General features: G+C 35.7%; 5 protein-coding genes across 5 annotated transcripts in view; 3 read left to right on the forward strand and 2 right to left on the reverse strand.

Annotated features, from left to right (window-relative positions):
- LOC150083438 (uncharacterized) overlaps window positions 1–264 on the reverse strand; it is a 3,304-nt gene extending 3,040 nt beyond the window's left edge. Inside the window, exon 1 of the mRNA XM_090377283.1 lies at window positions 70–264. Within this exon, the coding sequence (XP_090233409.1) occupies window positions 70–199 (130 nt within the window). The 5' untranslated portion in view covers window positions 200–264. The remainder of the gene's footprint in view (window positions 1–69) is intronic.
- An 8,616-nt stretch (window positions 265–8,880) lies between these two features.
- Window positions 8,881–13,300, reverse strand: LOC150083439 (uncharacterized). The gene is made up of 6 exons (XM_090377285.1): window positions 13,180–13,300; window positions 12,360–12,415; window positions 12,053–12,160; window positions 9,790–9,825; window positions 9,380–9,418; window positions 8,881–9,193 (listed from the first exon to the last, which is right to left on the reverse strand). Exons 1-6 carry the CDS (start codon window positions 13,277–13,279, stop codon window positions 9,095–9,097), a joined length of 438 nt encoding a protein of 145 aa, XP_090233411.1. The 5' UTR covers window positions 13,280–13,300; the 3' UTR covers window positions 8,881–9,094.
- Window positions 13,301–21,948: 8,648 nt separating this feature from the next.
- LOC150083440 (uncharacterized) lies at window positions 21,949–28,117 on the forward strand. The gene is made up of 6 exons (XM_090378011.1): window positions 21,949–22,112; window positions 22,955–23,010; window positions 23,798–23,905; window positions 24,287–24,319; window positions 25,372–25,416; window positions 27,730–28,117. The coding sequence occupies exons 1-6, from the start codon at window positions 22,025–22,027 to the stop codon at window positions 27,820–27,822; spliced, it is 423 nt and encodes a 140-aa protein (XP_090234137.1). The 5' UTR covers window positions 21,949–22,024; the 3' UTR covers window positions 27,823–28,117.
- A 9,908-nt stretch (window positions 28,118–38,025) lies between these two features.
- Window positions 38,026–44,085, forward strand: LOC150083441 (uncharacterized). The gene is made up of 6 exons (XM_090378012.1): window positions 38,026–38,191; window positions 39,057–39,112; window positions 39,865–39,972; window positions 40,343–40,375; window positions 41,434–41,478; window positions 43,799–44,085. The coding sequence occupies exons 1-6, from the start codon at window positions 38,104–38,106 to the stop codon at window positions 43,883–43,885; spliced, it is 417 nt and encodes a 138-aa protein (XP_090234138.1). The 5' UTR covers window positions 38,026–38,103; the 3' UTR covers window positions 43,886–44,085.
- Window positions 44,086–60,298: 16,213 nt separating this feature from the next.
- On the forward strand, window positions 60,299–66,409 carry LOC150083442 (uncharacterized). The gene is made up of 6 exons (XM_090378013.1): window positions 60,299–60,462; window positions 61,348–61,403; window positions 62,148–62,255; window positions 62,633–62,665; window positions 63,711–63,755; window positions 66,150–66,409. The coding sequence occupies exons 1-6, from the start codon at window positions 60,375–60,377 to the stop codon at window positions 66,234–66,236; spliced, it is 417 nt and encodes a 138-aa protein (XP_090234139.1). The 5' UTR covers window positions 60,299–60,374; the 3' UTR covers window positions 66,237–66,409.
- The last annotated feature ends 5,680 nt before the right edge of the window (window positions 66,410–72,089 follow it).

Raw genomic sequence — 72,089 nt, forward strand, 5'->3', positions numbered from 1 at the left:
TATTAGATTCAGAAGTGAGACAAGCGAGCAAAAATGCAGGAAAGGTTTATTTAAATATTTCAAACTTACCGCAGAATGTGGCTTTGAAAATTCTTTCACTCTCTTCAGAGCTACTTTCTTCTGATGACTGTGGTTTTGGTTTTCCCAAAACGCAAACTGCCGTTACGGCCAATATTAAGGAAATAACTCGGACATTCATCTTGACGACCAAAGAAACGTTCTGCTCTCTACAGTTCAAATTGTTTGCGAGTACATTTTGATCATTACGGCCCTTATTTATATAAAAAAATGGTGTGGCCAATTATCGTGTTATATAAAGACTTATAAAAACAAAGTCCTTCAGCTTGCCTACTTCCCGGAAATGTGTTCTGTAGATTAAAACGTTCTACTATCAGTAATTAGCAAACAGCGGTTTATTAAGTAAAATTACATAATTTGCATATCTTCCATTATGCTAGACGCTATTTTGAATTTAATTACACGAGAAAAATGGATACAAATCTATTTAACCTTAAGGAAAAGTAATAAAATTTAAGGTCTTGAATTTAGGAAAGAAACGGTATGCTACTGTTGCAGTTGCACAGGCAGAGTACAATCTGAGTCTGCACAAAACTTTGAGCCGACTGAATTTGCTATTACTGTATTGTGGCACGACACGATGAGAATCATTGGAATTGCACTAGGCACTTTAGAAGTACATCACTATTTAAATAACAGAGAAGTACTGAATATTGTTATTTAAACAACAACATGCACAGAGAAATTAATCTTTTACACTGTGTTCCTAATGATTCCAATACTATTTGAAAGTTGAAGAATTGTTTCTTAATAAACTACCCCTAAGCTGGGTGATAGTTTGTTTTATTTGGTTATAGTTTCTGCCTTCAATAATTTTAGGAATTTTACATTGCGCATTCAGCAAAAACGACTCACTCTTTATACAGGCAAATGGATTTTAAATTATTATTATGCGCCCTAAGGAAATTTTCTTCTTTCACTTCTCAAACAACATACTCAAAGACTTCGTACAGAGGGAACTCAGTGAGGATAAATGCACATAACTGAACAGGCTGACTGCGCTAGAATATGCTAACGCAATTCAAAATACTTTGTTTAGGGCTTTGAAGGAATCCACTAGGAAAAAGATAAAAAGAAAAGGCTTCACTACTTGGTGGACTCCTCAACTTACCACCTTGAGGAGAATGGTGAATGAAGCTCGACGCAATTTTCAACGTCATCGATATTTCATTTACGTGGACATCCAGCGTCTTCAAGATCACTTTAGGAATTTGCGAAGACAATATTTCAAAGCCATTGTTGACGCAAAGAGGTCCTCATGGCAGAATCTAGTGTCAAAGGCTGGTAATTCAGATCCATGGGGACTTGTATATAAAATCTGTAGAGATACGCTCATTACCCAAGAGACATATCATTCTTTTCAGTTTGAAGGAGGGTATACTTCAGACTGGTTTCCCACCGCCGAGGCGATTATCGCAAGACTGTTTCCAGAAGACAATTCTGATGAAGACTCTCCTTCAGAAGCACCGATAAGACATGAAAATAATGAATATGAAGGTTCTGATGACACTGTTCTCTTCAATCTTGATGAACTAAGTCAAGCAAACTCTAAAATAAATCTCTCCAAGTGTCCTGGAATTGACTTAGTAGAAAATGCTACCATTAAAAAGATGTATATATACTCCACCCTCAAATTTTATTGAATCTTTTTAACAAATGCTTACTTACCTGATGGGATTTTCCCTGACTTTTGGAAAATTGCCCTATCGAAAATATTAAGAAAACCAGGAAAACTTCCATCGGACCCGAAGTCTTACCGTCCTATATCTCTCTTAGAAAATTTGGGCAAGCTATACAAAGACTCCTGACTCTGAGGCTGTTTCCATTGTTAACAAATAATGGTATGATTTCCCACTCGCAAATCGGTTTTAAAAAGGGCTCCTCGGTTGAGGATGCAATCCTTAACCTGATCAATCATTGTAAAACTTCAACCAAAAAAATACATGATGGTCATTTTCATAGCCTTTGAGGGCGCTTTCTACTACCTGTGGTGGGAGAGCGCCCTCAGGTCTCTCAGGCTCGCAAACTGCGACAAACGTTTCTACCAAAATAATAAAGTCGCACTTTAAAAATTGCCAGATCAATGTAATATCACATCATCTAGTTTGCTCAAAATACATTTCCAGAGGATGCCCACAGGGCTCTGTTCTTGGGCCTCTCCTCTGGAATTCTTTACTATGTCAATGGCTTATAAAAGAAAATGCCAACAGTTGTAAAATAGCCTACGCAGATGATCTTATGTTATGTATCTCTGGTAAATCAAGGCTAACTTTGGAGACTAACGCCAAGGAAATACTGGAAGATCTAGAGAATTGGACGAATTTAAACAAACTCAAATCTTAGAGTCAAAAACCAAAATTATGATTTTTAATCATAAACTTGATTATAACAGGCCACTATCAATCAAAATTAATAACGTGCAAATTCCGTATGTCCCACATAATAAATATCTGGGACTGTTAATTGACGATAAATTGTCTTTTATTCCACATGTCAAGAATCTGACAGCGAGAATTAAGAAATATACAACAAATGTAATACATCTGTCGCGAACTGATTCGGACATGAAACATCAGCAGCACTATATTACAAGGCGATATTTTTGCCAATAATATCATATGCAGCAATTGTATGGTTCCCAACTTATTATCAAATACATCGCATTATGATTCTGGCAACCCATAGATGTTAGGATAACTTCCACAAACGTATTGCAAGTTATTTCTGGATGTATTCCTTTAGACCTATACGTGGCATTCGGGGGAATAATTTCGTATTTAAAGAAAGGTCAGTCAGTTCATATATCTTTAAAATTGAAAGTAACCCTCTTTTGGATATAAAACAAGAGAAGACTAAACTATGGTCATATTTTATTACAGTTTGGAAGAATAGCTGACAGAATATTGATACTGGTAGAACTGTTATGTGTTTCATACAGGATGCCTCATTTATATTACATGACACGGGTCGCTGAAGGATAAGCTTTGTAGTTTGGGACTCGAAACCATCCTTGTTGCATTTGTGGTGACAGGGAGGACTGGATGCTTGTGCTACTATCATGATTTTTGTACCAAGATTTAAGACTGGAGCTATTTCCACAAACTCAACCCATTAATGAGGACAATGTATACGTTTTGGTGCAAGAACTTTAAGGCTTTTCAGTGGTTTTCCAACCAGGTCTTCAAAGGAATAGTCGCCATTTTGAACAATATTGTACGATGAACCTAGAAAGCTTCATGAAATTTTTGTGGTATATGCATGTATAGTATTATGTGATATTTACAATAGGAACTTATGTAACTTTTGGTCCATTGCATGGACTTGGGTGACGGCCCAACAATTTTGGGACATGATAGCTTATGCCTGTTACTTTTAGAGCTTTAGAAATTAGAAATGATACTTCCTTGGGTTATAAATTGCTTAAATATAGACCGAGGTACCACCACTAGTTTTTTTTTCCTTCCTCAGTTGGGCAGCTTGAAGAATCTTCTTCGTCCATCGGTATAGTACCTCATCCGATGAACGTCCTCTTGGTGCGCTATACACTAGACAGTAGAACAAGGCACAGGCTAACATGTCTAGGGACAGGCATCGGGAAGCGACTGTCCAGGTGGCGTTCGCTTCTTAACAGTGAAATGGCCCAAAACTATTAGACCTGTAGACAGGAGTACTGTTGCAACACAGAATTCTCAAGGTGGAGGTGGACTTACGTCTAGGGGCCACTCAAAAAGAGAATACACGCACATATAAGTCACATAACATCATATAATTATGATGAGAACGTCAGTGTATATAAATCTTCTCTAAAACTCTTGTATATAAATGAAAATCTTCAAAATGCATATAAATTGTGCAAAAATGAATGAATGAAAACTTCTCAAACACCAGGGTTGGAACGTCCATTGTGCTATTCTGTCCTTGCCCGACGCCACTTGTTCATTTTGCCAGGATTGAAGAACTCATTGAATTTATTTTAATATATCCTAGCAGTTCAGTATAATTACAGATATTCGCTTTTGATCTGTCGATGTTTTTATCTGTGCAAATAAGACAAGTACGTTGTAAATTCAGGAGGAGACTTTTCTTAAGGACCTTGAATAACGCTATTTCTGAAAGTCGAAGCTCATTAGCGGGGCAAGCTTTTAAAAACCTTATCAGCGTTTTCTTTCACTAGGAAATACATCGAGGAAATCCAAATCATTAAATTCTTCCGGGTGATATCCTTTTCCTAACTCAAATATTAATCGATATCCTTGAACGCTACCACCAGTGCCTTTACAACGAAAGTTGCTAATTACATTATTAGAAATTTATAAAATAATCCTAATAATTGTAATCGGATTTCAACTGTTTTGAGAAGGATATTTGCTGCCTTGCCGGATTTCACAAATTGAAGAGAGTGCAAACGTTAAACAAATCTATAACCCTCTCTCCACCTCCCTTAGGTTTTTAAAGAATTAAATAGTCTGTGAAAAATCAATTCAATATTCAAAAATCAAAAAATATGTATATGTATCTGCCATACTACTCGCATTAGTTTTGATTTTATATTTAATATTAATTATATATGCGGTATATATATATATATATATATATAAACTGACATATATTTTAAGAAAGTTATTTTAAAATACTACATAGGTCTCATTGATCATCGTTGACCCTATCTGGCTCATTGATCATTCCAAAATAATAGAGAAATCAATTAAAAGAGCAGGGAAATCAATTAACTGCCAACGTTATCTAGAAATCTTCCATCTTATCAATGATCGTCAATATGCATTCCTTCAGTATCGTTCCACTGGTGATATACTGGCTTATATTACCCATCTATGGACAAATTCGATGGAAAAGTTTGGTGAAACTCAAGCAGTTGCTCTTGTCATTTCGGAGGCTTTTGATTGTGTCTGAGATAAAGGTCTTCTAAAGAAGCTTCCATTTTATCGTTTGCCAACTGCTTTTTTAATTAGTTATCCAGTTTTCTCTCTGATCATTCTATGTGGGTGATGGCAGATGATTCTCTGTCTTCTAACTTCTGTACTAATGTGGATGTTACCGAAGGTTCAGTTCTTTCTCCTACATTTTTCCTCTTGTATATTAATGACCTTCGATTAACCGAAAATCCAACTATAGTTTTGCTGATGATGGCACACTGCATTCCATCTTCCAGTTTGAGAAACCTTGCCCTGCACAAACAGCTTCAACTTCTAGAATATTCACTGCCAATTCTTTAAATGCTGATGCACAGATATTTATTTCTCCAGTGGGGCAATAGTAACTTAGTTAATTTCAATCCTTCCATACTCAGTCCTGTCTTATATTTCCCAAATTTCCCAAAAAAAAAATCTTCTCCTCTAATGCTTATCCTCAATGACACAGATTTCTAGACAAGATCACATTTCTCTATTGGGGATTACCCTGACTTCTAATCTCTCTCTTGGCATAAGCACATCACAAAGTTTGGTTCCTCTGGATCTAAAAAACTTGGTTTTCTCTTTCGCTTTCGGCGTTACTTTTCTTCCAAGTAGCTGTTCACTCTGTACAAATCGCAAATCCGCACTACCATGGAACACCGTTGCCACATGTGGTAAAATTCGGATCAAACCTTGTATTTGATGAGGACATAAATCCAGATTCCAACAAAGGGACCCTTCTAGGGCTTACACTAATACCACAAATGAAATTAAAAGCAAGGAACATTAGCAGTTGGAAACAAAATTTCGTTGGTTTAATGAATCACGTTTTGCCAAGCTGCATGGCTTGGATTCTTCTTGGAGGCTTCATGGAAGTCAGTCCCAAGTAAAAACATAAAAAAACGTAATCAGTCATATTATTTCTGTTGTATTATTATCAGTCGTTTTATTTTAGGAATTACTTGTCAGTATCTGCTATGCTAATATTATAATAAATTAAAAGTATATGCTCAACTGATTTTATTTTTGATTATAATATTTATTTCTGCCCTTGTATGACAACTGGTACTTTGAAACTTCTTGAATCTCATTGTTATTTTGTCATCTTCTGTGTACCATGTTCATTCCTCACTATTTTTCCAACGATTCTTCCAAAATGCGAGATTTATTAATGATGCAATATTCACGTTTTTTCTACATTGATGTTTTGAATATCTTCATGCCTACTGACATGGCAGTGATCTATAGAAATGCACTTCTCAGTGTTCCATCATGACAACGTTTCTAATAACAAAGCAGGAATTTACACCAGGCAAACTGAAGCCACCAGGAATAATTATATCATGTCTGTTAAGTGAGCGAATTCTATGTTTGTCTTCTGATAGCTGGATGAAAGTTTCCAGAAGAGAAATTCAAGGAACCCTCACCCAAGACTTACTTCTAGGTAAAAGTTCACCATGTCCCAAAGAAGACGGGAACCTAATCCAAGATTTTTCTAGATGGGGTTACACTCTATGACGCTATCCACTGCTCTACTTAGAAGAAACAAAAGAAGGGAAGATATAAAAATAGATTTTGAAACTCATTCAACAAGGCGCAATTTTTTGGTCTGAAAAATGATAGAGCTGTACCATCGGTTTGATTTTAATGTTTGTGACTGTTTTCTTCGAAAAAAATCAAGATGCTCAATATAAATTTACTGTTTAAAGAGGAATCGACTTCATTTTGATTACTAAAGCTTCTACTTTATTACTTAGGTTCTAGCTGTACCCATAGCGAAAATTTCGCAATTGGTAGCAGAGTTTTTCTCTAGCTGTCCTAAAGAAATGTAGTCCGTGTTTTGTAGTGAGTAGGTAAGCCAGTACTCGTCGAATTCTTTCTCATTTCTTATTTCTGTAAAATAAAACTATTATTTCTTTTAAGGTAGGCTGCGCTAGTTAATGAAGAAATCAAGGTTACTGTTAGCTTCTTTTCTAATAGCGCAGATGGTTTGACACTTGGAAAGTTAGAGGAAACCTCTTCAGGAATTTGAAAGCAGCGTAAGAAATTGGGTCACATAGGCACCAGAAATAGAGAAAGTATTATTATCTCTTTATTCACCACGGATTCACCCATATACGGCCAGAGATAAGAGGTTGTTGTTGTTGCAATTTAGGCTATTGCGCAGTATATAATTTGTCTGCAAATTGCTTGTGTTCTGTGGTCTGTTTGTTCTTTGCTGGAGGAAAAATCGAGTTTAAGGGAGAAAACCATGCTACATTCTCCTGAGACCAACTAACTCAGTCACGTTGTGGAAAAGGCCCATACATATACCTCGGTTTATTGACGGGATTCGAACTGAGGTCTTTTCCAGCCAGTATAGAGACAACGGTGAGTCTACCAACTGCGTTACCTACGAGGGCGAGTTAGGACGCCTTAAAAATACTTGATTATTTACGGAATACAATTTTATATCAAATTTCGAGATATTTAAAACATTAATACCGTACAGCGGGACGAAAAGGTTCAAAATAGTCTGCAGCATTCTGATGACATCATATACAAATGATTAGGCCTAATCTTGTGTAATACATATGTGCTTATTACCAAACATTTTAAAAAAAATTATTCCTCATCCGAATATTGGAATTTATTTGATTGAATTATATCCTGCCTTAACATTAATATCCAGATACCTTTCCATTGATAACTGGTCACATCCTACACAAGTACCACGTGTCAGACACTACTATAAACACGCTCATAGGCCTTTTACGATTGTGAAAACAATATGGTGTTACATGAACAATCGGTGTCTATGTGACATTTCAACAGCACTGCCGACCGGGCTAGCCGAGTGGGTAAAGTACCTGCCCGGCAACCCAAAGGTCGCGGGTTCGATTCCCGCCTCGGGCTTGGATCAAAGTACTGCAAAAACCTTGGGAGGTGCAATATGGCCACAGAAGCCGATGCGCCAACAACTACCAAATCAAAAAAAAAAAAAAAAAAAAAAAAATCAACAGCACTGAAGATCCCTAAGTTGACGGTTGGTGATGCGATCTGGAAGTGGAAGCGGAATGGTACTTCAACCGTCAAGAAAAGACCCGGAAAATTGGGTCCTTTCGTGACGGAAAGTGACAAGAGATCCTTACAAAGATAGTCCTCTCATTAAGCAGATCGACGTTGTCGCTGCACGCGCAAGTTTTTAATGAGACGATTGTGCAGCCGCCCACAAGCCACTGATCACCCTGACTAATGCCAAACGCCGTTTAGCTCGGTGTAAGACCAGTCGTTCTTGGACCGTAGCCCAAGGAAGCTGTGTTTTTGAGTGACTAATCGTGGTACATGGTCTATCAGTCTAACAGGAGTTCATATGTGTGGAGAATGCCCGGAGAAAACTAACTACCGGACTATATCCTTCCGACATGAAGTTGGCAGAGGCACCGAGATTATTTGGGACTGTTTTTCGTGGTTTGACCTGGAACTAGAGGTTGTTTTGGACAAAAGCCATGAATGCTGAGGTTTATATAGCGACCTGACAATAGATTGTTGTGACAGTATATCGGGGAAGGCGCATACCTGAATCAGCAAGACAACGCTGAATGTCATTCTGCTTGTTTTGTGACGGACTGGTTTAAAGACACGAGCCTCGAAAACTGGAATGACCAGCTCAAAGCGCTATTTTTAATCCTATAGAGAACGTCTGGGATGAACTGGATCATTAGGTGTGTGTGAGAAGAAATCGCCCAAAAGACAGAGCTAAACTGGTCGCAGCATTGAAGGCGGAAGAACTTCCTATGTTCAATTGTTCCTTTTTTGCTCGTACATATTATTATCTATAACAAGGTAGAGAATAGAGTTTTAATAATATTATTTTGATTTAATAACAGTCCGCTGCTGGAAACAAAAATTAGCATTGCCTGTGGTTTATTATTCGTAAATTCAAGTATATATCGGACATAAAATAGGTTAACAGATTCTTAAAAAAATGTTTGAGCAACATAAACTTCTTCTTAAAATTTGAACCCATTGAGAAGAAATGTCTTCAAAGATGAAATTGTGCTTCTTGTATGCAGCAGGATCGTTTCGATAGAAAAATTATCGACATAGTATCATGTTTCTTTTTAGGGGGTGATTTCTTCTTCATGTACATTATCTTCCGGAATCTGCGGCTCAAGTCTGTGAGCAGGCATTCCGTTCTGAAGGAGACTCTCCATGCAGATCTTAAAAGAGAATAAAATAAACGCAAATTAAGCTCTTTCAATCATAGAGAACACATTTGCATTTACTGAAAAAAGGATTTATATGAAAACCCATGAATTTTTGCATGTTTTGGATGTTGTCATCCCGCTTAACATGCCAAAGGATCACACACACCATAATATATTCATTTAAATGTGGATACGTACGGTATACTCCACTTGGTCCGTGGTCATGTCAATCGGCGGCTGAAGAAAACAGAAAGAATATCATGGAAATATTTCTTACTTAATAAAAGGAAATGAGTTATCTCTATGAAGAAGTTTTTATCTTATTCATGATCATTATTCCGATAATTACAGAATATAGAATTTAGCAGGCGTAGGAGATTTGTTAAAGAAATTTGAGCAAAAGATTCAATCTGAAATAGGCCTTGCAGGGAAATGTAATCATTTAAGAATTACTACCTTGAAGACTTTAAGAATTTACCTTGAAGACTTTAAGAATTTACCTTGAAGACTTTTAATAGAATCCATTTTAATTTTAATTTGTAACCCAACGTTATCATACATTTTAATCGGAAAGAAAAGTAGAATGCATTACATAGTTAAATACTTACATTGTCCCACCGTTTGTGATCAATACAATCCCCTGCCTAGAAAAATAACAAAAAATGCAATGTTATTTTCATACATAAATATTGTTAATTCCTTATAAAGCTATACATATGCAATAATATGAGATGGGAATAATAATAATAATCAATTTGCGCCCTACGGCCTTTGTCATAGTTCTGATTGGCAATCTAATGAGCTATCTGCACCGAGTGGCCAATTTATTAGGTACACGCAGCCCTTTTCACGAAAGGAAGTGTTTATTCAGTATGAGCATCGCGTGTTCAGTACCATGGGACAAAAAAACAGGTAGACAGCTACGTACGGATGCATGCATGTGTAGATTCCAATTAGAAAATGAGAAAAACGAAAGATTTAATTAAATTTGAACGTGTTGTGGTAGTTGGAACCCAGCTTTGGTATGAGTTCCTAGGAACTGCAACCCTGATTATTCACGTCCGTAAATTTCTTGGATATGTCTAGATCAGTCCGATGACTAAATAACGTCCAGCCACCGGTGGTCCTGTGGTTGGAAACATTTGTTAAAGCTAGAGGTCAATAGATGCTAACGGGATTTATGCAAGGTAACAGAAAAGCTTCAGCCAGTCAAATAACAACCCGGTACAACAGTGTTCCTCACGCAGTACTCCTTGTACCTTGCCAAGGATGGTGTGTCTCGGCATAGACCGACTCGGTTTCCATCCATATCAGCAAAAAAAAAAAAAAAAAAATTAACACTGGACACAGTAGAGTATTGGAAATTACTTGGTCTGGCGAATTCCAATTTTTACATTTTCGCCACGATGGGATAGCCAGAATTTGGCAAAGCAGCGAGTTAATGGGCCCATCCTGCCAGGCATTAATATTGCAATAGTGAGGAAGGGTTCTGTGGTAAGCAACATTTTGTGGTCTTTTGATACAAATGGAGCAATATTTGAATATCAGAAGTTATCTGAAAATTATTCTCGACCACTAGACGCATCCCTTGAGGGCTGCAATCTATTTATCAATGAAAGGGTTCTTTTGGGACATGAGAATAAATTCATCCTGCTGTTGTGGTCTCTCTAGTTGCTAGATTTCCATCGAATCGGACACCTATGGGAGAAGGTGCAATAAGCTCTCCGGTACAGGGGCTGCAACCTTCTAATCTGCAATATCCTTGGGTAGCAGCTGATTTAATATGAACCAGCATCCATGAACCTTTCACGTGATACGATTTCGACAGCTCCTTGGGTTCATGCCATGAAGAAAATGGTGCTATAATGTTGGCTGAAGGGTGATTTGCTCGCTATTAATTAGGTGATTATGGAACATATCATTAATTAAATAATAGAGAGCATATGTCACTTGTTAAAAAAAAAACAAACTAAATGATTATCCAATACGAAAGATAAAAGTTGTAAACACCTTAAGGAGATATATTTCATGGTATAGGAGGCAACGCTTTGTACCATTGGTTCTCATGAATAAGAGAGCACGCGCTTTTGGTCAAATACATAACATTAGCTACTATTAAACTATTTTGTTTCAATGATATTGCAAAGACAGCTGTCATTGAAGAAGTGCCCAGAAAATACGACGAAACGGTTAACTTCATTATGAAATAAACATAATAATACTGATGTAGGTTTTGAGTGCTTTATTACCTTCACACATCACAGTTTTCCTATTCATCGTACCACTCAAGGAATGCCCTCCGATGGATAGTTTTCTCTATCCAGTGACCAGAGTAGCTTCAACTCCGTTGTGCAACCTCCTCCCCTCAGTACCAGATTTAGGCATCAGCCATGCTTTAGGACTGCCCTGTCTGAGGGATACTAGCTGTTTCGTTTTGTGAGGAAAAAGGTTCATAATTACAAAGTTTGGAAGCTCATCAGATCTAAGGCGACCCTTTCTTCTAGTGTTCGTTTTCTTTTACTGAAAATGCTTAAATTGTACTTATTTTAACATTATTGTATTTTCTAGCTGAACTTTCCAATGCCCCCTTTTAAGACCTACTAGTTTTAGTATGTTCCCGTGTTTCAAAATACTTCTCGCACGAGCTTAGTCGTCTAGGGGATATGCAGGTGTGGAATTGTGCACCTAGGCTATCTAAGAACCGACTGCGACACAAATATGCAATCTAACAACACAGCTTTCGATTTTATTTCAAGAGTAAATGATTTAACCATATTTGGAAGTTTATTTCAAACCTATTTGGAAGCCAAGAAGACTGAAAGTTACTGACTGGATGACCTGGTTATCAAAGTTTTATCAAATAATGCGTACCTGATGATATGCTTGACCTTGCTGGCAAAAACTGTTCCAGAATTCCAAGAATCGATCTTCTCCCTGTGGAAAGTGTTCCTCAAGACATTCGTCCACCCATTCACGAAGCTGCGAAAAACAATTCGTTAACTTATCGAATTACCCAAAAATTAAATATTTTATTACAGTTTTTTCCTCAATTTTTGTTACCACATTTTTTGTTTATATTAAAACCATTTTTAAGTTAAAACTGAATGAAATATAATGGGAGAGAAGAAAAAATATGCTAATTTCTAATTAGGAATAATAATGCGATATTCCAAATTACCTTTCCTGTGATCAAACTAAAACATCGGGCTGCCTCTTTTCTGTTTTCATGGTTAGCTGTAAAATTATAATGAACGCAAGCATTTAGGTAATAAATAAAATCAAAAACTTCCAACATTATATTTAAAATTGGTGTACGTTCTGTAGAAGATGTTTGTTTAGTTCTATTTTTGCAATTTTCGAAATGCTGTTGCGTGAATGCAGATCTTATATGTTATAGAGCTATAAAGTCTTTAAATCTTTAAAGTTAAGGGTCGGCTGTTACCAAAAAGTGAGAAAACTTAAAGGAATCTTAAGAAGGATGGGAATTTTTCTTTTTATTTAATGGTTTGCAAGGTTAATACAGTTAGTTGATTGCAGTAATTTTTCATTTAGAGAATTTCACATTTCAGTTATGTTAGATATTCAAAATGGCCACCACCATTATTTAATAAGCCTTTGCTCATTTTCAGATTTTGTTGCTATTCTAATACTTGAACAATTTCTTCGTATATGAATGTACCAGTATCCATGATTCCATGAAAAAGTTTTGATTTCCATAGTAAATGAAAAGGAAATCAAAAAAACTTATTTCTTTTTCATTTTCCTACTTATTTTATTTCATTATCTATTTCTATATCGGCGTGATACATTTTCATACGCACCCGATTATTGCATACTTTTAAATTCATCCAATCGTTAGAACAATTAAAGATTATCTTAGAAAAGAGAACCAAACACAGTGAATTGAAGCGACATTTCGCTCTTTTGTTAGAATAATAAACAAAATTTTAAGTAGTTAATAAAAAAAAAGAATAATTGATTGCTAGATGAAAACTTACTGCACACAATCTGATCAGGATGCGCGTTTCTCGGCCTCTCCTGTGCTGTGATAGAGCGAAAAACAGAGAAGAGTACAAACAGGACAATTTGACTCTTCATTATTTGATACGACAGGTTTAACCGAAATGGGGAAGTGGAAGATCCCACTGGAATACATCGTTTGGAAAATTATATAAATTCGTCACGTGTTTCCGTTAAAATGTTTCCTACTTTTATTTATTTTTTACTGCAAACACTTCCGCGTACATTTTAATCTGATTAAATTGCACATTCGTCAAATGCACAAGGAAATATGCTGCGTATTATTATATTATGGAATTTTTGGTATTCCTTCTTCAGCGAGTGGCAGACACGCTGAAGAAGTTTCACAGGCCGTGAATTTGTATCAGTGAAATATATTTTAGAAGATCAGTCGATATAAGTTACGAATAATTTTCAGGGTAAAAACTCTCTCCAAGTGTACATGTCAGGTTTTTCAATGTTTAACTGGCACTTTAAATTTTAAAAGTTGAGTTTCTCCACTTGGTTCGCTCTCGATTTTTTGAGCAGATTGTTATATATAATCATCCCTAAAGACAGCGAACATAATAACATCTACATTTCATTAGGGGAATATCACACCACATTTGAAAAACCTGCAAAGAATATATTGTCGGACACCTTCTGGAAAATAAGGCTCGTAGTTTCCAGACGACATCCCAGTTATTGTTGTTGTTCTAGAGTTTTAGGCACATCAGCAACTTAGGCCATATTGAGACGTAAATCATCTCAGTAAATTGTGTGTAAATTATGCCAGTAAATTGAATTCTATGGTCGATTTTCCCGAGTCAGGTTTTTTGTACGAAAAACCTGAGTTTTAGCATCTCTAATTAGTGCTTATATTTTCCTTCCAATTTCTGGTTATAAACACGAATTATATTACAGACAGACGAGGAGACTGGAGTCAAGTATTGTATTCTGACTGTTTCCGATTTACTCTTTTCAGCATCTATGGAAAAATTAACATACGGAAGAAACCACACGAGGCATTAGGCCTGTCCTCTTGTGTACCGACATGAAAGCTGGTGCGAAAGATATAATGGTGTGGGGTAGGTTTTTTGTGGAATACTCTTAGTCTTCAACCATACTGGAAGGTAATGTTAAGGTTATAATACAGCTGAACGTCGTTGCAGATCAGAGACGCGCACACTGAGCAATGCTGCATGTTTACTTCTATGGTAGAGATACTTTTAAGATGAAGTATGGTACGGTTGAACCATTCACCGTAATAACCGCATGAGGAACGCCAAGAACACTTCAAGCATTTGACCTGTTCAGCCAAACTTTCGATATCAGTCCCATTTAGCATTTAGCATCATGGTTCGTCAGTCCCAATTAGCATCATGGTTCGTCAGTCCCAATTAGCATCATGGTTTGTCAGTCCCATTTAGCATCATGAAAAGTATGTTCGTCAAAACATTCCTCCTGCTATCTCTATTCAAGAATTGTGAGCAATTTTGATATATAAATGGGTACAGTACTGCTGTAACCTCTTTTCAAGATCTTGTTTAGCTTAATACATCGAAATTGCATCAAATATGGTCACCAAATAACAGCTGACAATAGCTATTAATAGTTTGGCACCCTTGTATGTCACTAGTATCGATGGAATACCAAAGTTTCTGGTAAAATGCCCTAGTCATTTCACACTCTAACCCCCTCAAGGATATCTTCAGATTTTAATGGGGATAAGTCATTTCACACTCTAACCCCTCAAGGATATCTTCAGATTTTAATGGGGATAAGTCATTTCAAATGGACTTACAATGATTTTTGACATGGAAAATGTTTGGTATTTGGTTACCAAAGCTTCGTTAGTTCTTAAACACAAAACTTCTCCATGTCAAGGATATCTCCACGACACCGACCTTCATCAGTATCATCGTGGTAATGAAATCTGGCTGCTTAAATAGCGTTGATGAAACTTCTCCTTTTCCCCCAAGAATACAGTACACTACGTTTATGGCAGTCGCCCACAATTATGCAGGAGGGAACATGTTTTTTGATGTAGTCTCTGAACCAAACATCTGGGTGCAGTGTTCATTACGACTTCATTCCGTCTAAACTGAGGTTGCAACCAGCAGTTATTTGACAAAAAAGCAGATTCTGCATAATGGACAAGTTCATATAAAAACAACCTCTTCCCAATCGTTCTGGAATCCCAGAGATTCGTCATGGATTAAAAATATGGAAACGATCCTTTAGTCTGCTTCGACTCCAGTCCAGGAAATTAAGCAACGGGGTGTGATCGACTCTATGAAACTTGTATGTTACGTTTCTTCCTTCATTTCATTGTACAATTCTTACTTTTAACTTTATTTGCTCATTATAATATGTTAATCAACCGTTTATTGTTGATCCCTGGCCGTCTTTCTGGGTGTAAGGGACTTCAACAACAGTACTGTTCGATTGTACAATAACTAATATTTATTTATTTTTTAAAATATGTTATGAAATCCATCCATATATTAAGACTAAGGATGGATTTTGCTCCTTCTTATAATCCATAATTTTGTATTCCAAAAGGTAAAACAGATTTAATCGCCCTTCTATTTAAAAATACGAATTTCATCACATCAGTAATACAAAAGCGGTTAACAAAGTATACTGCTACAGTCTTATATGTTTACCAACAAGAAGCCTTTACATACAGAATGCAGAATGTCGGAATCCACTTGTTTCTATAAATTGCTGTAAAAATATTGTAAATCTAATATAGTAAATATAATATAGTTTGTAAATCTAATATGTCATATTAATAATTGTGAAGGGGAATTATGCCTCCATGAATCGGCATCATTTTGAAGACAACTGCTAAAACGTAACTAAATTTTCATAATATTTCATTTTTAAGAAAGACCAATTTATGATCATTAATCAGAACATGGCGATATGGTCAATTGAACCAACAAGAACTTTGTCAAAATGTTTGACATTTTGACAAAGCTAAGTCACTTTGATTTCCCTCTATCCTGAGTGTATTACCACACAGTTGATAAGTTACTTTGGAATTACTTCTACCCATATGCAGTACTTTGCGTTTGTCAATGTTAAACTTCAACTGCAGTGTCTCAACCCATTGAACCAATTTTCCTATAATCTTGCTGCAGTAGCTCATTCTGATTACTGTCTTTATCTACCTTGCCACTGAGAACATCGAGTTCATGCTGCTAACACAGTTGAAGGATGGACTCAATGTCTCTAGGCGTGTAGACTTCAATTTCTTCTTCAGAAGCTTCACTTTCGGGATTCTCAGCTGCTACATTCTCCAATATAAGTGGAAGAATGGAATCGGAAGGTTATCTCCATGTGGGACTGGTCTAATGGCAGATTGAATATTACAATGCCCTCTAACTCTTTGCGTTGTATCCATCTATATTAACTAAGCAAAAGTGGAAGTTATCACAGTAGTTGTACGCAACCACTGTGATGAGTGGTTGGCAAGCACGGCCTTCAGTCAATCAATAAATGAATGACTGAAGGCCGTGTTTGCCAACGTGTTAAGATTTAGTTTAAAAACTCCCAGCATTTACTCCTTACTTAATACATTCGATAATACAATTCACGACACATGGAGTGAAATATTTTGAGCCAGATCGCACAAGTAGCATTTGGAGGTATTTTTGAGTAGATTTTCTTTTATTTTTAAATTTGGGGTGACTGAGTTGTTTCAGAACGTAACATTGAAACAGCTAGACGTGTTTCTGTAATAAATAATGATATTTTTTGAAAGATCGGCTATCGTTTAATTTTTTCATAAATAAATTTTACTGGTGAGAGAAATGCAAATTTCTCATTTTTTTTCATGCCCCCGATGTTGAATGATAATCAGTCATTTTGTCTCCTTAATAAATTTCAAATAAACTGTGACTTTTATGATTCTTAATTGCGATTATGATTTTTAATTTTTAACAGCAGTCTTTACCATATTTCAAAATTTATAATGTTGGAAATTATCAGTTCAAACAGTGAGCTAAATATTAATTTTTGATTACAATAAGATGTTATTTTCAGAAAGTAACGAAACTCAATTAGCGTTTGTTGGTTAATATTACGGGGATCTAACGCCTGTGGAATAACACAGTATAGCAATTTAACATTTTGGAGTCGCTTATGGCCCATGGAGGTCTCCTGGTGGTCGAGGAGAACAGTCTCTGTACACCATTCTCTTGTTTCAATAAGGTGGGTGGTTCTGGGATGGCTCGTCGAGGACCATTTGGCTATTGCGTTCGCCTGCGGTGTCGACTGACTGATATCCCTACATTCGCGGCGTAAGGGACAGGATTCAGACTGGCAGATGCGCTAGTGTATTTTACTCTAGAATTTCCCTGGCATTCCCTTCCGACCAAACAAAAAAATGTATATCAAAATCAACGAACTATTTGACGACTCAGTCTTGAAACCCTTTTCGGTGGAAGGAATGGGCACAGACAGAATCTAAATCTAGGAGTGAGAAAAATGCACCCTCAACACTTCGGAATTTAAATAACGGTCAACCAATGATATTGAAAGTAAAGCAATGACATAAAGGTCCTCCTGCAAAAGCGTGAATATGATTGCTTTTGCTTTCAGGGCTTTATTTTTCTAATATTTTGTTTTCACTGTTGAAAGTGCACAAGTTTGTTTGGTATTTGGTATGTTGAGGGTCTAGCGGCTCCTAGGATTTCTCCCATCTCCGCGATATTCTCTGTATCGAGTGATAGTACCCTGTCCAGCCAGAGATTGAAAGTGTGTGGATCGTGTATAGTGTAGTCTTCTGTGCCCATTGTTCAACTGGTCCATCTGGCCCCTGATGGGACCCGACGTAGCCCATACCGCCACGGGTGAGGCTAGCCAGATGTTACCAATAAGGAATCAGCACTCTGGCATATCCTCCCACCTACTTTCCTCAGATTTCAGTGGCTAGGACCTAAAAGAAATCGCTTTAATTACTGTTGATGTCAAGTTAAAGCGTACCTGATGTGGTCGACCTTGCTGGCAAAAACTGTTCCAGAATTCTAAGAATCGATCTTCTTCCTGGGGGAAGTATTCCTCAAGACATTCGTCCACCCATTCATGAATATAAGGAAAAAAAATTGTTACTAATCATTACAATTGGTTAAATTATCGAATTACTAAAGAGTAAATATTTTATTACGTTTCTTTTTTCCTGATTTTTTAATTGTAGTAAAATCATTTTGAACTCAATACTGAATAAAATATAATGGGAGAGAAGTAAATTTAGATTGAATTATTTATAATCTGCTGAATTTAATTGTGGCGTCTACAAAATAGTTCGATTACATTGTATCGTGTCCATACTCATTTGCTAGCTTAAAAATTGTTGATCTTTTTGAACTTTTTCTTCAATCAAATATTGTTTTATATTAAGAAGAAAAATGCAATGTTCCAACTTACGTGTCCGGTCATCAAACTAACACATCGAGCTGCCCCTTTTCTGCTTTCAAAGTGAGTTGTAAAACATAAACGAAAGCATTTTAGGTAATATTTAAAAGCAAAAACTTTCAAATGTTTCCATGAAAAACAAGTTATTTTGATTTCAGTGGCAAATGAAAAGAAAATTAAGCAAACATTTATTTTCATTTTTCCACTTTTCAACAACAACCGTGTTCTTGATTTTAAATGCTCATAAATGCCCATAAATCTGATTCAATTGCACTTCATCGAATATATAAGGAAATACGCTGCATATAAACTAAAATGCGTTTAGCATTTCGAGAAATTGGCCTTCTCTCTGTGTAATATCCAATTTCATGACCCAAACATTATAATAGTGAAATTCGGAAAATTTATGATATTACTTCTTCAGCGTGTGTCAGATATATTGAAGAAGCGCGTGAACTTTATCACTGTTGTCATCTTTATTGCCAATTTTACCAATATAGTGTTGTATCTCTTGAAAGCGCTTCCCGTTAAATTTTCAAGAGTAATTGACAAAACCTATTTTCCACTAGTGTCCAAATCATTTTATCTGCAATAAAACACAGACTGCACTTATGGATTTCCGAAAAATATGATGTCGGTGCTATTGCTGAACGTTCACGGTTGGTGTCATTCGAGGCTATAATGAATGGAAAACCTCCTGGAAATGACGCAACTTCAGCTAAAATCATAAAATTACCAGCGAATTTCTTGATATCTGTAGCGGATTATTATATAATCGACATCAAAGGCAGCGAAAGTAATAAACCTGTGCATTTCATGAGGTATTATCCCAAGACATTTGAAGAACCCCGCTACAAAGAACTGGAAAAGATGATATATGGGAAGTGATGAGAATATTTATCATATAGCATACGCAGGAACTATCTTCTTTCAGGGAAATTCAACAGCTGGATTATAAAACATGTGAACTGGGTGAAGCTGACTTTTTATACTAGGCTATCAAAAATAAACTTACTGTCTTATCTTCGAAAACCAAAATGATTTTGTTCGGTAAGCTAAATACGGGTCATTTTTGGTTCTTTGCTTCTGGATCTTTGTATCCTATTCCAAGGGCTGTGCTATAATATCAGAAAAAAATATTCCCATGAGGTTGTGGATATTATAACTGATATCGATAGCAACACTAAAGAGGAAAAGGCAGAGTGGACAGGAGAGCTTGTCCTGAAATTGAGGGAAGAACGATGGGCAGCCTCTACCGTCGGAGCTGCAAGTAAAGCATATATCCCCAACGTAATATTCACTACGAACAAGAATAAGTGGTTTCTCCAAACATCTATCTCTCCCTCCTTGAATCGTCATATGTTACTAAATGCATACTCCCCAGTTTCTTAAGTTCTTACCCGATAATAAATCGAGATTGCGGTTTTATAGAACTGAACCGAGAAATTTGATTATTGTAACGGGAAGTGGAGAAAGTGTAGAAGATGAATAACAAAATTCAGGGAAGGAAAAAAAAAAACTAACTGCTTTATTACTCTAACTGGTGATACACATATCATATCCCAAATTCTGAATACAGTTTTTCAGTTTTTATAAAACAAAATATGAATAAACAAATCTTGATTTAATATTTACTAGGAGTAAAGAATATGACATAGCGTGGATAGGTTACCAAGATCTGCAGTACTACCTCTTTATAATATCTTTTACAACGTCTCTTTAAAATCCGGCGCCCTCGGGAATTAAGACACGCCGGATTATAAAATGTTCTGGATTTTAAAGCGGATGAGCAGTTTTGGAAAAGCGCATTTCAATAATTATTAAGCACTAACAACTGAACTTAATTACATCTGTAAACTGTCCACTTCTGTGTTTCTGTGGTAGAAGGATTTAATGTGTATAGATAGCGCATTGGTCTTCATTCTCATAGCAGAATAAACTTGCCTTTGTAACAAGTTGCCCTGGTATTGCACACGAGCTGAAGGTTTGTGCAGAAAATGAGTTATCAGCAATTGATTTAGTTCTTTGTATACCAAACAAGTAGAGAGCTGTGTGCTCAGACACTGACTTCAGTTTCTGAGCACACACACGTCTCCACTTTGACTACATTCAAAGTTGTTTGTTTTACGCCAATTAACTGAAGCCACGGTAGTATTCTGATTAATTGGACTATATATGATATATATGTTGTTGTTCTTGTAGTAATAGGATTTTAGGAACACCACGAACTAAGAACATATTGCTCTGTGTATATCGTCTGTAAATTGCGTGTATTCTATCGTAGATTTTTTGTTTTGCTGAACGAAAAACGATGCTACCCTCTCCTAAGACCGACTAACTCAGACACATTGTGGAAAAAGTAAAGTAAAGTAAAGTGCAGCCATTATCAACCCACTGCAGGATGGAAGCCTCCTCAACAATTCATGCTGAGGGAAATGGACCATAATTTGCCACGCTGGTCCAGTGCGGGTTGGCAGATCGACCGTATTCAGCAGTCAGGGGCTTGAACCCCGGTCTACTCAAAGAGCGTGTGCTACTGCACTCCCGCTCCTGACAACTCGGCTACGGAGGCCGTCTTTTTATGGACCTATTCCACAATGTGGAATAGGTCCATAAAAATTCCTCACGTCATCGACGGGTTGGAACTCATGGCCTTTACATTGGGTATGGGGAGGACAGCGATCCAACTAACTGGGCATATATGTGATATGATAATATAAAATCCATTATATATAACGATTCCACACTTTCTGATAATTATCAGGAAGTGTATTACTACTTGTGTTTATGTCTCTGTTCGTTACTTTTCTAGCTAAGCTGGAGGTTATGTCCTTTGTTTGTCGATTAGCTTTGGTCTTAGTAGAAGACCGTTTTGGAGAATAATCTTCTCATCTTGTTCTTTTAGACCTGGGAGCGACTTTCTTATTCTTATTTTTCTTGTCCTAACACATGCATGCAAGGTCAGTTACCATTGAGCAACTAGAGCTTAAAAGAAACTACTTTGCTTAGTAAAAACAAACGGAATTCATCTTACTTTTAATAATAGCTATTTATTATTTTTAAAAATGATTTCTGGATAGGTTGTTAAAGCAATCACCGTGTGGCACGTTTACTGTGGCTAATTATTCACATAACCTGCAAATCAAATCTTTATATCCTTTTTCCTGTGCAAGATCTGTTATCATCGGAGCAACTAGGATTTCAATATAAATTTTACTCATTAAATTCTGGAACGGAAGTTCTCGAATTATTAAAAAAAAAGCGGAAAATATAATGTTATCGGAAGTTAATGCGTTCATATCTTATGGAATAAAAATAAGTTTTCTTCGCACTGATTTATTGCCCTTGGTTGTAGCAGCTTCTCTCAGTTGCCTTCAGCGTTTACTCGGATTGCAGTCCCTACCAAGCTCACTGAAAAAAATGAAGGTTCAGTTTGTTCTGTTGTTCGTTCTGCCATTGCTGGCTCTTGGCACTGCCCAAATTGATCCCCTTTTTAAGGCACTTTGCAGTAAGTATAAAATATGCTTATATAGTGATATATGATTGTTATTGAATATTAGATTGTTCACTTTCCTTTACTTCCCTACTTTTATTTATTAAAAATTACAGATGAAATCTTTAAGTTTACTTGAAATCAAAAAGGTGTAAATTATTTTTTAATTTTATTATTCTATAAATGCAGTTATTTTCAAATGCCTTTTCTTTGTTGTTAGACGAACCTACCGTGATTTATGAGCGTTTGTCTTTCATGACATATCCGTTTTCAGAGTAGGACTGCATTTGTAATTATATTCTAAAGTTGTTTTTAATAGAAGTGCGTAGCTTAAAATAACTAAAATCAAACTTTTAAAGTTAAGACAACAATTAGGGTTACTTTCCTCAAATTAAAGAAGAAAGTGACGTCTCCACTCCTAGCTATTAGAATATCTACTTGCCCCTTCTAATTTTTCTTTAACAGTTAAATCTGTTGCCAGACATTCCACCTTGTTCCCTTATTGGAATTAATCATATTGAGGTAAATTTCTCTTATTCTTCTACAAATATTAATTTTCTGAATTATGCAGAGTTTTCTTCTCATTTCAGAGTAGTATCTTTCAAAATTATGAAATCTTAATTCATGAAAACAGAAGCCTAGTTCTTTTCAAATTAAGAGCAATGAGTTTTGAAACAATGCGCTTCCAGAAAGATCCATAAAATTTCCACAAATGATTGTTATCCTTGATTTAACTATCAAATTATACGTATATTCCTTGATATGGCAATTTTAAATTTGAAATATAATTTTTGCACAGAAATGAATTTAACAATTGTTTACAATCATTTGCTAAATAGCAGTACTGTTATTTCCAGAAACTGAGGAACGCAAAAAAAGTCTTTCGGAATGCATGAATCTTTTCACTGGAAACGTACGTATAAAATATTTCACACATCTCACGAAAATAAATAATGTTCTGCATATTACCTCTGTTTATTGTTTATCTAGTAATTATGTGTTTATATATTTTTTTGCGCAGTATAAATTATATTGTATAAATTTGTTATTATTCTAAGTGACTTGGAGAACATTCTCATGGAACATATGCGTTGCGATGAAGTAACATTATTTAGAATTGTAATTAACAACTGAACATTAGGAGATACCCAACCGTTTCGTAACACATTGTTTCTTTAATCTGTGGGAATTGGAACAGAAATAGAATTATGAAATTACATCGTAGGACTTCTCTATCGTGGCAATCCTCCCATAATGATACACTGACACGTTGAAGCCAATAAAGAGAGAGAAGGTCAGATGGTCAGTTTGCTCTTCTTTGAAAACCATAGGAATTGATAAATTGCTGTTCTGAACTGCTGTTGTATGCGTTGTTGTCATCTCTAGCATAACGCTGAACTTGGCTTCCACCCTATGGTCGGAAACGTAAACGAACTAGGTTTGGATACTATCGCACTTATACTATCAGTGCCTAGTTTGATAGGCACTGATACTATCAGTCTTTGACAGTATTAGTGCATTGTAATCTGTTATATTTAATATGTTTATGTGAAAGTCGTTGAATGTTTTTCTCTGCTGTTCTTTTCCACCAATATCGAATTTTAAACTGCAATTTCTTTCGATTAATTACATAAATATCTCCAAAAATAATAGAGAAAATTACGATAAATTGTTTTATATTAATGTTTGTTTTTCTTTAGGTGCTAAGAGTTATCTCTGAATGCACAGCAGAACATTTCCCGAATGAAGAAAGTTCATTTCTGGGTTTCGTAATAAGCTTATGTTCTCAAGACCCAATATTCCATCAGGTGCGTACCACAATTCAAATGATTTCATCAAACTGCATACTTACATTTTTTAAATACATAAATTTAGTTTGTAGTAAAACTAGTATGGTCAGATGCAAATCTTCCAAATTTCAAAAATTGAAAAATGTAATGTAATTCGGTTTTCAGGCGGAATAACCATGAAAACATGGAAAGAGTTTCGAAATATACTTTAATCAGAATTACGATGCACTCTTTAATATTCCATATAGTTGGTTATGTTATTTTTTAAATTCCTGAAAATGGTTAACAGTTTCATTATTTTCATCAACTAAACCAATTAAGAAAAGTCAAAGATTTTAATATAGTTTTGTCAGCTGAACCCATTTGTCTGATTATTTCTTCGTCTTTTTGAACTTCCAGACTACAGATTGCATTGGAACTAGATTCGGACATGTGAGTATTAAAAAGTTATATATTTTAGAAAGCATGAATAATATAAGGAAAGTTTACTAAATATTTTGCCAAATAAAGTACACTGAATATAAAAACTAAAAACTAACATTGGGGAGAATTACAGGACCTATTTATGCCAACTCAGAACCGAGAGAGGGAAGAATAATCGAGCCATCTATTTCGGCAAGCATCAATGTAATGAACAGTTTAAGTTCAAAGACCTTGATATATCGAGAGAAATAATGATGCCCTTGTAGCTACCTGCCTAGGGTACAAAAATATCTCTTCTCCGCTTTGACAGAAAACGAAATGTTTCTTCATATTTTGTTCCATTTAAAATGAGCTATAATTACGATTTGGATGGGCATCCCGATGTTAAGAATACCATTAAATAATCACTTCTCGAAATGGAATTTGTATGAATTCTGATTTTATCCGATTATTCCACAGATAGCTTTTAGATTGACATATCAAGGATACGTTGTTATGTTTGGGACAAAACAGTATCTATTCGAGTGGCAAACACGTAGTGCGCAGTTGGACCAGACCTAGGACGAGTCTGAATTTGACTCTAATGATGCTGCTCTCAATCTAGGCAATCGCAGGTGTACTTTGTCCCTTTCTGTGAAACCTGGTGTTAAATAAATTTGAGGGATATAATTTGATCCGGTATATAAAGGATGATTTTAAACTTTTATTTTACATGACAAAATTGATATTTATATAAATTCAGATTTCTGCTTGTTGAACTAAAAATCTGTTGGAGACAGTAGCCATTATTAGACAAATTCAAGAAAGAAGGAAGAATTGCAACTATTAGGAACTGTTTGTGGACCTTTTAGTCAATTAGAAGTTTAGTACTTGTAAATTTAATTTTAAACTGCACATATTGCGATATTGTTTCATTGATAAAAACACTGCTGTAATTAAATATTAGTTTGCATTATGCATATCTACTTGTTGTTTTCTACTCGGCAAAAAGGAAGTTTTTATTCTACATTTAATTTCACCCATTTTTTGAGACCAATAATTTTTCTCGAATTCAATTTCAGACGGAGGAGAGCAGACGTGAGTGGTTTGGTCAGTTAGCATTTCAAGTAAGTGTGTTTTTCTCTTTAGCTATTTATATTTGCCTTACAGCTTTAATTATATTTATTCCACATTAAATTTTAAAGTGCTTTTTTGTATTTCTGGCGATTTCTGAATCATCCAATAGAGTGTGCACACCATAAGAAATACTAAAATACTAAAGGGTTATTTAATTACTGCCAGAGAAACAGATCACTATGAGATTCTACTACTCCTGGTTCAGATGCTTATCTTATATTCTTTGTTAAGAAAAATGTATAGGTAATGGGCAAAAAATGGAAAGAGTAAGTTAAATGACTCATACTGTGTTGGACCGCCAGATGAGTCCAGTGTAGCCTGGATACATCGTAACATGGAGTCTTTCAGTGTTTGAATGTCAGCAGGAGGGATACAACACCATTCATGCTCATTTCTGCTTGTTCGATGGAGCTGGAAAACGCTTTCTGACATGTCTTTCCAGAATTTTCCATTGATTTTCTCTCGAATTTAGATCCAATGAATGAGATGGCCATTATATATGAAAATGTTCAGTCTCATTTTTAGAAAACCACTGGGTGACCACCTTTTCTCTGTGGATTAAAGTATTGTCATAGTGAAAGAGAGCTCTCATTTCTTGAAAGAAATACCGTTGGATGCAGATGATTACTCAGGTATATTAAATAGCGATTGGCATTAATCTTTCCTTCTAACGGAATGAACACGCCCAAACCATGTCACGAGGAAAATGCCCACACCATCACAGAACTGCCAGAATCCTTAACAGTAGGAAACAATCAATCAGAGTTGAAAGCTTCCATCGGTTGGCGCTATGTGTGAGCTAATTCATTTGCCGCAGACAACGACTAGGACCATATCACATTCTTCCACTGCTCAGTAGTCCACTGCTTGTGCTCTTAACCCCCATTGGACACGACTACTTGCGTTGTCGGGTACAAATGAAGTGGCATGTGAAATGCAACCCAACCGAGATAAACAACTTTATGGAGTTCTTGACGTAATGTTTTGACGAAACTGGCCTCTCGCCTCCTGCGTGGATATTCGTGCAGAACTGATCAGCTGCTGCTCGCCGGTTTTGCTTTACACATCGCACTAATGCTCGAACGTTCCGATTTTGGAGTTTGCGGTTTCGCCCACCGTTGCCTTTTGCAGATGGTTTATTCTCTTTAGAATCCCATGCAGAGATGCTCTTGGAAATCGTTCCTCGTGAAACATCAGCGAGTTCATTTGTCTTAGAGACCGAAGTGCCCGCCAAACGCGCTTCAGTAATGTCCCTTTCGAAATCGCTGAGATCTTTTCTTGACGACGTGGTATAATTACATGCTGTTAGGTCGAGTCTGCCTTTACAGACATAGCACTAAGATGCTGGGATGTCATTTGCATGTTTTATGCCTTAGTTAGTGGCACGAAAACGCCGCTGTTTGGAATAAACCTAACGCTTTCAGAAAGAAAACCTTGGTGTTAATCATACTAAAGAGAGAGAGAGAGAGAGAGAGAGAGAGAGAGAGAGAGAGAGAGAGAGAGAGAGAGAGAGAGAGAGAGAGAGCTGATCTCAAGAACTGTTGTCACATGGTCATGTTAAATTTCTTGACAAAATCCTCGAAAGATTAATTTTCAAGAAGGTCAAGGATCATTTCATCTGTTATAGTTAAAAATGAATTCGATTGTAACCAATGTGGTTTTCTTTCTAAAATTTCACTCTCTCTTCATTCTCACTGTACCAATCATGGTAAAAGTTGACAAATTAGAATTAGTCGATATATCTTACGTATTTTATTCTTTTCACGCTGATATTCCTTTATTTTTACACTCTCTCTACAATTTATCCTGTGACGGGACTGTCTCAGTCTTGTCTCTATCATTTCTGGTGAACACAGTCAATATGTTTCTAAATTCTTGAAGTTTTCTCTAAAATTAAGATAAAAACAAATAAACGCGATGGCCAATACAATTTCTAGTGGAAGTTTAACAAATTGTAAACGTTTCTATTTGCAACGTCATAACTGCCCTCAGTGAAAATACTTCGTCACGATAAACCCAAAAAATAAAATCAATTTAAATTGCTGGCGTTAAAAGTTGAACACATTTAGCATATTTTAATGTAATACCTTTACAGTAAGGCAATAAAATGTCCCCGAAAACAAAATTTTATCTTATTGTTGGGAAACATTTCATAACCTGCGCACAGAAAAAAATTACTTTCAAAATTAAAATTTGTTGTTGACGCTCTTCATTTTGTCTTTTTTAACTTTTTGTCATTAATCTTCATAAAAAAACAATTCAGAATAATAGAAAAAAAACATTTTTTTTAATTATTTTCGCAGAACTGCACAGAAAGTATCTTCGAGCCTGGTGAATTAGAAGAATTAGTAAGAAACCATAATGTTGCATCCGAAGCTGAAAATATTCGAAAATAAGAAACTGCAGGAGAAGAAGATTCATCTGATTTTATCAAAGAACTTTGCAAATATTACTGTGGGTATGCGTCTGCTATAACTTTGTAATTTTCCATTTTCTGTAGTATGTTGTGCGCTCCTATGTGGTTTATAAAATGATTTCCTGATGTTTACTGCTAGAAATAAATGTAATAATTTAAATGATTATTTTTTAAATGTATTGTTAAGTCTTCAGAAGACAACATAATTATAAAAATGAATTAATCCTTTAAGACATTGATTTATATTGCAATAAAGAGTAAAATGATTTATTTCATTTAGAGATATTATCGGCATCACTTAATACATGCATTTCCAAACAATTTATTTAGAGATCTTTTCATTCATTACAATTTCAGTACAAAAAGAACTGTGGACAAGGAGGCTGAAAAAAAAAAAAAAGCCTGAAAATAGTATTTCATTTTCACACCACGTGTAGTATTATTTTCAATAATAAAAAAGATTATGAACAAGTTTTTCCTGCGCCATCCAAAAAATTGGATAAAATAAATAAATATACTTTCCAAGCCTTCCCATGGAGATAATGCATTCCAAAAATTCTGGCAGGTCCTCCCACCTACTTTCCTCAGAATTCAGTGGCTACGAGCTAAACAAAAATCGCTTTAATTGCTGTTGATGCTTTTGTTTGGTCATTAAGATCTGCTTTAAGAGCGAGGAGGGATTACGCTGGATGAGTTTTATTTTTGGCCGAAAAGGGTCGGGAAAGCAATTTTGGTGTGGTTACAATTTTGGCATGTGGGGCTGTGCGCTCTGAAGGTTGACAGGTTTGGGTGGTGAGGAGGAAAACTGGAAGGCAGAAAAAGAAAAAGGTACCGATAGAGAAGGTGGCCCCTAAATGTTCAGTGGGCATGCCCATGCCACACTAGAGGGAAAGTGGGTTTGGCAGTCTGAGGAGGGGACAGGAGTGTCATCCCTCGCAGGAAAAAGGAGCTAAAGCAGGCCCGGCAAGGTGTGGGACCTGGGTCACTATTTGGCTAGTTGGCAGTTGGCAGCAAGGCTGCAATCTAAGTTGTTTACTTTCATTCTCCAGGTGGTGGACCTAATATCGGTAGAGGCCACGATGCGTCACCTGCACGTGACAGGCCAGCTACATCTAGGTCCCAGTGTTTGGTTGCACCCAGTAAGGTCTCAGTTATCTTTCAGTTGCTGTCACCGCCTCTTGTGCTCAAGTCCTGTAGTCACTCAACTGATCGTTAATGGCCAGTTGTGTTCTTTGCGTCTATTCGGTGGTCTAAAGGCTGAAATTTGTTTCAGGATGGTGGAAGTGCTCTTTGCCTCGCGAAGAGATTTTGAGCAAAAAAAGGGTGAAAGCTTTATAGTTTTCTTCTTCCTGCAGCACTATGTCCTCCTCATTTCTAAGGATGGAGTGTAGTTTGATAAACAGCAGGCCACGGAGGTCTTCATAGATATTACATTTATAGAGCAGATGCCCCCAAGTTTCTTTTTGTCCGCATCTACCGTGCGCTGTGTCCGAGATTCCAAAATCGTGTAGCTTCTTTCTGAAGGAGTCATGCCCCGTCAGGAGGTAAGTGGTATCAAGTCCAGGAGAGTACCAGGTCCGGGATATAGGTTAAACACGTCCAATATCTGTTATGAAGCTTCTACTTATGCGGCCTTTAGTGGAGTTATTCCACTGATTCCGCCCCACTGTTCTCATGTGGTCTGTAAGACGTCTTTTTTCCTGTGGTCTAGCCAGAGCTGGGTCCATAGTGCCTCCGAAATGTGTGATTACCCTTCCTTTGGCATGTTGATGCAGCAGCACACGGCACACGGCCCGCAATCTCCAAGTCCAGAGGGATACACATCGCAAGGACTTGGAGAGCGTGGGTGCTCACCGTACAGCATGCTCTGGTTGGTGTGAGGAGAATTATTCGATGGATGGGTTCCAATTTCCTTCTGTTAACAGCAGTGCTTTCCTTCTTTCCTTAGCGTACCAAGCTCTCGCTGCATAGGCCAGAGCTGAGATAAAGAATGCCTTGTAGGGGATGGCGAGCGCCCTCTTCTTCACACCCCAGTCTCTTCGTGTAACTCTAAAATATAGAGTGGAATATTTCCTGAATTTTACTCTGTGGTAACTAAGATGGGGTGTGCAGTTAAGGTGTCTATCTAGGATAACACCATGATATTTGAATTCGGTTTGGAGTTTAATGGTTGTTTCATTTATCTTGATCTGGGGAGACCTCCTGGGATCAAGGGAGCCCTTGAGGGGTATTGAATATGTCTTTTCCGGTGAGATGTTCAGTAAGTTCCCATCTGCCCATCCTTGTAGAACAGAAATGACATGATTTACATGGGTCTCTAGCTGAGTCCTGCGATTAACTTGCAGAATCACTATGATATCATCGGCGTATGCCTGCATTTTTATATTAGGAATTTGCATGTTGAGGAACTCATCCAGCACAAGAGTCCAGAAGGGGACCTTTCCTCAGTCTGGGCTCACAAGTTTAGTAGCATGGATCAGATAAAGGTTGCAAAGCAACGAAATTAATGATGAAAACAAGGGGGTTACTGTTAGCTTCTTTTCTAATGGTACAGATGTTTTGACACTTGGGAAGTCAGAGGAAACGTCTTCAAGGAAGTTCGAATTTAAAATCAGCATAAGAAATTCGGTCACACAACACACTAGAAATAGAGAAAATAAAAAAAGAAAATATAATTATTTCTTTATTCACCACAGGTTCACCGTACACGGTCAGACCTAGAAGGTTATTTTTACAATTTAGGTCATATTGCCCCGTACATAATATGTCTGAAAATATCCTGTGTCCTGTGGTCTATTTGCTGTTGCTTATTGAACAAAAAACCCAAGTTTATAGAGAAAAAATAATACTACGCACTCATGAGAGTGATTAAATCGGCCACATTGGGAAAAATGGCCATAAAAATTCCTCGGGTCATTGATGGGATTCAACTCAGGTCTTTTCCGCTTGATGTGGACAGAACGGCTATTATACCGTACTAACTACGAAGGCGAGTTAGGATGGTGTAAAAATATGTATACTTGTGTATACATATTTGCGTTTTGCAAAAAGCCTTCTTTTAAAAAGACATTCCTCAGCCGGATATTGGAATTTATTTCATTGAATAATACACTGCTCTACCATTAATATCCGGAAGCCCTTCCATTGAGACCTGGTAACATCCTACGCAAGTACCACGTGTCAGACATTGCTAAAATTTGCTCGTAGGCCTTCTATGGGACAGTAGCACGATTGTGAAAGCATTGACGGAGTTGAGTTCCAGCGCAGAATGATAATAGAGTGCCACATGAACAATCGGTCTGTGTGTGACGTTTCAACAGCACTGAAGATCCCTAAATCGATGGCTGGTGATGTAATCTGGAAATGGAAGCGGACTGATGCTGAAACCGTCAGGAAACGGCATGTCAAATCGGGTGGTTTCGTGACCGAAAGTGACACGAGATCTCTACAAACAATCGCCCAAGCTGTGTTTTGGAGTGATGAGTGGGACATGATCTATCTGATTAACGGCGTTCATATGTGGGTAAAAAACCGCTAATTTTAATCCTATAGATAACCTCTGGGATGAATTGTATTGTCAAGTGGTGTGAGAAGAAATCTTGCAAAAAACAGACATAAACTGTGCGCAGCATTGAATGCCGAATGGTGGTAGAACTTCCCATGTGCAGTTACTGCTTTAACTGCTTACATATTATTATCCATAATAAGGTAAGAATAGTGTTTTAATATCATTTTGATTAAACAGCAGTTCGTTGGTGGAAACAAAAATTGCCAGAGTCTCTGGTTTATTATTCGTAATTTCAAGTACATCGGAAACACATTGGTGAATAGATTCTGAAAGATGAAAGCTGAAACTGTGCTTCTTGTATGGAGCTGGAACTTTACGATATAAAAATGATTGACATATCATGTTTCTTGTTAGAGGCTGATTTCTTCTTGTTGTGCATTAACGTCAGAAATCCGCTGCTCAAGTCAATGAAGACGCATTCCATTCAGAAAGCGACTCGTGAGGCAAACCTTAAAAGAGAATAAAGAAATGCACATTAAGCTTACGATGCGTCTTTCAATCATACAGAACGCATTTGTACTTATATCACTGAAATACCATTTATATATATATATATATATTTTTTTTTTATGAAAACCCCAAACACGAAAGGTATCAAAACCTATAGTACTTAGTACCGTGCATGGGTTGAAGGAGAAATATGGGGGGGGGGGATACCGGAAACTTTGCTCTAGAGACTAAACATGGGTTTCACCACTTCAAGCGTCCAATAAGCAAAGTGGTGGTATTTCACCGGTCGATGAAAGTCATCTACCACTTGTGATATGAAAAGCCCATGAAATTTCGCATGTTTTAGAGAGAGTTTCATCCCGCAAAACATTCAAAAGATTAGCGCACCCTCGCGAAGATCCACACACACGCACGCACATCAGTATACTGTATTAATATAGTTAAAAATATTCATTTAAAAGTGGATACTTACGGTATACTCTCGTTGTTCCCTCATCATATCAATCGGTGGCTAAAGAAAACAGAAAGAACACCATAGAAATTTTTCTTACTTAATACTTATTTAAGAAAAGGAAATGAGTTATCTCTGTGAAGAAGTTTTTATCTTATTTGTGATCATTATTTGGTGAATGACAGAATATAGAATTATAGCCTTAATTTGAGACGTTGCAACAGCCTGCATTATGGACAATATCACCATACACTGATTGGCAGATTTTAATTTGATCCTGAATCCTTAATGATCGACTTTGAGAAAGGACGTATCGTTGCTTTCTCTAACATATACCCAAATACAATTATAACCGACTGTTTGTTTCATATGGCAAAAAACATTTAACTCAAAATCATTGATATCGGATAAAAGTTGCTCTATCAAAACAGATGCCAAATTTAACACGAAAATTAAATGCCTTACAGCGTTAGAATTTCTTCCAGTTAGCGACGTTATTGATGGCTTTATCGAGCTGATAGATGACGATGATTTGCCTCAAGAGTTGGTTTCTTATTTTTAAACACACCAAATTGGAGTAGAAAGAGGACGAGGACTTGGTATATTGTCACAGGTCCAGTGACAATATGCTCTTTCCTGTGATAATATCCTCATGTTTCCGATCCTGTGGTCGGAAACATGAGGCTATCGTTAGCAGTAAGTCTCGTTAGCATCAATGGATGCTAACGAGACATGTGCCAGGTAACAGAAAGGCTTCAGCAAGTAACGTAGCCCGATTTCGACAGCTCCTTGGGTCATGTCAGGAAGAATCCAGGGTTATAATGTGTGTTAAAGGGAGATTTGCTCGCTATTACGTAGTTATAGGTGATTATGGAATATATCAGTAATTACCTAATAGAGAGCATATGTCTCTTGTTAAAATAGAAACAAACTAACCAAATGATTATCCAATATGAAAGGTAACAGTTGTAAAGACCTTAAGGAGATATATTTCATAATACAGAAGGCAACTCATTTCACGATGCGTTCTCATGAATAAGAGATCATTAGTTTAAGTCCAGTGCATAATATTAGCTACCATGCGACTCTGTTAACGTATTCAGGGGAAGATTTTACTCATTCAAAAATTCTTTCAAAAAAACATTTTCCCTCAGTGCTAGATTTAGACATCAGCCATGGTTTAGGACTTCCCTATCCGAAGGAGGCAAGCTGTTTCGTTCTGTGAGGAAAAAAGGTTTATGATTACAACGTTTAGAGGTTAATCACATCTAAGGCTCTCCTTACTTCTTGTGTTCCTTTTCCTGAAAATCGTTTTACTGAAAATGTTCGAATTTTTACTTATTTCAGCATTATTGCATTTTCTGACTAAGCTCAAGTTTCCAATGTGCCCTATTTAAGACCTGCTAGTTTCAGAACGTTCCCGTGTTTTAAAATGATTCAAAATACTTCTCGCACGAGCTTAGTCATCTAGAGGATATGTAGGTGTGGAATTGTGCACCTGGGCTATCTAAGAACCGACAGCGACAGAAATCTGCAATCTGACGTACAGCTTTCGCCTTTGATTTCAAGAGTAAACGATTTAACCATGTATGTAAGCCTATCTCAAACCTATTTGGAAACCAAGAAATAAGACTGGACGTTACTGATTGGAGGATCGGGGTTTATAAACGGAATGTTAAAATTAGGAAGCAGGTCTACAGCAGTATTATACCATTTTGGGTCAATTTGGAACGGCTTGCATTTGTCTTACTTGAACTTTGTCTTACTCTTATTTTTCTTACTTGAAGTAAAGTGATTTATTCTTTTAGTGGGGAGACGACCTTCCAAAGCGCTTTAAAAGTTGTGACAGATTTAGTTGACTTTGGAATGGTGGTTTTTAAACTAGAAAAAAGCCAATATGACCAGAGAAAGCAACCTATATGCATTGCCCTCTAGCGATCATTAATTGACCAGGCGCTTATTCGAAATAAAAAGACCTCTATCCCAGAGTGCCACAATGTGTCTTTCAGGAGAAAACAAAATAATCAATCAGCCACTGCCTTATTTCAAAAAAAAAAAGATAAAAAATATTCATGTTCCCCTTAAACATCAAATGAGCAATGAAAACACCGAACTGGGAAAAATACATGAGATGTTATTGCTATAAAGCTCTGATCATATAATGCGTAACTGATGTGGTCGACCTTGCTGGCAAAAACTGTTCCAGAATTCTAAGAATCGATCTTCTTCCTGGGGGAAGTATTCCTCAAGACGTTCGTCCACCCATTCACGAATCAAAGGGAAAAAAAATGTTATTAATCATTATAATTGGTTAAATTATCGAATTAACTAAAGAGTAAATATTTTATTACGGTTTTTTTCCTGAGTTTTTAATTGTATTAAAATAATTTTAAGTCAGTACTGAATAAAATACAATGGGAAAGAAGAAAATTTAGATTGAATTATTTATAATCTGCTGAATTTAATTTAAGTCTACAAAATAATTCGAATAAATTGTATTGTGTCCATACTCATTTGCTAGCTTAAAATTGTTGATCTTTTTGAACTTTTTCTCCAATCAAATATTGTTTTATATTTAGAATAAAAATGCGTTGTTCCAACTTACGTTTCCGGTCATCAAACTAAAACATCGAGCTTCCCCTTTTCTGCTTTCAAAATGAGCTGTAAAACATTAACTAAAGCATTTTAGGTAATATTTAAAAGCAAAAACGTCCAAATGAAAAACAACTTATTTTGATTTCAGTGGCAAATGAAAAGAAAATGAAGCAAACATTTATTTCCATTTTTCCACTTTTCAACAACAATCGTGTCCTTGATTTTAAATGCCCATAAATGCCCTCTGTAATACTTTAGAATAATACACGCGCTTTAAGGGTACCAGAAAAAAAAAATTTTTGTTGCTGTTTCTCTTGATTGGCTTCATTACATTTTCATACTTTTAAATTCACCTGATCATTAGAACAATTACAGGTTATCATAGCAAAGGGAAGACATCATAGCGAATTCATACGGAATTCCCTGTTATTTAATAATGAATTCACATAATAGTGAATTCTTCGAAAACCAAAATGATTTTGTTCGGTAAGCTAAATACAGATCATTTTTGGTTCTTTGCTTCTGGATCTTAGTATCCTATAATATCAGAAAAAAATATTCCCATGAGGTTGTGGATATTATAACTGATATCGATAGCAACACTAAAGTGGAAAAGGCAAACTGTGACAGGAGAGCTTCTTCTGAAATGGAGGGAAGAACGATGGGCAGCCTCTACCGAGGGAGCTGCAAGAAAAGCATATATCCCCAACGTAATATTCACTACGAACAAGAATAAGTGGTATCTCGAAACATCTATCTCTCTCTCCTCGACTCCTCATTTGTCCCTAAATGCAAACTCTCCAGTTTCTTAACTTCTTACCCGATAATAAATCGAGATTGCTTTTATTGAACTGAACCCAGAAATTTGATTATTGTAACTGAAAGGGGAGAAAGTGTAGAAGAGGAATAACAAAATTCATGGAAGAAAACAAACTAACTGCTTCATTACTCTAACTGGTGACACTCTACCCCAATTTCTGAATACAGTTTTTCAGTTTTTATAAAACAAAGTACGAATAAACAAATCTTGACTTTATATTTACTAGGAGTAAAGAATATGACAAAGCGTGGATAGGTTACCAAGATATGCAGTACTACCTCGTTATAATATCTTTTACAACATCTCTTTAAAATCCGGCGCCCTCGGGGATTAAGACACGCCGGATTTTAAAATGTTCTGGATTTTAAAGTGGATGAGCAGATTTGGAAAAGCGCATTTAAATCTTTATTAAGCGCTAACAACTGAACTTAATTACATCTGTAAACTGTCCACTTCTGTGTTTCTGTGGTAGAAGGATTTAATGTGTATGGATAACGCATTGGTCTTCATTCTCATAGCAGAATAAACTTGCCTTTGTAACGAATTGCACTGGTATTGCACACGTATTGAAGGTTTGATCTATAGAAAACGAGTTATCAGTAATTGACTTAGTCCTTTTTATACAAAAGAAATGGAGAGGCGTGTGCTCAGATACTGACTCCAGTTAATGAGCACACACACACACACACACACACACGTCTCCACTTTGATTACAGTCAACGTTGTTTGTTTTACGCCAATTAACTAAAACAACGACAGTATTCTAATTAAATGGATTATATATATATATATATATATATATGTTGCGTTGTTGTTGTAGTAATAGGGTTTTAGGAACACCAGCGACTATGAACATATTACTCTGTGTATATCGTCTGTAAATTGCGTGTATTCTATCGTAGTGTTTTTGTTTTGCTGGACGAAAAACCATCCTACCCTCGCATAAGACCGACTAAATCTGCCAGATTGTGGAATAGGCCCATGAAAATTCCTCACGTCATCGATGGGTTGGAACTCAGGGCTTTTCCATTGGGTGTGGGGAGGATAGCGATCCTACCAACTGGGCATATATGTGATATGATAATATATAATCCATTACATATAACAATCCTACACTTTCTGATAATTATCAGGAAGTGTATTACTACTTGTGTTTATGTCTCTGTTCGTTGCTGTTTTAGCTAAGCTGGACTCTATGTCCTTTGCTTGTTGATTAGTGTTGGTCTTAGTAGAAGACCGTTTTGGAGGATAATCTTCTCATCTTGTTCTTTTAGACCTGGGAGCGTCTTTCTTATTCTTATTTTTCTTGTCCAAACACATGCATGTCAGATCAGTTACCATTCGGCAACTAGAGCTTAAAAGAAACCACTTTGCTTAGTAACAACAAATTGAATTGAACTTACTTTTAATAACAGCTATTTATTATTTTTAATTAACTTGTTGGTTTTTGACTTGTTAAACATTCGACTTAAAGTTTAAAGTAAGGACATTATCGGCAAGTTGTGATCACTAATAAACTTGATTGGTACCTCATGTATCTTATGCCGTGTCGTCGGATGTCATTTATACATCAGCGGGAACATAACACAAGTATGAAAATACGAAGGAAAAATTGGCAAATCCATTATGGCCGCCAAGGTCCTGAGAAGAGAATTGCAAGAAAAGGCCTGGATCGTATTTGCTTCGTTTTTTGTCTAATATCTGATGCTGTAGTTAATTTTTCAATAAAGCTTAAAATATAGCAACAGGGTCGCTGTCAGGTGACCGCGGCCCTGATGCTATATATATCTTCATGTGTGTGTAAGAAATATCTCATTACAAAGACACTTGATTTAACATTCAGAAGAAATTGAGATAAGAGAAGAGTTGAGTGTTCCAGGTAGCCCAGCATTAAATTCAAAATTGAGTGATTATTATGGAAATGCGATTAATACTGGAATGGACCTTGAGAAATTTCTCAAGTTTTCTTATATCACATTTATTGCTTCTTTAGCACTACACATTTGTGCTTTTATTTAAAAATTATTTCTGGATAGGTTGTTAATGCAATCAGCATGAGGCACGTTTACTGTGGCTAATTACTCACATAACCTTCATATCAAATCTTTATATATCCTTTTCCCTCGCAAGATCTGTTATCATCAGAACAACTAGGATTTCAATATGAATTTTACTGATTAAATTCTGGAACGGAAGTTTTCCATTTATTAAAAAAAAGAAGCGGAAAATATAATCTTATCGGAAGTTAATGCGTTCATATCTTAGGGAATAAAAATAAGTTTTCTTCGCACTGATTTATAGCCCTCGATTGTAGCAGCCTCTCAGTTGCCTTCAGTTGTTTATTCGGATTGCAGTCCCTAGCAAGCTCACTGAAAAGATGAAGGTTCAGTTTGTTCTGTTGTTCGTTCTGCCTTTGCTGGCTCTTGGCACTGAGGAAATTGATCCCTCATTGAAAGCACTTTGCAGTAAGTATAAAATATGCTTATATAGTGATATATGATTGTTATTGAATATTATATTGTTCACTTTCAGTTACTTACCTACTTTTATTTATTAAAAATTACAGATTAAATCTTTAAGATTACATGAAATCCAAAAAGTGTAAATTATATTTTACACTCAAATGCCTTTTCTTTGTTGTTAGATGCAATTACTGTGATTTCTGAATGTTTGTCTTTCATGAGATATCCATTTTCAGAATAGGACTGCATTTGTCATTATATTCCAAAATTGCTTTTAATAGAAGTGCCTAGCTTAAAATAACTAAACTCAAACTTTTAAAGTTAAAACAACAATTAGGGTTACTTTCCTCAAATTAAGGAAGAAAGTGATGTCTCCACTCCTATCTATTAGCACATCTACTTGCCCCTTCTAATTTTTCTTTAACGGTTAAATCTGTTGCCAGATACTCCACATTGTAAAACTGATTTAGGTTGACAAATAAAGCTATGCTATCTGTTCCGTTATTGGAATTAATCATATTGAGGTAAATTTCTCTTATTCTTCTACAAATATTAATTTTTTGAATTATGCAGTGTTTTCTTCTGATTTCAGAGTAGTATCTTTCAAAATTATGAAATCTTAATTCATGAAAACAGAAGCCTAGTTCTATTCAGATTAAGAGCAGTGAGTTTTAAAACAATGCGTTTCCAGAAAGATCCATAAAATTTCCCCAAATGATTATTATCCTTGATTTAACTATCAAAATATACGTATATTCCTTGATATGGCAATTTTAAAGTTGAAATATAATTTTTGCACAGAAATGTATTTAACAAAAGTTTACAATCATTTAACATATTTGCTAAATAGGAGTTCTGTTATTTCCAGAAACTGAAGAACGCAAAAAAAGTCTTTCGGAATGCATGAATCTTTTCACTGGAAATGTAAGTATGAAATATTTCGTAATTTCACACAGCACGTGAAAATAAATAATATTCTGCATATTACATCTGTTTATCTAGTAATTATGTGTTTATATATTTTTTGCACAGTATAAATTTGTTATTATTCTAAATGAATTGGACCACATAGTCATGGTACATATGCGTTGCGTTGCAGTAACATTATTTAGAATTTTAATTAACAACTGAAGATTAGGAGATACCCAAGCGTTTCGTAACACTTTGTTTCTTTAATCTGTGGGGATTGGAACAGATATAGAATTATGAAATTACATCTTAAAATAGTCTCGAATAAATGTTAAATGCAATCCTCCCATCATGATGCACTGACACGATGAAGCCAATAAAGAGAGAGAGAGAAGGTTGGATGGTCAGTTTGCTCTTCGCTGAACACCATAGGGATTGATAAATTGCTCTTGTGAACTGCTGTTTTATGCGTTGTTGTTACCTTTACTTGAACGCTGAACTTGCCTTCCCCCTAGGGTCGTAAACCTAAACGATCTAGGTTTGGATTGATACTATCAGTCTTTGACAGTATCAGTGCATTGTAATCTGTTATATTTAATTTGTTTTAGTGAATGTCGTTGTTTGTTTTTCTCTGGTGTTCTTATCCGTCAAAATCGAATTTTAAACTGAAATATCTTTCGAACAATTAGAAAAATATCTTCAAAAATAACAGAGAAAATTAGGTTAACTTTTCTTATAAAAATGTTTTTTTTTTTTTTTTTTTTTAGATGCTAAGAGTTTTCGCTGAATGCACAGCAGAACATTTTCCGAATGATGAAAGTCCATTTTTGGCTTTCGTAATGAGTTTATGTTCTCAAGACCCATTATTCCATCAGGTACGTACCACAATTCAAATGATTTCATCAAACTGCATTTTTGAAATACATAAATTTAGTTTGTAGTAAAATTAGTATGGTCAGATTCAAATTTTCCAAATTTCAAAAATTGAAAAAGGTAATTCGGTTTTCAGGCACAATAAACCGTGAAAACATTTAAAGAGTTTCGAAATATACTTTAATCAGAATTATGGTGCACTCTTTAATATTCCATATAGTTGGTTTTGTTATTTTTTAAGTTCCTGAAAATGGTTAACAGTTTCATTACTTTCATCTACTTAACCAATTAAGAAAAGTCAAAGATTTTAATATAGTTATGTCAGCTGAACCCATTTGTCTGATTATTTCTTCGTCTTTTTTGAAATTGCAGACAACAGATTGCTTTTCAACTAGATTCGAACATGTGAGTATTAAACATTTATATATTTTAGAAAGCATGAGTAATGTAAGCTAAGTTTACTAAATATTTTACCAAAGAAAGTATGCTGAACGTTAAAAACTAACACTGGGCAGAATTACAGGACTGATTTATGCCAACTCAGAACCGAGAGAGGGATGGATAATCCAGCCATCTATTTCTACAAGTATCAATGGAATGAACAGTATAAGTTAAAAGACCTTGATATTTCGAGAGAATTAATGATGCCCTTGTGACTCCCTGCCAAGGGTACAAAAATATTTCGTCTCCGCTTTGATAGAAAACAATATATTTTTTCATATTTTCTTCCATTTAAAATGTGCTATAATTACGATTTGGTTGGGCAACTCGATGTTAAGAATAACATTAAATAATCACTTCTCGAAATGCAATTTGTATGAATTCTGATCTTACAAATTCCGATCTCTGATTAGCCCAGAGATAGCTTTTACATTGGAATATCAAAGATACGTTGTTACGTTTGGGACGAAAACAGTATCTATTCGATGTCAAACACGTAGTGCGCAGTTGTACCAGACCGAGGACGAGTCTGAATTTGACTCTAATGATGCTGCTCTCAATCTAGGCAATCGCAGGTGTACTTTGTCCCTTTCTGTGAAAGCTGGTTTTAAATAAATTCGAGGGATATAATTTGATCTAGTATATAAAGGATGATTTTAAAACTTTTATTATACATGATAGAATTGATATTTATACAAATTTAGTTTTTGCTTGTTTAACTAAAAATCTGTTGCAGACAGTATCCATTATTAGACAAATTCAAGTAAGAAGGAAGAATTGCAAATATTAGGAACTGTTTGTGGACCTTTTAGTCAATTACAAGTTTAATATTTTTAAATTTAATTTTAAACTGCACATATTGCGATATCGTTTCATTGATAAAAACACTGCTGTAATTAAATATTGGTTTGCATTATGTATATCTACTTGTTGTTTTCTACTCGAGAAAAAGAATTTTTTTATTCTACATTTAATTTCATCCATTTTTTGACACCAATAATTTTTCTCGAATTCAATTTCAGACGGAAGAGAACAGACGTGAGTCTTCTAATCAGTTAGCGTTTAAAGTAAGTGCATTTTGATTTTAGCTATTTATATTTGCCTTAAAGCGTTAATTATAATTACTGCGCATTAAATTTTAAAGTGTTTTTTTTTTGTGTTTCTGGCGATTTCTATATCATGCAATAGAGTGTGCACACCATAAGAAATACAAGTGTTATTCAATTACTGCAATTGAAACATATCACTAGGAGATTTCACCTGGTTCAGATGCTTATCTTATCTTCTTTGTTAAGAAATAGAAATGTGCAGGTAATGGATAAAAAAAATGGAAAGAATAAGTAAAATGACTCAGACGACGTTGGACCGCTAGATGAGTCCAGTGTAGCCTGGATACATCGAAACATGGAGTCTTTCAGTGTCTGAAAATCAGCAGGAGGGATAGAGCACCAATCATGCTCATTACTGCTTGTTCGATGGAGCTGGAAAACGCTTTCTGACATGTCGTTCCAGAATTTTCCACTGATTTTCTATAGAGATTAGATCCAATGAATGAGATGGACATTATATGTGAAAAGGTTCAGTCTCATTTTTAGAAAACCGCTGGGTGAACACCTCTGCTCTGTGGATTAAAGGATTGTCATACTGAAAGAGAGCTCTCTTTTCTTGAAAGAAATACCGTTCGATGAAGATGATTACTCAGGAATATTAAATGGCGATTGGCATTAATCTTTCCTCCAAACGGAATGAACACGCCCAAACCATGTACGAGGAAGAGTGCCCACACAATTACAGAACCGCCAGAATCCTTAACAGTAGGAATCAAGCAATCAGAGTTAAATGCTTCCATCGGTTGGCCCCTTATATCAGCTTGTTCATTTGCCGCACAGAATATAAGTAGGGGGATTCATCGGACTATATAACATTCCTCCACTGCTTGTCTAGTTGTCCTGCTCCATTGGACAGGACAACTTGAGTTATCGGGTGCAAATGAAGTGGCTTGTGAAGTGCAACTCATCCGAGATATCCAACTCTATGGAGCTCTCGACGTATAACGTTTTGACGAAACTGGCCTCTCGCGTCCTGCGCGGATCCATGCACAACTGGTTAGCTTGTGCCCACTGGCTCCGCTTTGCACATTGTATTAATGCTCGAACGTCCCGATTTTGGAGTTTGCGGTTTCGCCCACAGTTGCCTTTCGTAGTTGATTTCTTCTCTTTAGATTCCCATGTAGAGATGATCTTGGAAACAATTCCTTGGAAACATTAGAGAGATCAGTTGTCATAGAGACTGAAGTGCCTTCCAAACGACCTCCAGTCATGTCCCTTTAGAAATCGTTAAGGTTTTTTATTTGTGACGCGGTGTTGATAAATCCATGCTGTTTAGACCGGGTCTGCCTTTACAAACATATTAAATAAGATGCTTGGAGTCATTTTCATGATTCATGCCTTAGTCAATGTAACATAGATCCCGCTTTTTAGCATAAATTTAACGCTTTCTGAAAACATTGGTGTTTACATTTTTTTTTGTCTGTTACCTTTCTGTTTCGGTTATAACTATTTTGATCAACGACAGTCCACATTGTGATTCTTATCCTTCCCCTTATAACCATGATAGAGAGAGAGAGAGAGAGAGAGAGAGAGAGAGAGAGAGAGAGAGAGAGAGAGAGAGACAGGGGGAGAGAGGGAGAGAGAGAGAGAGCTGATCTCAAGAACTGTTGTCACATCGTCATGTTAAATTTCTTGACAAAATCCTCGAAAGTTTAATTTTCAAGAAGGTCAAGGATCATTTCATCTGTTTTAGTTAAAAATGAATTCGACACTAACCAATATGGTTTACTTTCTAAAAGTTCACTCTCTTCCTTCTCACTGTACTAGTCATGGTGAAAATGGACAAATTTAGAATTACTCGATATTTCTTACGTATTTTATTATTTTCGCGCTGATATTCCTTTATTTTTACACTCGCTCTACAATTTATCCTCTGACAGTGCTGTCTTAGTCTTGTGTCTGTCATTGCTGATGAACAAAGGCAATATGTTTCTAAATTCTTCAAGTTTTCTCTCAAATTAAGATAAAAACAAATGAACGCGATGGCCTTTACAATTTCTAGTGGAAGTTTAACAAATTGCAAACGTTTCTATTTGCAACGTCATAACTGCCCTTAGAGAAAATACATCGTCACGTTAAACACAAAAATAAAATCAATTTAAATTGCTGGTGATAAAAGTTGAACACATTTATAACGTGCGAACAGAAAAATTACTTTAAAAATTAAAATTTCTTGATAACACTCTTCATTTGTCTTTTTTAACTTTGTGTCTTTAATCTTCATAAAAAAACAACTCAGAATAACAGAAAAAAAAACATTTTTTGATTATTTTCGCAGAACTGCATAGAAAGTATCTACGATCCTGGTGAATTAGAAGAATTAGTAGGAAACCATAATGTTGCATCCGAAGCTGAAAATATTTGAAAAGAAGAAACTGCAGGAGAACAAGAAGATTCATCTGATTTTAGCAAAGAACTTTACAAATATTACTGTGGTTATGCGTCTGTTATAAATGTGTAATTTTCCATTTTCTGTAGTATGTACTATGTTATTCACTCCTATGTGCCTTATAAAATGAATTCCTGATGTTTACTGCCAGAAATAAATGTAACCATTTAAATGATTATTTTTTTAATGTATTGTTCAGTCGTCAGAAGACAACAGTAGTAGAGAATCATCACAAAAAATGCTTTTCAAGGTACAAAACGAAACATAATTAGAAAAATTAGTTTTGTCCTTTAAGACATTGATTTATATTGCAATAAAGAGTAAAACAATTTATTTATTTTAACGATATTATCAGCATCACTTAATACATGCATTTCCAAACAATTGATTTAGAAATCTTTTCATTCATTACAATTTCAGTACAAAAAAGAACTGTGGAAAAGATAGCTGGAAAAAAAAGCTGAAAATAGTATTTCATTTTCACACCACGTGTAGTATTATTTTGAAGAATAAAAAAGATTATGAACAGGTTTTACCTGCGCCATCCAAAAAAATTAGATAAAATAAATAAATATACTTTCATGGCCTTCCCATGGAAGTTATGCACTCCAAAAATTCCTGGATAAAAGGAAAACTTCGTACAGTCCAATGTACGAAGTAAATCGTACTCTGTAATTCGAAATCTCTTACTCTGTAATTCGAATTTATGGCGCAGAGTTCTGGAACCATTAATAACAATGAAATTTTCAGCTTCATTCATTTTACCAGCTTTCCTCAGAGTCTCATAAGCCTTTTTGGTAATTTATAGACACTGATCTTAATTATAATCTATTCGTGACCATTATTCCAGCAAAATATCTCGCAACTGCAACAACGATGAAGGAACAGGACATCGTTGCCGAATACCTTCAGCATATCTCACGCATTCTACATAGGTTTGATATCTGGTGAACACAGGGGCAAGGGAAGATGGTGTAAACCCATACCATGTCCTTCGAACCATGCTTTCACAATTGCGACAAGATGTTTTGTCGGAATCAACGTTGGTAACTAACAAAAAACATTCCTCACAGTGATACCACCTCCAGATGCCTGGGTTTTTTTAACAAGTCAAGCAGCGCCGATCGCTTTGTAAAGTTTTTGCAACATTCTCTACCTACCATCAGGAAAAATAAAGTGTATCATGATTCGTTTGATCGCATAACTTTCTTCCACTGTTCAATGAAGACTTTCTCAACGCCACTGCAAGCAGATTTTTTCTGTTTTTCTCTGAAATCAGTGGCTTTCGAAGAGGCTCGCGACCATCTATACCCAATATATTTAATTCTCTGCGCTCTGAAATGGAGTAGTTCTGGACTTGATTGAATTCAGATGTTATTTGCTGCACACTGGATGTTCTATATTTCCGTACCGTCCTCTGTGACTTACCACGGCTTCGCTCATCAAGTGTTGTTTTTCTGCACATTTACTCCTTTGTGATGTGAAAGGATCGCTTGATTACCAGTCATTTAAAATTTTGAGATGGATGTTTTTGAGAAACTAGTCATGTCTTTTGTTTCTTGAATCATAGATCCTGCAAAACGTGCGCCCACGATAATACGTTTCCAGAGAGTCATAGACAATGCGTTTTCCCCATTTTCGCTTCAGATTATCGTCGTCGAACGGCTGCAGTCCTTATACTCAAGGAGGGAACACGTTGTCATCCCATTTTACGGTTTACTTTGCATCTCCTATTTTTCAATTTTTTTTGCATTTTTTCTGTCTGCGTCTGTCTTAATAAAATTGTTCGTGTTTTTTGGTCACCGTGTGTACGAAATACGGTACATGGATAATCTGTGTGATATGTAAGTTAATAATGCGATGTTTAAGTTATAAAAAATAGGTTAATAATTTCCCGGTTTCTGTTTGTCCGATTTCAATTAAATTTGGAAAAGCGCGACAAATATTTTTAAAATAGCGAAGTTTAAAATTTCATGAAAATCCATTTAATTGGGGTCGAGGTATTAGATGCTGATTGATGGAGAAAAAAATAAGAACTATTTCCACTCGTTATATTTTAATAAAACGAGTAGAAATATAACGGTTTCTACTCGTTATATTTTAATGAAATTTGGGAATTTTCAGGGAATCTTTCTGCATGGCTCAAATATAAAATTTCATCAAAATCCATTTATTGAAAGTAGAGTTGTGATAAGGGGACTGACAAATGGATATAGTAAAAATATAATTTTCGCCTTATGCATATATGCTAACGCGTCTAGGTAGCCTAACATTAGTAAAACTACACAAAATGCGAAGTGGTTTTGCTAATCCTAATGAATAGTGAACTGCTAAAACAAGAATCAATTTAAAATGAAACGAATAAGAATCTGGAATAAATAAAACTCCTGACATTTTTTTTGTAATGGGTAATTTTGTATTTTTATATATTTTTATAAATACCAAACTTCATGCATTTATAAAAAATAAATATACAAGATGAGTCAACAGGCAACTAATATTGAATATCATGCTTTGCTTTTCCCATCTGGAAATTTCAACTTTTCCAATGTAACTGAACAAACCAATTTGCCAAATCCCATTCCAGTACAACCCCTTCATACTAGCTGCGTTGTTGTGAAATAGTAACTTTTTTTAAATGTATATAAAACTATCAGGATTCCTTTAGTACATACATCGGCAAAATGCCTGATGAATATTACGAATAATTATATATTACAAATTGACCACAAAATGAAATTATGAACAATAACAACAATTAGATTTTATTGACTTAAGCAAGTCAATAATTATAAATTGGTAGATTGCATATCCCAGAACCAAACAGATGTAGAAAACACTTATTGGTTTTAAGAAATATATCATTATGAGGAAAAGAGCCAATTAAAGAGAATTTTATGGAATAGAGCATACTTAAGATAATTGGGTGTACAAGAAGATAAGTAAGATAATTCTGTGCAGTGTGCATAAAACAAGATTATTCTGGAGATAATTATTTTGTGTTCAAGAGCGTCTAAAGATAATTTTCCTCACGGTTCACGCCAAATTTGAAAATCAGCATGCGTTTTTGATTTCAGAAAAATTTATAGCAGAAACGGAATGCTACAACCTAAAATTGCAGTTTATTCACCACTTTTCAAGATAAATAGAGATAGGTAGCGCAAAAGTGACAACAAATAAATTTGATAGTCTAAGGTCAAGAGACCTTCATTCAGAGGAAATCAAAATGCAGTGAAGACCTTCTGAATATCTCGGTTTAAACACTCTAAGGTATTGGGTTCCAAAAGCAAGCTTCCACATACAGAAAACTGCATATGTCATATCCACCCTTTTACACTGTTTCAGAATCCGTGCGCTGTTTTATTTTGATTTGAGTGTTTTTAGGAAGAAATTGGTGTAATCAAAATCAAGAGCAAGAGCATCATTTCGCGTACTTCTCAATTAAAAGTTTAAAAGCTGCATTGTTTCAAATTGGAATATATTCCTACAGATTCCTCTTGCGCACTCGGTTCATTTTAAAGATCAAGTGTGCCCAGTACAAAATGATGCCCACGGAGACTTCAACTTTGCTGGAGTTCCTTCTTGTCCAAGGCGGTTTGATTATGCTTGTTTGCTATTTTTGGTTCAGGAATATCGGAGCAGTAGATTAAAACTATAAGAGAAGAAAATGATCAAACTGAAATGTATTTTTGTCAAGAATGATCCAAAAGTAAAGCAGATGTTAACTTCACAAGAACTGGAGACATATGACTGATATCAGTCATATACTGCATAGCAAAGTGCTTGTAACTCGTTTTGTCTTGTACTGAATGGCTTTCTTCTTAAAATGAAGAGTAAGAATTTAAAAAGATCTAGTTGACAAGTTGAAATTATAGGAACATTACTTGAACACTCACCTGGATTTTTCAGAGAGATTTTAGTGAGCAGGACGGAGAGAGTTTTCACCAGGACATGGAGTTAAAGGAGAAGGAAGTGTCAAGTAAAGGTTGGATAAAGCTATGATGGGCGAATAAAATTGGTTCTCAGTTCGAGATGATCACACTGACCAACAAATGAAAAGGACATTCAAATGTACATTTTAAGCAAACTTTTTTTATTAACCGGAGGGAGGGAGGGAGGGTTCTACTTTTTATGCAATTCTTTTAGCTTTTTGTTTACTTGCACCAAAAATTAATACTCTATCTGTATAGAAGTTAAACATTGTCGATATATCTGATATAAATAAAAATTATTGATGCTGTGCAAAACTAAGATCATATCCGGGATCAGCAACCCATATTTCACAAAGAAACTCCACTAAAATGCAGATAAGCAGGACTTTTTTTAAAATTTGCTATTATTATAAACTATTGTAATAAAATTTATTTGTATTATTATATACTATAATAATACATTTTATTCATCTCTTTGATACATGTAGGATTTGAGACTAAAAAGCCTCAGACTGTAAGAAGAGTTTACTGCATTAGTATCATTTCTATGCACAGTAAACCAACCTTTATCACTGCTGTCTTCTTTATTGCCAATTTTACCAATATGGTGTTGTATCTGTTGAAAGCGCATGCCGTTGATTTTTCTAGAGTAATTGATAAAACCTATTTTCCACTAGTGTCCAAATCATTTTATCTGCAATGAAACACAGACTGCACTTATGGACTGCAGAAAAATATGATGTCGGTGCTATTGTTGAACCTTCACGGTTGTTGTCATTCGAGGCTTTAATGAATGGAAAACCTCCTGGAAATGACGATACTTCAGATAAAATCATAAAATTACCAGCGAATTTCTTGATATCTGTAGCTGATTATTATATAATCGACATCAAAGGCAGCGAAAGTAATAAACTCTGCTTTTCATGAGGGATTATCACAAGACATTTGAAGAATCCCTCTACAAGGAATGTATTGTTGAAGAAGGAAATCTCTACAGAAACCACCGAACTGGGACACCTTCTTGAAAATAAGACTTCTATTTTGCAGACGACGTGAGACTTATTAAAGTTGTTGTTGTTGTTGTAGGGTTTCGGGAGCATCTGCAACTTAGGCCATATTACGATGTATATCATATCAGTATATTGAATGCAAATTGCCTCAGTAAATTGCATTCTGTGGTCGATGAGTTTCTGGTTTGCTGGAAGAAAGATCCGAGTTTTAGCGTCCCTAATCAGTGTTTATATTTTCCTTCGCGTGTCTCGTCCCGAAATGTTAAAAACATGAAGTACAGACAGACGAGGAGAAAGGAGGCAAGCCATCTGTTCCAACTATTTCCGATTTACTGTTTTCAACATCGATGTCAAAATACAGATACGGAAGAAACCCCTAGGGGCACTACAACTATCCCATTGCTTACCACCATGAAAACTGCTGGAAAGATATAATGATGTGGGGCAGGTTTTTGTGGAATGTCTCGTAGGAGGGTAACGTGAACGTTATAACCGAATATCGTAGCAGATCAGATATGCGCACAACATGCAATAATCCATGTTTTCTTCTAGTAGAGATATTTTTAATATTAAGTATGATACGGTGCAACCATTAACCGTATTGAACGTATGAGGAAAGCAAAGAACAATTCGGACATTTGCCCTGTTCAGCCAAACCTTGAATATTAGTCTCCCATTGAGCATCAGTAGGTATGAACTCGAAAGGAACGTATTTCAACACATTCCTCTTATATCCCACTTCAGGAATTGTGGAAATTTATTTTACCTAAATGGGTCCAGTGTTCTTTCAGTCACTATTCATATCTTATTTAACTTAATACATCGCAATTTCGTCAATCACAATGACCAAACAACTGCTGATAAATGTCATTAATAGTTTGGAACCCTCTCTGTCACCAGCATCGATGGCATACCAGAGTTACTTGTAAAATGTCATAGCGACTTCATGCTAGAGCCCCTCAAGTATACCTTCAGATTATTATGGGGGAAAAAGCCATTCCAAAAATGGATTTACCTTATCTACATAGACTACAAATACTTTGGAGCGATTTTGACATGGAGAAATTTTTGTATTTGATTACCAGCTTCATTTTTTCTTAAAAGCAAAACTTCTCCATGTAAAATCTATCTCCACCGTATGGAACTTCATCAGTGTCACCGTCTATCCAGCAGTGAAATTTGATTGCTTAAATAGGCTTTTAAATAATTAGGTGTATAACCAGTAAAATAAAATATCTTTAATCACAAATAGATACCTGTAGCTTTCGGGACTAAACGTGTTTATAATCCTGTGGATTCCAGTACGGTAGGCCCAATTATCCGCATGCTTAAACAGGCTTAAACTCCTCCTCCTTCTCCAAAAACACAGTACACTACCTTTATGGTTCAAGTACTTGACCTAAGTAAGTTTCCCACAACTACGCCGGAGAGGAGAATCGCCTTCACTGAACTGAGGTCAAAACCAGCACTTATTTGACAAAAGAGCATTTAGCTGCATGTGCTATTTCATAGGGATCTGAGAGTTACTCTTTGCCCATTGGTATTTCAAATTTATGAGTTTCCTCCAACTGGAGACTTGTTGGATCTTGTAGGGGAGGTTAAGGCGGATACATACATTTGTTTTTGGGATCTTCTGCATGGTATATTTCCTAGGTACATTTTTCTATATGTTATCTATCTGTTTAGATTTATTGGAGACCATAACTGAATAATTTCAATAAGAGTAGAGAAGAGGGAAGAATGTTCTAGTGGGAATATTTTGTTTTCAAAACAAACTTTGTATATTTTTATTTTAGATTTGGAGTATACGCCGCACAGCACGTCCTTATCAATAAATTATATTGGGTGAAAGAAGCAAAATAATTTGATAATTGAGAGGAAGTCCCTCTTCTTGAGTAGTTGTAGAACAGGAGTGACAGAGAATAACACAAGTGTGGAATCTAAAAGTAGCGTTGGTGCACACTTCGTGGTAGCGGTACCAAAAAGGCGACAGAAGAAAATGAAGTTAGACTATAAACGTAAGGAGAATTTCAGAAATTTAGATAAGACTCTGAAACTTGAGGAGGAACAAGGAGATGCTGGAGCTTGTGAATATGAGAGATGACGGTACTGGACACGAACTGGGAAGCTGATATATGGGAAGTGATAAGGATTTTTATCATATAGCATACGCAGGCAGGAACTATCTTCTTTCAGGGAAATTCAACAGCTGGATTACGAAACATGTGAACTGGGTGATAGCTGACGTTTTATGGTAGGGTCTCAAAAATAAACTTACTGTTTTATCTTCGAAAACCAAAATGAGTTTGTTCGGTAAGCTAAATACGGGTCATTTTTGGTTATTTGCTTCTGAATCTTTGTATCCTATTCCAAAGGCTATGTTATAATATCAGAAAAAAATATTCCCATGAGGTTCTGGATATTATAATTGATATCGATAGCAACTCTAAATTGGAGAAGGCAAATTGTGACAGGAGAGCTTCTCCTGAAATGGAGGGAAGAACGATGGGCAGCCTCTACCGAAAGAGCTGCAAGTAAAGCATATGTCCCAACGCAATATTCACTTCGAACAAGAATACGTGGTTTCTTCAAACGTCTCTCTCTCCCTCCTTGAATCGTCATATGTCCCTAAATGCATATTCACCAATTTCTTAACTTTTTACCCGAAAATAAATCAAGATTGCACTTTTATAGAACTGAACCCAGAAATTTGATTATTGTAACGGAAAGTGTAGGAGAGGAAGAACAAAATTCATGCAGAAAAAAAAAAAAAAAACTGCTTCATTACTCTAACTGGTGATACACATATCCCAAATTCTGAATACAGTTTTTCAGTTTTTATAAGACAAAGTACGAATAAACAAATCTTGACTTTATATTTACTAGGAGTAAATAATATGACAAAGCGTGGATAGGTTACCAAGATATGCAGTACTACCTCTTTATAATATCTTTTACAACATCTCTTTAAAATCCGGCGCCCTCGGGAATTAAGACACGCCGGATTTTAAAATGTTCTGGATTTTAAAGTGGATGAGCAGTTTTGGAAAAGCGCATTTCAATGATTATTAAGCACTAACAACTGAACTTAATTACATCTGTAAACTGTCCACTTCTGTATTTCTGTGGTAGAAGGATTTAATGTGTATGGATAGCGCATTGGTCTTCATTCTCATAGCAGAATAAACTTGCCTTTGTAACGAGTTGCAGTGGTATTGCACACGTATTGAAGGTTTGATCTGCAGAAAATGAGTTATCAGCAATTGATTTAGTTCTTTGTATACCAAACAAGCAGACAGCTGTGTGCTCAGACACTGACTCCAGTTTCTGAGCACACACACACGTCTCCACTTTGATTACAGTCAAAGTTGTTTGTTTTACGCCAATACTGAAGCCACGACAGTATTCTGATTAAATGGATTACATATCATATATATGTTGTTGTTGTTGTTGATGTAGTAATAGGGTTTTAGGAACACCAGCGACTAAGGACATATTGCTCTGTGTATATCGTCTGTAAATTGCGTGTGTTCTCTGGTAGATTTTTGGTTTGTTGGACGAAAAACCATACTACCCTCGCTTAAGACCGACTAACTCTAACACATTGTGGAAAAGGTCCATAAAAATTCCTAACGTCATCGACCGGCTGGAACTCAGGGTCTCCCCATCCTGTGTGTAGACAGCGGTCCTACTAATTGGGCATATATGTGATACGATAATACATAATCCATTATTAACTATATAATATCGGTGTAAATACACCATAGTTAACCCATATATTTGAGCTACGATTGTAGCGTAGAAGGCATCGTTTTAAATGTATCTCATAATGTGGTTGCCTTCACAACAAGATAGCTACTATTGAATTACTTCAAATAAATAACGCTTCTCTAGTAGAGAAGACTACTGTTATTTATTTTCAGCAGTACCACCACCCAGACGATCGTTTCGAAGCTTTTTGGCTTCGTCATCAGTGGGCGGGCAGGTACCCAGGTAATACAACAAGCCTTCTCAGTTGCGAAGTTATATCCACATTATGAGAGATGCCAGAAAGGTGTGGTGGTAATGTATTTGGAAAATTAAATGCACTAGGCATAATCCTTATGGGTTTTGATAATTAACTATATAATATCGGTGTAAATACACCATAGTTAACCCATATATTTGAGCTACGATTGTAGCGTAGAAGGCATCGTTTTAAATGTATCTCATAATGTGGTTGCCTTCACAACAACTTCTACGCTACAATCGTAGCTCAAATATATGGGTTAACTATGGTGTATTTACACCGATATTATATAGTTAATTATCAAAACCCATAAGGATTATGCCTAGTGCATTTAATTTTCCAAATAATCCATTATATATAACAGTCCTAGACTTCCTGATATTTATCAGGCAGTGTAGTACTGCTTGTGTTTATGTCTCTGTTCGTTGCTGTTTTTAGCTAAGCTTGACTCTATGTCCTTCGCTTGTCGATTAGTTTCGGTCTGAGTAGAAGATCATTTTGGAGAATAATCTTCTCATCTTGTTCTTTTAGACCTGGGATCGTCTTTCGTATTCTTATTTTTCTTGTCCGAACAGACGCATGCAAGATCAGTTACCATTGAGCAACTAGAGCTTAAAAGAAACCACTTTGCTTAGTAACAACAAATGGAATTGAACTTACTTTTAATAATAGCTATTTATTATTTTTAATTAACTTGTTGAACATTCTACCTAAAATTTAAAGTAAGGATATTATCGGCAAGTTGTGATCACTAATAAACTTGATTGGTACCTTGTGCCGTGTGGTCAGAAGTCATTTGTACATCAGTGAAAATATAGCAGAAAGATGAAAAAACGGAGGAAGAATTGTCAAATCCATTATGGCCACCGAGGTCCTGAGAAGAGAATTGCAAGAAAAGGCATGGATCGTATTTGCTTCGTTTCTTGTCCAATATCTGATGTTGTAGTTTATTTTTCAACAGTAAAGCTTACAATATAGCACCAGGGCCGTTTCCAGGTGACCGCGGCCCTGATTCTATATATATACAGTGAAACTTCCCTTTAATGAACAGCCATGGGGAACGAAAATTTGTCCGTTAGCGAGAAGTGTCCGCTAACAAGAAGTCTGAGGGAGAAAAAAAAAAAAACAAAAAGAAAGAAAAATCGTTAAACGTTTAATGTAAAATTAAATTAAAATATATACAGATTTTGCACAATATCTTTGTAAATAATATACATACAATTGTGCTATATGCATATTATGACTTTTTCTTAAGAAAAATACATACAGTAATCACTTATTTTCTCCTGCACCTTCTTCCGGCTGATAATTTTGTTTTCAACATTTATTTGGAGTGAAGAAACCATCGAAAGCCCTTCAGTATCTTCTTCAGCGGCGAAAAACATTTTTAAACGATTGATTTGTATGAGCGCCTCTTCTATTTTCATCGGTGGTTCGTCGTTAATATGTTCTTCGACAGAATGACCTCCTTCCATTTCTTCATCCTCATGAGGAACTTCTTGAAAAATATCGATGATAATGTCGTTGATATCTAGAGCACCATCTTCTGTAGTGAGGTTTGAGTCTATATCTTTGTAGCCAGGGTCACTTGTAACTGAAGTATCGTACATTATCAATAGATGTTGAATAAATATTTTCACACATGGCGACTTAAACCTAATTTAAATAAAACCCAAAGTAGCTGTTTTCATCTGGATAATCATAGGGCTAACTATATGCCACAAGTGGAATATAAAGGTCAACGACTGAAACACAACCCTTTCCCAAAATATCTGGGAATTATAATGGACCGAACACTGACGTATAAACAACACCTTTGTAATATTGCAGCAAAGATAAAAACTAGGAATAACATCTTGCATAAACTCAGTGGAACAGGCTGGGGAGCAAACGCAACGGTGCTACGAACATCAGCCCTTGCCCTAGTCTACTCAGTTGCAGAATATTGTTGCCCCGTATGGCTTAATAGTGCACACTCTGTAAAAGTTGATATCCAACTGAATGACACAATGAGGACAATATCAGGCACCATTAAATCGATACCTTTAAAATGGCTACCAGTGTTATCTAACATCTATCCCCCTCATATAAGAAGAGAAATAGCCTTGCTGAAAGAATGGCAGAAAAGTCAAAGAAATCCTCACTTGCCCATACATCAGGATTGCAACCCCCAGAAGCCGGAGAGATTGAAGTCTAGGAACCCCTCATGGAAGCTAGGCGAGAAACTTATCAAGTCACATTTTAATGCTGACCAGACCTGGCGAAGACTGGACTACTTCAAATCCCGACAAGTGATCCATGCAGAGCTGTTCCAGGTTTCAACTTACCAAGAAAGGAATGGACATCCCTGAACAGAATCCGAACAAATCACGGAAGATGCAAGTTTTGGCTGCATAAGTGGGGAAAAACTGAAAACCCATTCTGCGACTGTGACAACGTGCCCCAGACCATCCAGCATGTCATCTCGGAGTGCCCAAAGAGGAGATTTGAAGGCTCCATCCAAGATCTACATAGTGTTACTGATGATGCTATTAAGTGGCTGAATAAACTGGACATTACATTTTAATTCATCAAATGTTACTTATAATTTTTTTCTGTAAATATTGTTTTTAGGCTTATTGTAATTTATTTATTTATTTTTTGACATTGTTACAAATGTATCCTCATTTTTTGCCATACGAAATAATAATAATAATAATAATAATAGATGTTGAAGTTCTTGTTCTTCTTGGTGCTCCACATTGCTGTTCACAATTTCAATTTTTGCGTTTGAGAAGGCAGACTTTACAACACAGTTCACGACAGAGTGTTTTCTAATTGCGTTTACTGAAGAGGAAATCCATTGAATCGCATCTAGGATGCTGATTTTCTTTGCAAGGTCACTCGCACATCGTTCATGTTTGCAATGAGATGTCTTAAAACACGTTTTCTGTAGTGAAGTTTAAATTTTTTTATTATCCCTTGATCCAAGGGCTGACACTGCAGATGTGTTTGGTGGCAGAAAAACGATTTGAATGTTGGACAATTCAATGTGCGGGTGAGATGCAGCATTATCCATGAAAAGAATAATTTTTTTGTTTTGACGAATCATGTTTTGGTTAAAGTGACTTATCCATTCGCTCATGATATCTCGTGTCATCCACGCTTTTTTATTAGACTTCCAGTCAACATTCAAAAGATTCAACTTTATGCCCTTGAAACAACGAGGATTTTGTGGTTTTCCTATAACAAGAGGTTGTTCAAAATCTCCCAGCATATTTGTGCACAATAGTACAGTCAAGCGTTCCTTAGAAATTTTTTCGCCCTGGCACTTTTCGTTTTTTAGACTCATTGTTTTTTCAGGAAGAGCTTTAAAAAACAACCCTGTTTCGTCACAGTTGTAAATATCCTTAGCTTCAAAATCACGACATAAATCTTCCAATTTAACGGTCCATTCTGTTACAACCCCAGTATCAACAGATCCACCTTCACCACTTACGGTTTTCCAAGAAATTTTATGCCGAGCTTTGAACTTGTCTAGCCAACCCACAGAAGCTTTGAACTCATTTACTCCTATAGATTTTGCAACCTCCAAAGCCACTTCCCTAATAATAGGCCCATTAATGGGAATTTTTTTAGCACGTGCGCGACAAAACCACTCATACGCAACATTGTCAATTTGAAGTCCAACAGTTTTCGGGAATGATTTTTGAACCTGATCATTTCCGTGTTGCCAAAATTGTTTGAGCAGTTCATTTTTTTTCTTTAGGATGTCGCTTACCTGCGTCTTCCCGGTTTTGAATTTTGCAGCGAGATTGCGAACACTATTTTTTTGTTCAATGTGCATCATAGCATTAATGAGTTCGACTTTATCTTTTAAAGTTAAATGTTTACGACAAGTCATTGTGCTCTTCACACGACACTGAACAAAACTGAAAACTGAAACTGAAAAGACGAAAGGCCGACCAAATTCCCCACCCCTGCACACACCGAATTCATCAGAAGTTTTACACGTGCCTTAAAATTCTTGAAAAAGGGATTTGTATTTATTGCTCCTTTAGCACCACACATTTCAAGCTATCAGTTTTCAGGTCGGAAAACTGATAGCTTGGGGGGGGGGATACAAGGACTAATAGTTTAACAGTAGCTGTAGGCAGAGGTGAAGGTGATTCTTGCACAACTTCTATTAGAATAAGTAGCGACCTGGAGCGAGGGGTGTTAGGAGTTTCAGGGACGGATGGCAGTCATCGTGAAATAGATGGGTATATGGGATGTGTCAGGGTAACTAAGAATAGGAATAGGAACACGTATGCTTGCATGTATACCAATGCTAGAAGTACAGTATATAAATTTGATGAATTTGAAGTGTTGGTCAAGACATCAAAGGCGGATATTGTTGGGATAGCAGAGACGTGGTGTCACAAAGATATAAGGAATGCAGAACTGGAATTTGGGGAGTACAATGTGTACAGAAAGGATAGACAGGACAGAAAGGGAGGGGGTGTTATGCTGTTAATTAAGAAAAACATAAAACCAAAAGAAATGCACCCAGTTAATATAGATGAATAGTGCAGTGTTCAGTGAGTTCAGTGTGACAAGCATTGCGAAAGCAAAAATTAGAGCAGGAGTGTGTTATAGGCCTAATGACTTGAATGAGTACAACGAACAATTGTAAAGAGAAATAGAGTGGGCTCGTAAATCGGAATGTCTTATAATGGGGGATTTTAACTATCCAGACATTGACTGGAACTTGTGGGTTGGTCACTCACACACTAGTCAGACTTTTGTGGATTTATTGGATAATTGTTTTCTGCAGCAACATGTTCGAGAGGCAACCAGAGAGGGTAATACTCTTGATCTGGTTATCAGCAGTGATCATTCATGTATTAGAAATTTGCAGATAAAAGAACCACTAGGTGGCAGTGATCACAGTGTACTGATGTGGGATTTATTTAAAGATTTAATTACCATCTGGGATAAAGGAAAGGGTTTTTGCTTGCCTAAAGGGGAGTACAGTGGTCTCAAACAGTTTTTAAATTCTGTACAGTGGGATCAACTGACGATGTTACCAACAGTAAATTCTAAGTGGGAAGCATTCAAGGAATTAATCGTGGAAGCTACTAAAAGTTTCATACCTATTAAAAAATACTGTTCACGGTTGAGGCTTAAATGGTTATCTAATGAACTAATGAGACTCGTGATAGAGAAGTAAAATGCATGGGATGGATATAAATTATCAAGCCACTCAGAAGCCTATAGCTGATATAAGCTAGTCTGTAATCAGGTCACAAACGAAGTTAGGCAGGCAAAAGCAGATTACGCGAAATCCTTGGCAAAAGATGCTAAGAAAAACAGCAAGGATTTCTTTACTTATGTAAATTCTAAAAGGAAGGGGTGGAATCTGATTGGTCCACTTCACATCGATGGTTTGTCTGTTCAGATAGCAAACATCCTGCTCAGATAGCAAACAAACTGAATGAGTATTTTGCATCTACATTCACACAGGGGGAATTATTAAAGTTTCAAAATTGCAGAAGGTTATCAAATTGTAGCAGGATACTTAATGATTTTGTAATAACTGAGAGCAAAGTGGAGGAGAAATTGTTGAAGTTAAACATAAAAAAAGCACCTAGGGTGGATGGGATCTATCCAGTTATATTAAAGGAGGCGGCAAAGCATCTAAGAAAAACCTTATCCATAATTATGAGAACATCCTTGGACTCAGGGGAAGTTCACACGGACTGGAAAAGTGCAAATTTATCCCCAATTCACAAAGGAGTATCGAAGGCTAACACGAGTAATTACAGACTAGTTAGTTTAATTTCTGTTCCGGGTAAAATAATGGAGTCACTGGTTAAAGATGCATTGCAGGATCATCAAGACAAGACTGCAGCAATAATTCAGACACAGCATGGGTTTGTTAAGGAAAGTCTTGTCTGACAAATTTGATAGGATATTATGATGTGGTTACAAAGGAATTGGATGCAAAAATTAATTTTGATATCATATATATGGATTTCAGGAAAGCTTTTGACAGTGATGCGCATGAAAGACTATTGTACAAATTGGAGCAGAATGGTACTAAGGGTAAGTTGCTACAATGGATAAAAGGATGGTTAAGTGGGAGAAGACAGAGGGTGGTAATCAATGGGTGCTGCTTTTCGTGGACTAATGTTATTAGTGGAGTCCCACAAGATTCGGTGTTGGGTCCACTGTTGTTTTGTATATTTATCAATGATATTGATGAAGGTATATCAGGCTTAATATCAAAGTTTGCAGATAATACAAAGGTTAGCAGGGTTGTTAATGACAGTAATGGCAGTGTGCTACTGCAACAGGATCTAGTTAATTTGGGCAGATGGGCTAACAAGTGGCAACTGAAGTTTAACCTTGGCAAATGCAAAGTACTGCATATGGGTAGAAGTAACCCCAGAGAAAGGTACCAACTGTGTGGTACTACACTTAAGGCGGTAGAAAATGAAAAAGACCTGGGAGTAATTGTGCAGGCAGATATGAAGTTTTCTGAGCAATGCAGACAGGCTGCCAGAGCAGGTCATGGGGTTTTGGCAATGATATATAGGAATTTTGCTAGCAGGGAAAAGGATGTGATTGTCCCTCTGTACAAGGCAATGGTCAGGCCACGCCTTGAGTACTGCGTACAGGTCTGGAGGCTTGATTTTAGGAAGGATGTAGATTTACTTGAGCGTGTACAGAGAAGGGCAGCAAGATTGGTGAGGGGAATGAAGGGATCCTCTTACCAAGAGAGGATTAAGTTCTGCAAATTGCAGTGGCTGGAGACTAGGCACTTGCGCGGTGATCTGATTGAGGTGTATAAGGCCTTGAATGGGTTGAGCAACCTGAATTCTGATGGGATCCTTCCACTTGTTCAGATTACGAACCTACCGGGGCATAAATTAAAATTAAGAAAAGACAGATGTAGAATAGATGTGCGGAAATTTGCCTTTAGCCAGCGGGTGGTTAATTGCTGGAATAAACTTTCATCTGTCGTTGTGGAATTTGACAGGTTGAATAAATTTAAGGAGGAACTGGACAGGCATTTGGAGGGAATGGTGTGATTTTTTTTTTTTTTTTTTTGGCTGATGCTGCATAAGCTCATACACTTGCTTTCTTGCATCACATGCCACTACTACTACTACTACATTTGTTCTTTTTTTAAAAATTATATCTGGTAGGTTGCTACTGCAATCACCATGAGGCACGTTTACTGTGGCTAATTAATCCCATTACCTGCAAATCAAATCTTTATGCATCCTTTTCCTGTTCAAGATCTCTTATCATCAGAGCAACAACGATTTCAATATAAATTTTACTGATTAAATTCTGGAACGGAAGTTTTCCAATTATTAAAAAAAAAGAAGCGGAAAATAAAATCTTATCGGAAGTTAATGCTTTCATATCTTATGAAATAAAAAGAAGTTTTTTCGCACTGATTTATAGCCCTCGGTTGTAGCAGCCTCTCAGTTGCCTTCAGCTTTTTATTCGGATTGCAGTCCCTAGCAAGCTCACTGAAAAAGATGAAGGTTCAGTTTGTTCTGTTGTTCGTTCTGCCATTGCTGGCTCTTGGCGCTGATGAAACTGATCCCTCATTGAAGGCACTTTGCAGTAAGTATAAAATGTGCTTATAAAGTGATATATGATTGTTATTGAATATTAGATTGTTCACTTTCCATTATTTACCTACTTTTATCAAAAATTACACTGAAATCTTTAAGTTTATTTAGAATCAAAATGGTGTAAATTATTTTTTAATTTTGCTACTCTATAAATGCAGTTATATTCAAATGCTTTTTGCTTGTTGTTAGACGAACCTACCGTGATTTATGAGCGTTTGTCTTTCATGAAAAATCCGTTTTCATAGTAGAACCGTATTTGTCATTATATTCTAAAGTTGTTTTTAATAGAAGTGCCTAGCTTAAAATACCTAAAATCAAGCTTTTAAAGTTAAAACAACAATTAAAGTTATTTTCCTCAAATTAAGGATGAAAATGACGTCTCCACTCCTACATATTAGCATATCTACTTGCCCCTTCTAATTTTTCTTTAATAGTTAAATCTGTTGCCAGACATTCCACCTTGCAAAACCGATTTAGGTTGACAAATAAAGCTACGTTATCTGTTCCGTTATTGGAATTAATCATTTTGAGGTAAATTTCTCTTATTCTTCTAAAAATATTAATTTTCTGAATTATGCAGAGTTTTCTTCTCATTTCAGAGTAGTATCTCTCAAAATTATGAGATCTTAATTCATGAAAACAGAAGCCTAGTTCATTTAAATAAGAGCAATGAGTTTTAAAACAATGCGCTTTCCAGAAAGATCCATAAAATTTCCCCAAATGATTGTTATCCTTGATTTAACTATCAAATTATACGTATATTCCTTGATATGGCAATTTTAAAGTTGAAATATAATTTTTGCACAGAAATGTATTTAACAAGTTGTTCCAATCATTTAGCATATTTTCTAAATAGCAGTACTATTATTTCCAGAAAGTGAGGAACGCAAAAAAAGGCTTTCGGAATGCATGAATCTTTTCACTGGAAACGTACGTATAAAATATTTCCTAATTTCACACATCACACGAAAATAAATAATATTCTGCATATTACCTCTGTTTATTGTTTATCTAGTAATTATGTGTTTATATATTTTTTGCGCAGTATAAATAATATTGTATAAATTTGTTATTGTTCTAAATGACTTGTAGAACATAGTCATGGTACTGTGTGTTGCGTTGCAGTAACGTTATTTAGAATTTTAATTAACAACTGAACATTAGGAGATATCCAAGCAATTCGTAACACTTTGTTTATTTAATCTGTGGGAATTGGAACGATATAGAATTATGAAATTAAATCTGAAAATGCTTATGGTGTCGAATAAATGTTAAATGTAATCCTCCTGTCAAGATACACTGACACGATGAAGCCAATAAAGAGAGAGAAGGTCAGATGGTCAGTTTGCTCTTCGCAGAACACCATAGGGATTGATAAACAGCTCTTGTGAACTGCTGTTTTATGCGTTGTTGTCATCTCTACTTGAACGCTGAATTTGGCTTCCCCCTAGGGTCGAAAACCTAAACGAACTAGGTTTGGATTGATACTATCAGTCTTTGACAGTAAAAGTGCAATTTAATCTGTTATATTTAATATATTTAAGTGAATGTCGTTGTCTGTTTTTCTCTGGTGTTCTTATCCCCCAAAATCGAATATTAATCTGAAATTTCTTTCGATCAATTACATAAATATCTGCAAAAATAATAGAGAAAATTAAGATAACTTTTTTTTAGGTGCTAAGATATTTCACTGAATGCACAGCAGAACATTTCCCAAATGAAGAAAATCCATTTCTGGCTTTCGTAATAGGCTTATGTTCTCAAGACCCAATATTCCACCAGGTACGTACCACAATTCAAATGATTTCATCAAACTGCATACTTACATTTTTTAAATACATAAGTTTAGTTTGTAGCAAAACTAGTATGATCAGAAGCAAATCTTATAAATTTCAAAAACTGAAAAAGGTAATTCGGTTTTCAGGCAGAATAAACCGTGAAAACATGAAAAGAGTTTGGAAATATACTTTAACCAGTATTACGATGCACTCTTTAATATTTCATATAGTTGGTTATGTTATTTTTTAAGTTCCTGAAAATGGTTAACAGTTTTATTATTTTCACCAACTAATCCAATTAAGAAAAGTCAAAGATTTTAATATAGTTATGTCAGGTGAACCCCTTTGTGTGATTATTTCTTCGTCTTTTTCAACTTGCAGGCTGCTGATTGCTATAACGCTAAATTGGGATATGTGAGTATTAATAATTTATATATTTCTGAAAGTATGAGAAATGAAAGCTAAGTTTAATAAATATTTTACTAAAAAAAGTACGCTGAGTGAAAAACTAACATTGGGGAGAATTACAAGACCGATTTATGCCAACTCAAAACCAAGAGATGGAAGAATAATCGAGCCATCTATTTCGACAAGTATCAATGGAATGAATACTGTAAGTTCAAAGCCCTTGATATTTCGAGAGAAATAAGGATGCCCTTGTAGTTAACTGCGAAGGGTACAAAATATCTCGTCTCGGCATTGACAGAAAACATAATGTTTCTTCATATTTTCTTCCATTTAAAATGATCTATAATTGCGATTTGGTTGGGCAACTCTATGTTAGGAATACCATTAAATAATCACTTCTCGAAATGCAATTTGTATGAATTCTGATTTTATCCGATAAGTCCAGAGATATCTTTTAGATTGACATATCAAAGATATGTTGTTATGTTTGGGACGAAAACAGTATCAATTTGAGTGGCAAACACGTAGCGCACAATTGGACCAGACCTAGGTCGAGTCTGAATTTGACTCTAATGATGCTGCTCTCAATCTAGGCAATCGCGGGTGTACTTTGTCCGTTTCTGTGAAACCTGGTGTTAAAAAAAATTCGAGGGATATAATTTGTTCTAGTATATAAAGAATGATTTTAAACTTTTATTTTACATGACAGAATTTATATTTATAGAAATTCAGATTTCTGCTTGTTTAACAAAAATCTGTAAGAGACAGTATGTATCCACTTTTAGACAAATTCAAGAAAGAAGGAAGAATTGCAAATATTAGGAACTGTTTGTGGACCTTTTTGTCAATTAGAAGTACTTGTAAATTTAATTTAAACTGCACATATTGCGATATTGTTTCATTGATAAAAACACCGCTGTAATTAATTATTAGTTTTCATTATGCATATCTACATGTTGGTTTCTACTCACAAAAAAAGGAATTTTTTTATTCCACATTTAATTTCACCCATTTTTTTGAGACCAATAATTTTTCTCGAATTCAATTTCAGACGGAGGAGAGCAGACGTGAGTCGTCTGGTCAGACAGCATATAAAGTAAGTGTATTTTGATCTTTAGCTATTTATATTTGCCTTACAGCTTTAATTATATTTATTCCACATTAAATTTTAAAGTGCTTTTTTTGTGTTTCTGGCGATTTCTGAATCATACAATAGAGTGTGCATACCATAAGAAATACTAATGGGTTATTGAATTAGTGCAAGAGAAACATATTACTATGAGATTCTACTACTCCTGGTTCAGATGCTTATCTTATGTTTTTTGTTAAGAAATAGAAATGTACAGATAATGGATAAAAAATGGAAAGAGTAAGTAAAATGACCCGTACGGTGTTGGACCGCCGGATGAGTCCAGTTTAGCCTTGATACATCGTAACATGGAGTCTTTCAGTGTGTGAAAGTCAGCAGGAGGGACACAGCACCATTCATGCTCATTACTGCTTTTACGATGGAGCTGGAAAACGCTTTCTGACACGTCGTTCCAGAAATTTCTATTGATTTTCTACCAACTTTAGATCCAATGAATGAGATGGCTATTATATATGAAAAGGATCAGTCTCATTTTTAGAAAACCATTGGGTGACCACCTTTGCTCTTTGGATTAAAGTATTGTCATTCTGAAAGAGAGCACTCTTTTCTTGAAAGAAATACCGTTGAATGAAGATGATTACACAGGTATATTAAACAGCGATTGGCATTAATCTTTCCTTCTAACGGAATGAACATGCCCAAACCATGTCACGAGGAAGAATGCCTACACCATCACAGAACTGCCAGAATCCTTAACGGTAGAAAACAAGCAATCAGAGTTGAAAGCTTCCATCGTTTGGCGCCATACGTGAGCTCGTTCATTTGCCGCAGAGAATGAGATGAGTAGGGGGATTCATCGGACCATATAACATTCCTCCACTGCTCGATAATCCACTGCTTGTGCTCTTAACTCCATTGGACACGACTACTTGAGTTATCGGGTACAAATCAAGTGGCTTATGAAGTGTAACTCAACCGTGATATCCAACTCTATAGAGCTCTCGATGTATAACCTTTTCACGAAATTGGCCTCTCGCGTCCTGCGCGGAAATCAATGCACAACTGATTAGCTACTGATCGCTGGCTTTGCTTTGCCCATCGTACTAATGCTCGAACGTCCCGATTTTGGAGTTTGCGGTTTCGCCCACCGTTGCCTTTTGCAAATGATTTCTTCTTTTTAGATTCCCATGCAGAGATGATCTTGGAAACCATTCCTCGTGAAACATTATCGAGTTCAGTTATCTCAGAGACTGAAGTGCCTGCCAAACGCGCTCCAGTCATGTCCCTTCAGAAATCGTAAAGATCTTTTGTTGATGTCGAGATATCGATAATTACATGCTGTTAGGCAGAGTCTACCTTTAAAGACATATCAATAAGATGATTGGATATCATTTGCATGAATCATGCCTTATTCACTGGAACGAAAACCCCGCTTTTTAGCATAAATATAACGCTTTCTGAAAACCTTGGTGTTTACATTTTTTTTTTGTCGGTTACCTTTCTGTTTCGGTGATAACTATTTGATCAACGACAGTGTACATTGTGATTCGTATCCTTCCCCTTATAACCATGCTAGAGAGAGAGAGAGAGTGAGAGAGAGAGAGAGAGTGAGAGAGAGAGAGAACTGATCTCAAGAATTGTTGTCGCATCGTCATGTTAAATTTCTTGGCAAAATCCTGAAAGGTTAATTTTCAAGAAGGTCAAGGATAATTTCATGTGTTTTATTAAAAAATGAATACGATAGTCACCAATTTGGTTTTCTTCCAAAACGTTCACTCTCTCTTCATTCTCACTGTACTAATCATGGTGAAAGTGGACAAAATTAGTATTCCTCGATATATCTTACGTATTTTTTCTTTTCACGCTGATATTCCTTTATTTTTACACTCTCTCTCTACAATTTATCCTCTGACGGGGCTGTCTCAGTCTTGTCTCTCTCATTTCTGGTGAACAAAGGCAATATGTTTCTAAATTCTTGAAGTTTTCTCTCAAATTAAGATAAAAATAAATAAATGTGATCGCGTATTCAATTTCTAGTGGAAATTTAACAAATTGCAAACGTTTCTATTTGCAACGTCATAACTGCCCTCAGTAAAAATACTTTGTCATGATAATCCCAAAAAATAAAATCAATTAAATTGCTGGCGATAAAAGTTGAAAACATTTAGCATATTTTAATGTAATACCTTTACAGTAAGGCAATAAAAATGTCCCAAAAAACAGAATTTAATCTTATTGTTGGGAAACATTTATAACCTGCGCACAGAAAAAATTTACTTTCAAAATTAAAATTACTTGCTGACACTCTTCATTTTGTCTTTTTTAACTTTTTGTCATTAATCTTCATAAAAGAAACAATTCAGAATAACAGAAAAAAACATTTTTTGATTATTTTGGCAGAACTGCATGGAAAGTATCTTCGAACCTGGTGAATTAGAAGAATCAGTCGGACCCCATAATGTTGCATCCGAAGCCGAAAATATTTAAAAAAAAGAAACTGCAGGAGAACAGGAAGATTAATTTGATTTTATCAAAGAACTTTACAAATATTACTGTTCGAATGCGTCTTTTATAAATGTATAATTTTCCATTTTCTGTAGTATGTTGTGCCCTCCTATGTGCCTTATAAAATGATTCCTGATGTTCACTGCTTGAAATAAACTTAACAATTTAAATGATCATTTTTTTATATGTATTGTTCAGTCTTCAGAAGACAACAATAGCACAGAGAAATTTATATTGCAATAAAGGGTAAAATGATTTATTTCATTTAGAGATATTATCAGCATCACTTAATACATGCATTTCTAAACAATTTATTTCGAGATATTTTCATACATTACAATTTCAGTATAAAAAGAACTGTGGACAAGGTAGCTGGAAAAAAAAAAAGCCTGAAAATAGTATTTCATTTTCACACCACGTGTGCTATTATTTTTAAGTATCAAAAAAGGTTATGAACAAGTTTTTCCTGCGCCATCCAAAAAATTAGATAAAATAAATGAATATACTTTCCAAGCCTTCCAATGGAGGTAATGTATTCCAAAAATTCCAGGCTAAAAGGAAAACTTCGTACAGTCCAGTGTCGTCTTATTCTGCAATTCGAATTAATGGCGAGTAATTCTGGAACCATTAATAACAATGTAAATTTCATCTTCATTCATTTTACCAGCCCTCCTCAGTCTCACAAACCTTTTTGATAATTTATAGACCCCTATCTTAATTATAATCTATTCGTGACCATTATTCCAGCAAAATATCTCTTAGCTGCAACAACGATGAAGAAAGAGGACATCGTTGCCGAATAGCTCCAGCATATCTCATGCATTCTCAATAGGTTTGACATCAGGTGAACACAGGGGCCAGTGGAAGATGGTGGAAACCCGTATCGTGTTCTCCGAACCATGCTTGCACGATTCGGACACGATGTTTTGTCGGTATCAACATTAGTAACCAACAAACGTTCCTCACAGTGATACCACCTCCAGATGCCTGAGTGTTTTTAACAAGCAAGCAGGGCCCATCGCTTGGTAAAGTTTTTGCAACATTCGTTGCTACCATCAGTGAAAAATAAAGTGTATCGTAATTCGTTTGATCGCATAACTTTCTTCCACTGTCCAATCACGGCTTTCCCAACGCCACTGCAAGCAGATTTGTTTCTGTTTATCTCTGAAATCAGTGGCTTTCGAAGAGGCAGGTGACCACCTATACCTAATATCTTCAATTCTCTGCGCTCTGAAATGGAGTAGTTGTGGACTTGATTGAATTCAGATGTTATTTGCTGCACATTGTATGTTCCACTTTACCGTACCGTCCTCTTTGGCTTACGTCGGTTTCCTCATCAAGTATTGTTTTTCTGCCACATTCACTCTTTTGTGATGTGAAAGGATCGCTTGCTTATCAGTCATTTAAAACGTTTGAGATGGATGTTTTTGAGAAACTAGTCATGTCTTTTGTTTCTTGAATCATAGATCCTGCTAAACGTGGGCCCAAGATAATACGATTTTCAGAGAGTCATAGACAATGCGTTTTCCCCATTCTGGCTTCAGTTTATCGCAGGCGAACGGCCTGTGCAGTCCTTATACTCAAGGAGGCAACACGTCATCATCCCACGTTTCAGTTTACTTTGCATCTCCTTCTATTTTTCATATTTATTTGAATTTCTTCTGTCTGCGCCTGTCTTAATACAAATGTTCGTATTTTTTGGCCATCGTGTGTACGAAATACGGTACATGGATAATCTGTGTGATATGTAAGTTAATTATGCGATATTTAAGTTATAAAAAGTAGGTTAAAAATTTCCCGATTTCTATTTGTCCGATTTCAATTAAATTTGGAAAAGCGCGACATATCTTTTTAAAATATCGAAGTGTAGAATTTCATGAAAATCCATTTATCGGGAGTCGAGGTATTAGATCCGGATGATGTTCAAAGAAATAAGAACTATTTGGACTCGTTATATTAAAATATAACGGGTAGAAATGTAACGGTTTCTACTAGTTAAAACTTAATGAAATTTGAGAATTTTCAGGACATCTTTCTGCATGGCTCAAATATAAAAGTTCATGAAAATCCATTTATTGAAAGTAGAGTTGTGATAAGGGGACTGACAAATGGATATAGTAAAAATATAATTTTCGCCTTATGCATATATGCTAACGCGTCTAGCTAGCCTAACATTAGTAAAACTAAAAAAATGGCGAAGTAGTTTTGCTAATCCTAATGAATAGTGATCTACTAAAACAAGAAACAATTTAAAATGAAACGAATAAGAATCTGGAATAAAACCCCTGACAGTTTTATGTAATGGGTAATTTTGTATTATTATATATTTTTATAAATACCAAACTTTATGCGTTTATAAAAACTAAATACACAAGGTGATGCAAAAGGGAACTAATATTCGATATCATGCTTTGCTTTTTCCCTTCGGGAAAGTTAAACTTTTCAAAAGAACCTGAACATACCAATCTGCCAAATCCCATTCCAGGCCAACCCCTTCATACTAGCTCTGTTGTTATGAAATAGTAACTTTTTTTTTAAAATGTATATACTGTATAACTATCAGGATCCCTTTATTACATACAGCAGCAAAATGCCTGATGAATATTACGAATAATTATATATTACAAATTGACCACAAAATGAAATTATGAACAATAACAACTTTTAGATTTTTTTTTTACTTAAGCAAGTCAATAATTATAAATTGGTAGATTGCATTTCAGAGAATCAAAAAGATGTAGAAAACAATTAATGTTGTTAAGAAATATAAAATTATGAGAAAAAGAGCCTATTAAATAGAATTTTATGCAATAGAGCATATTCAAGATAATTGGGTGTACAAGAAGATAAGTAAGATAATTCTGTGCAGTGTGCATAAAACAAGAATATTCTGGAGATAATTATTTTGTGTTCGAGAGCTTCTAAAGATAATTCTCCTCACGTTTCACCCCAAATTTGAGAATCAGCATGCCTTTTTGATTTTAGAAAGATTTATTGCAGAAACGGAATGCCACAACCGAAAATTGTAATTTATTCACTTTTCAAGATAAATAGAGATAGGGAGCGCAAAACTGGAAACAAATAAATTTGATAGTCTAAGGTCAAGAGACCTTCATTCAGAGGAAACCAAAGTGCAATGCAGACCTTCTGATATTTCGGTTTAAACATTCTAAGGTATTGTGTTCCAAAAGCAAGCTTCCATATACAGAAAACTGCATATCCACTCTTTTACACTGTTTCAGAATTCGTGGGCTGTTTTTTTTTTTTTGATTTGATTGTCTTTGTTAAGAAATTGGTTTAATCAAAATCATGAAGAGGAGCGTCATTTCGGGTATTTCTCAATTAAAAGTTTTAAAGCTGCAATTTTTCACAATGGAATATATTCCTAGAGATTGCTGTTGCGTACTCAGTTCATTTTAAAAGAACACTAAGGAAATGCAAAGCAAGTATAAGAGAAGATCAAGTGTGCCCAGTACAAAAGGATGCCAACGGCGACTTCAAAGTTGTTGGAGTTCCTTGTTGTTCAAGGCGGTTTCATTATGCTTGCTTGCTATTTTTGTTTTAGAAATATCGGAGCAGTAGACTAAAACTATAAGATAAGAAAAGGATAAATTATAAGAGAAGAAAACAATCAAACTGAAATGTATTTTTTTAAAAGAATGATCCACAAGTTAAGCAGATGTTAGCTTCACAAAAACTGGAGACATATGACTGATATTAATCATATAGTCCATAGCAAAGTGCTTGTAACTCGTTTCATCTTGTAGTGAATGGCTCTCTTCTCAAAATTAGGAGTAAGAATTTAAAAAGAACTAGTTGACAAGTTGAAATTATAGGAACATTACTTAATCTCTCACCTGAATTTTTCAGAGCGATTTTAGTGAGCAGCACGTGGAAAGTTTTCACCAGGACATGGAGTTAATGGAGAAGGAAGTGCCAAGGAAAGGCTGGATAAAGGCTGGATGGGCGAATACAACTGGTTCTCAATTCTGGCTGATCACACTGACCACCAAAGGAAAACAACATTGAAATGTACATTTTAAGCAAATTTTTTTTTATTCACCGGAGGGAGGGAGAGTTCTACTTTTTATGAAATTCTTTTAGCTTTTTGTTTACTTGTTTACCAAAAAGTAATACTCTATCTGTATAGAAGTTAAACATTGTCGATATATCTGATATAAATAAAAATCATTGATGCTGTGCAAAACTAAGATCATATCCGTGATCAGCAACCCAAATTTCACAAAGAAACTCCACTAAAATGCAGATAAGCAGGACTTTTTTTAAAATTTGCTATTATTATATACTATTATAATAAAATTTAAAAATTTGTATTATTATATACTATAATAATACATTTTATTCATATATTTGATATATGTGGGATTTGAGACTAAAGAGCCTCAGACTGAAGAAGAGTTTACTGCATTAGTATCATTTCTATACACAGTAAACCAACCTTTATCACTGCTGTCGTCTTTATTGCCATTTTTACCAATATAGTGCTGTACTTCTTGAAAGCGCATTCCGTTAATTTTTCTAGATTAATTGATAAAACCTATTTCCACTAGTGTCCAAATAATTTTATCTGCAATGAAACACAGACTGCACTTATGGATTTTCGAAAAATATGATGGCGGTGCTATTGCTGAACTTTCACAGTTGGTGTCATTCGAGGCTTTAATGAATGGAAAACATCCTGGAAATAACGCAACTTTAGCTAAAATCATAAAATTACCAACGAATTTCTTGATATCTGTAGCGGATTATTATATAATCGACATCAAAGGCAGCGAAAGTAATAAACTGTGCATTTCATGAGGGATTATCACAAGACATTCGAAGAATCCCTCTACAAAGAATGTATTGCTGGAGAAGGAAATCTCTAGAGAAACCAGCGATCTGGGACACCTTCTTGAAAATAAGACTTCTGTTTTGCAGACGACGTCAGAGTTATTATAGTTGTTGTTGTTGTAGGGTTTTGGAAGCATCAGCAACTTAGGCCATATTACGATGTATCTCATCTCAGTATATTGAATGCAAGTTGTGTCAGTAAATTGTATTCTGTGGTCGATGACTTGCCTGATTTGTTTGAAAAAAAATCGGAGTTTTAGCGTCCCTCATAAGTGTTTATATTTTCCTTCGCGTGTCTGGTACAGACAGACGAGGAGAATGGAGGCAAGCCATCTGTTCCAACTTTTTCCGATTTACTCTTTTCAGCATCGATCTCAAAATACACATATGGAAGAAACCCCTCGGGGCACTACAACTAGCCTGTTGCTTACCAGCATGAAAACTGCTGGGAAAGATATAATGATGTGGGGCATGTTTTTGAGGAATATCTCTTAGGAGGGTAACGTGAAGGTTATAACCGAACATCGTAATGATCAGGTACGCGAACACAAGGCAATGATTCATGTTTACTTCTATGGTAGAGATATTTTTAAGATTATGTATGATACAGTGCAACCATCTACCGTACTGAACGTATGAGGAAAGCAAAGAACACTTCGAGCATTTGTCCTGTTCAAACCTTGAATATTAGACGCCCATTGAGCATCCGTAGGTATAAACTCGAAAGGAATGTTTTTCAACACATTCCTCTTATATCCCACTTCAGGAATTGTGGAAATTTATTTTACATAAATGAATCCAGTGTTCCTTCAGTCACTTTACATATCTAATTTAGCTTAAGACATTGCAATTTCGTCAATCACAATGACCAAACAACTGTTGATAAACGTCATTAACAATTGGCACCCTCTCTGTCACCAGCATCGATGACATACCAGAGTTACTTGTAAAGTGTCTTAGTGACTTCACGCTCGAGCCTCT

The sequence above is a fragment of the Mastigoproctus giganteus genome, chromosome 7 (genome assembly GCF_048544385.1).
Source record: "Mastigoproctus giganteus isolate SK-2022 chromosome 7, ASM4854438v1, whole genome shotgun sequence".
NCBI classification, from domain to species: domain Eukaryota; kingdom Metazoa; phylum Arthropoda; class Arachnida; order Uropygi; family Thelyphonidae; genus Mastigoproctus; species Mastigoproctus giganteus.

Bases quoted from the DNA above. Each gene is read 5' to 3' on its own strand.
- LOC150083441 (XM_090378012.1), top strand. From the start codon at position 38,104: ATGAAGGTTCAGTTTGTTCTGTTGTTCGTTCTGCCTTTGCTGGCTCTT. The intron at 40,376-41,433 runs GTGAGTATTAAA...ATTCAATTTCAG, and splicing joins TTTCAACTAGATTCGAACAT to ACGGAAGAGAACAGACGTGA. The intron at 41,479-43,798 runs GTAAGTGCATTT...TTATTTTCGCAG, and splicing joins CTAATCAGTTAGCGTTTAAA to AACTGCATAGAAAGTATCTA.
- LOC150083442 (XM_090378013.1), top strand. From the start codon at position 60,375: ATGAAGGTTCAGTTTGTTCTGTTGTTCGTTCTGCCATTGCTGGCTCTT. The intron at 60,463-61,347 runs GTAAGTATAAAA...TATTATTTCCAG, and splicing joins CTCATTGAAGGCACTTTGCA to AAAGTGAGGAACGCAAAAAA. The intron at 63,756-66,149 runs GTAAGTGTATTT...TTATTTTGGCAG, and splicing joins CTGGTCAGACAGCATATAAA to AACTGCATGGAAAGTATCTT.
- LOC150083439 (XM_090377285.1), bottom strand. From the start codon at position 13,279: ATGAAGAGTCAAATTGTCCTGTTTGTACTCTTCTCTGTTTTTCGCTCT. The intron at 9,419-9,789 runs GTAAGTATTTAA...TGTTTTCTTCAG, and splicing joins ATCACAAACGGTGGGACAAT to CCGCCGATTGACATGACCAC. The intron at 9,194-9,379 runs GTACGTATCCAC...TTCTCTTTTAAG, and splicing joins CGGACCAAGTGGAGTATACC to ATCTGCATGGAGAGTCTCCT.
- LOC150083440 (XM_090378011.1), top strand. From the start codon at position 22,025: ATGAAGGTTCAGTTTGTTCTGTTGTTCGTTCTGCCATTGCTGGCTCTT. The intron at 22,113-22,954 runs GTAAGTATAAAA...TGTTATTTCCAG, and splicing joins CCTTTTTAAGGCACTTTGCA to AAACTGAGGAACGCAAAAAA. The intron at 25,417-27,729 runs GTAAGTGTGTTT...TTATTTTCGCAG, and splicing joins TTGGTCAGTTAGCATTTCAA to AACTGCACAGAAAGTATCTT.